Genomic DNA, 72,089 nt, shown 5'->3' with positions numbered 1-72,089 from the left:
GTCACTCCTGCCAGGGGACAGGGTGCAGTGCAGGGGGACCCTTGAACCCCATCACAGCAGCATCTCCCGGGGATGGGGAACCTGCAGCACAGGGGTGGGGGGACAAGGGCCACGGCTTAGGGCCCACACTAACGGCTGTCTCCACTCTTCTTCCCCCCGTCCTGTGTTCCGCAGCTGCACCATCGGAAGGACCAGAGAGCACCAGCAAGGCTTCAGTGGTCCCAGAATCCCCTCCGGGGCCATCGCTCCAGGCCAGCCCCTTGGCGGAGCAACGACCGGACCCACGGCGGGCAAGACGGCAGACCCAGCAGCAGCAGCCGCCGGCGACGGACCCCCAGCTGCGGGCCCTCCACCACTGGCATGTGGAGGTAGCGGAGCAGCGGCTGCAGGTGGAGCAACGCCACCTCCACCTGCAGGAGTGTGCGCTGGCCTGGCGCCAGGAGGCATGGGGGGCCTACATGCAGACATTCAACCGCATAGTGGATTACCTGGCCCCCCATGCTGCACCGGCCACCGCTGCGCCACCCGCTGCTCCAGTCGCTGCACTGTCCTCCGTCGCCCCGCCACCGAGGGCCATTCTGCTGAGGGGGACCTGGGGCCAGCTGACACTCGCTGGCCGTATCTTCCGGTCCGCCTGGCCCCCAGCCAGCCCCGGCCGAGGCTGCGGCCGAGGCAGGGATCCTGGCTGCCCACCCCCAGTGCTGGACCGTAGGGGCGTGGGGCCCAGGACGTGGCTCCCCCACCTTTGTATATATTCCCCCCCACTTTTTTGGTTTTTTGCCCTGTACATAGTTTGTATTTATTTATTTGTGACCCCAATTTTCACTGTCTGATCCTTCCCCCCCATGTAAATAGGTCTCCCCTTCCTTGTTATCCCTGTTTTTATATTAATATACATACATGTAATATATAAGTTAGTTAGAAGTTCTATAGTTATTATTAAGAAGAGTTCAAATAAACATGTTTGATTTCACAAACAAGTGTCTGCTTTTATTTGTACAAGAAAAGTGTAGGGGGGGTGCTGTTGGGTGCTCCGTGGTGTGGGCGTAGGGGCAGGGAGTGTTGTGGAGGATGGGGGGCGCATAGGGTGGCCTGCCAGCATTCACCCTGCGGCCTCATCGAACTGGGCCCGTAGGGCCTCCCGGACCCGGGTCCCTTCGGGGTCCACCTGGCGACTGGGGGCAGCGGGTGGCTGCACAGCAGCCCTGCCGGCCTCCACAGCCCAGCCCTGAAAGAAGGCCTCCCCCTTGCTCTCCACCAGATTGCGTAGGGCGCTGCACGCACCCACAATCTGGGGGATGTTGGTGGGGCCCACATCCAGGCCGGTGAGGCGACACCTCCAGCACCCTTTGAGGCGGCCAAATGAGCGCTCCACCACCTGGCGTGCGTGGTTCAGGCACTGGTTGAAGCGCTTCTGGATGGCAGAGAGATGGCCCGTACACGGGTGCATGAGCCAGGGCCGGAGGTGGTATGCCGCATCTGCGATGATGCAGAGGGGCATGGTGGTGTCCCCCACAGGGATCTCCTGCTGGGGGAGGTAGGTCCCCGCCTCCAGCTGGCGGCACAGGCCCGAGTTCCGGAATACCCGGGCGTCGTGGGTACTGCCAGGCCAGCCCATATAAATGTCCTGGAAACAGCCCCGGCTGTCCACCAAGGCCTGGAGGACCACTGAGTGGTAGCCCTTCCAGTTGATATAACGTCCTCCACTGTGCTCCGGGGCGCGGATGGGGATGTGAGTCCCATCCAGAGCCCCGAAGCAATTGGGGAAGCCCAGGGTGGCAAAGCCCGCGATGGTGCCATCTGGGTCCCCAAGCCTCACGATCCTGTGGAGGAGCAGGGCGTTGATGGCGCGGACGACCTGCAGGGGAAGCACATGGGAGAGCACCAATGAGGGGTGTGCAGGGTGTGTGTGGCCCTCCCCTGCCAGGGCCCCTCTCCCCTCCCCTGCCCCCCCCCCGCCAGGACCCCCCTCCCCTCCCCTTCCCTCCCCTCCCCGGGTAGGGCCTCCCTCTCCTCCCCTCCCCTGCCCTCCCCAGCCAGGGCCCCCCTCCCCTGTCAGGGGTGCCTCCCCCCGTCCCCCCGTGGGTCCTCTCCATGAGGACAGCCCCGACAGTGGCCTTGCCGATGCCAAACTGCTGGCCCACGGATCGGTAGCTGTCTGGAGTGGCCAGCTTCCAGACAGCAATGCCGACCCATTTCTCCACACTGAGGGCACGCCGCATGGCGGTGTCCTGGTGCCTGAGCGCGGGGGTGAGCCACTGGCATAGCTCCAGAAATGTCTGACGGCTCATGTGAAAGTTCCTGAGCCAGCGGTCGTCGTCCCACTCTCCGAGCACCAGCCGCTCCCACCAGTCGGTGCTGGTGGGGTAGCTCCACAGCCGGTGGCGTATGAGACGGCGGGGGGGTCGGGGTGCTTCAGGGTTGGGGGTTGCGTCCTCCTCCCCTGCGGGCAGCTCCTCCTCTGTGGCAAGGAGGTGCTCAGCTGCCTCCTGCATGGCATGGAGCAGGGCGAGCACTGCTCCTACAGGGGCGGCTGGGTGGACCTCTGGCTGCTGCTGCTGCTGCTGCTGCTGCTGCTGCTGCTGCTGCTGCTGCTGCTCCTGGGGGTCCATCATGACTGCGTCGCCCGAGGTGTGCGTGCCTATGGCTCTGCAGACCATGTGCTGTGCAGGCTGAGTGTGTCTGGGAGGGCCCCTTTAAGGGAGCGGCTAGCTGTTGCCCCGGAAGCGCTAGTCCGCCCTGTGACCCTGTCTGCAGCTGTGCCTGGCACCCTTATTTCAATGTGTGCTACTTTGGCATGTAGACGTTCCCTCGCAGCGCCTATTTCGATGTGGTGCTGCGCGACGTTGATGTTGAACGTCGACGTTGCCAGCCCTGGAGGACGTGTAGACGTTATTCATCAAAATAGCCTATTTCAATGTCGCTACATCGAAATAAGCTACTTCGATGTAGGCTTCACGTGTAGATGTAGCTATAATGTGGCAATTCCTGGGATTCTTGAGTGTTGGTGGGGAGAAATGGCTCTAAGACCCCAATTCAGGAAAGTATCCCTATCCCAGATAGGTGCACAGAAATGTGCTTGCATCCCATTGAAGTCAGTGGAACTAATACACATTCCTAAAGTCAGGAATGTGTTAAAGTGCTTTAAGGTTTAGACTTCATGTACTTACCTGAATAAATACTTACAGGAGGGACCATCTCAGTCTACCCTTTCTGCCCGATCAACAGATACATGGAGATACAGATATCAGAGAACGAGACGGGACCTCGGGAGGGGTCATCAAGTTCAGTACCCTGCCCTCTCGGCAGGACCAAGCACCATCCCCAACAGGTTTTTGGTTTTTGTTTTTTTTGTTTAAAGTTTATTTGTTCCAGATCCCTACATGCCCCCCCCAACCCCAGAATTGGGCTTGCGACCCTGGGTTTAACAGGCCAATGCGCTACCCCTTATTATATTATAGGCCTTATTATGTAAGAATCAATGAGTCAAAAATCTGTATATATTGCGCTGCTGATCAGCAACTGCACTGCCACCTAATAGTTCTGGTTGTTGAAGCACTTTGCAGGTTTGAGCCTCAGGGACCCGCTCATAATAGAGGAAGTGCTGCCCACACAGGCCCTGGCTGACAGGAGAGACCTGATAGGTCTGATGTACTAATGAAGCCTGAAAAAGTTACAGAATATTTGTCCATACAACTAGACCAGTGTTTCCCAAAGTGTGTGCCATGGCACACCAGTGTGCCACAGAGGAGTTTTAAGTGTGCCGCAGAAATTTTGGCATCATTATGAGAATTTTTATTTAGCAAAGTAAATCTTTTATCAAATAATTAGAGTCTTTTCATTTCACCTTTTTCTTTATACTTTTCTCAATATATTAGTAATTTCTGCCTTTTTCAGTCAGAGCCTTCTCACACTGAGCCTCATCTTCAACCAGTCAAAATCTGAACTGATGAGTAGTTTTGATAACATATTTGCACACGACGGATGCTGGCTTGTCTTGATTTCACAGCAGTTGGCTTGATAAGAAAAATTGATTTCACAGTATTTGGTTTGAAAAATTTATTTCACAGCAAGAACAGAGGCTTCCTTTTCCTCTTAAAGGAAGGTTTCGAAAAGTGATATTTCATCAGAGGATCTGGTGGACCTGCAAAATAATGAATCTGCAAAATAGACCAAGATACAAAACAGACACTATCATGATAATTACTTGGACTTGGGATTCACTTGGTTTGATGATCTTGCTGTTCCTTGTCTTACATGCCAGGCCAAGTTACCAAATGAAGCGATGGTTCCAAGTAAGCTGAAGCATGTCTCCACATAATACCCTACTTACCTCCAAAAAGTCATCAATTATTTTAAACTCTCACAAGAACAAAGCTGTCTCATGAGAACATCAATGAAGGTACCAGATTGTACACAAAAAGCCAGCTTTGATGTTGCCAGATTCATTGCTAAAGCCAAAAAGCCTCATGCTATTGCTGAAATTCTTATTCTGCCAACTCCCAAGAAATTATCCGCACTATGATAGGTCCGGAAGCAGCAAATGACGTAGCAAGAGTTCCCCTTTCCAATAATATCGTGAGCAGATACATGAAGACATGTCAAAGGGTATAGACACAACGACTGAGAAAAATCAAAGAGGCAGAAAAATTTTCCTTGCAAATTGACGAATGTACAGACCTTGACAGTTGTAGACAGCTAATTGCAGTTGTTCAGCTTGCTGAGAAGGACAGCTTGAAAGAACATTATTTATTCTGCTAGGAATTTCCACAGAAAACAATGTCGGGGGGGTGGAAATATTCAGAGTTACAGATGAATATTTCAAAATAAATGGAATTTCATAGAAGAATTGCATAAGCATATACACAGATTTGTGTGGCAGCAATGACAGGGAATGTAAAAGGTTTTGTGTCCAAAGTACGACATGAAAATCCAGAGGGGAACGTACTTGGGAAGTGGCCCACGGAGAAGGCTATTGTGCCAAAGGAGACAGCCCATCCAGCTGCAGCTGTGTAGGGTCCCTGGGTCAGAACCCGGAGCAAGTGGGAGGGAGCTGGGTTCCCTCGAGCCTGCCCCAGGCACCCTGAGGCAGCCCCTAAGGGACAGAAGGAGACTGGACATACAAAAGGACTCTTCCTGACTATTGACAATGCCAAAGACGAGAACGGCTCTATAGGCTGCGTCCCAGGCCTCTGGGAAAACAAGAGGCAGAGTAAGGGACATGGCGAGCCTCGGAGACTTTACTATAACCTCTACAAAGCACAGGCTCCAAGAAGAACTGTTCGGGGCTTTGTCATAGTATTTATTTTTGTCTATATTTCAATCAACAGAGCTATGGATAGATAAAAATAAATTTATAATATGTGGCTCTTTGCACTCTATCCATGGCTCTTAGTCCCCAACTGGTTGGCCACCCCAACCTAAACAAACTGAATGGGAAGCTTCAAGGATGCGATGAGATCACACTGACATGCACAGACAAATTAAATGGGTTCCACTAAAAACTTAAACTTCAGAGAGGAGAAGTTTGTAGTGGTTCGCTCCAGAAGTTCAAGCCAGCTTCTAGCTCAGACCAAGTTGAAAAGCTACTCCCACTTGCAGAGCAACATTTGAATTTGTTTCAGGACAAGCTCGGGCATTATTTCAGATCATCTGGTATGGAGCACTTTGATCGGATTTGAAATTCTTTTGCACCATTTTCAGAAAAATCAACAGTGGGTTTATCTTAGAAGGAAAATGAAGAAGTTTTGGATGTCAGTAACATTTAGACCCTTGAGCTCAAATTTAGAGCGATTCCACTGGATTCATTTTGGCTACAAATGAGAAATGAACATCCATTGATTTCAAATCAAGCAATAATTGTTCTACTGCCGTTTTCAACAACCTACATTTGAGGACTTTGTTTCTCTTCATTATCACTTATCAAAAATAAGAAGAGATCATGTTTAAAAAGTGTGGACCCCTGTTCCATGTAGCTCTTTCAGCATTCAACTGAACATTAAACAGTTGTGTTCATTAAGTCAAGCTCACATGTTCCATTAAAATTCTAGTCAAAAATGTTGTCAAATATTGTTTTAATTAACATTGTAGTATATGTGTTTCATTTTGAAATAAGAATTATATCTTGCAATATTTTATGCTGACTCTTTTTAATTTTGGTGTGGGATCTTAGAAGTCTGTCACAAGATGAAAATTTTGGGGAACATTGAACTAGATGGAACTTCAGCTAACTACTGCCACAGACCTTGCTGCCCCTTGATCGCTGGTTCCTGATCTCAGCTTTGCCTTTTGGCTCTGATACCCAGTTCTGACGTGGCTTTGTCTCCTGCTTCTGATTTCTGCTTCCTCACCCTGGCCTTACCTCCTGGCACCAACTCCAAACTTATGACTCAGCTTGATTACTAACTCTGGCCCATGGTTCCTGACCCCAGACCAAACCATAAATCTGATTCCTGATATCTGATTCTGGCTCTAGCAACTAGGCTGGCCACCCAGTACCCAGCCCTGACACATTGTGACATCAGTTTTTAAATGAAACTTCCCAGTGATTGAGTCAATAGTGACGAGCACCATAGAAATGCTAATTAAGTAATTAACATATTCAGGAGAAATAAAGAAGCTTGTATGTTGATTTTAGGATAAAGCTTTCATCTTTACATTATGTTCTGAGATGGTTAAAAAAATCATCTAAAGCTTTCACTAACGCTCGTTAAAAAAATTGGAAAATTTCCAACCCTTGTAGCTATTAACTTTAATTTTGACTTAATTAAGTATCCCTATCATATTTAATTCTAAATGGTTAAATCAATACAGAAAGTCCTTTGGGGATGTAGGACAGGAAGAAACGGGCTTAATCTGCAGCAAAGGAGACTGAGGATAGCTATGAGGAAAAACTTTTGACTCTTAGGAGAGTTGAGCACTGAAACAGGCATCTATGGGGATGTGGAACCCCCATCATTGGAGGTTCTTGAGAACAGAATGAACAAACACCTGACAGGGATGACCTGGCTTCTCTTGGTCCTTCCACTGCTCAGGTGGCTGGAATTGATGTGTGCTTGAGACCCCTTCCAGCCCCACATTTTTGTGACTCTATAAGTCACGCAAAAAAGGCCATTCGGATGAACAAATGTGGACATGGTGTTAAAGCATAAACTCCATACTAGGCTGCAGTAATTACCGAAGCCTAACATTACAAGTAAAGGGACCTGGACATTTCCACACTATTCTAAATAGGCCTTTACAGGAGGGCTGAAGGGTTTGTCTGGCGGGGAACTGCAACATGGGCTTTATACTGCTATTGGTTACATGACTGGTGCTCAGTGGCTGCATGAAGATTAATAGAAAGAAGTGCTGCTGCTTTAATCAGTTTTTATTTCATATGTCCTATGGTTTTGTGCAGTGGGGCCAACAGCCTTGCTAGGCCCCTAGGCAAGGCAGGGGTGGAGGAGCCTGCTCTATGCCCCTGGAAGAGGTAGAGCCTCAGGCAGAAGGGGATGGGCCAGTGCACCCTTCCCCAGCCTTCATTGCTGCCAGGAGTGCACCTCATGGCACTCCAGCAGTGACTTAATGGGCCCAGGGCTTTGGCCGTTGCCACTGCTTCAATAGTGGCAGTGGCAACCCAGGCCTTTTTGTATTGCTGGACCCTGGGGCGGTTGACCCCCTCTGGTTGGCAGGCCTGGTTTTCTGTTCAACTGTCCCATATGCCTTGAGCTCTGGTTAGGCCCCCTTTGGTGTGAAGTTCATGTGAATTTTTTTCACTGCCCCCATTAACAGGGCAGGGCATTAAGCCTTTTGAAACTTTCATATTTGCATTTCCCCAGTGAGGTGTATTATTGTTTTTTTTTAATTGCTGAGAAACAGAAGCAAAGAGGTGTTAACAGACTTGCCTATAATCCCACAGAAAGTTTGGGGTAAATCAGAGACTTGAACTGAGAGCTTCAATGTCTTAAGGGAGTCATATAACCACTAGACAATCTTTCCTCTATCAGGCTGAGAAAAGAAAAATAGGTATTGTCTGAGTGCATCTGAATTTCCTACCCAGCCTCCTATCAATCAAGAATAAATTTAACAACATGTCACAAAGGGGACAACTGAAATCTTGAAGACCTTTCTATAAGGCTTTCATGATGGGTTCATCTTGGACACAAACAAACAAGGATTTCTGATGTGCTTTTCCCAGTTTTAGTAAATAAATTAATTTATGAAGGGTGGGTAGCAGATAGTCCACACATCTATTTATTTTTCACCTCTCAGACAGACTACTGTGCAGTACTCTGCATCGATCACTTCCTTTAAGTAGCCCTTGAAGGTTACTGCTAGTGCAGAATGCAGCTGTTCACCTTGTAAGTCGTGTTCACATTAACACTTTCTCTTCACTTCCAGTTGCCTGGCCTCCCTCTCCTCTCCTTTACAAGGCAGGAGGGAATAATTCCATTGCAGGAAGTGGAGTTAGACCATAGTTTAGCAGTTTGATTACAATATTTGGGGGAGCAAAGTGTCGGCACACACGCATGCCCCAACTCACATGCAACTTGAAGCCAGTTCCCCTCGTACACCGGCTCTCTCCCGCAACTTGGAGTGGTAGGTGTGTTGCCAGTCCTGGAGAGAGGTGGGGCAGCTTAATTGGGAAGCCCCAACTGCTGGTGCCTAGCTGCAGCGCTCTAGCAATCATTGGCTACTTTTATGCCCCTACTTCCCTGCTGAAGTGCTGCTGCTGGCAAGGGGACGTCATATGCCAGGCTCCCACTTTCTCCCCACATTTTCATCTCCCCTATTTAGCCCTTTGTGGATCACGGCTATGCAAAAGTGAACAGAAAGACACTACAGCATGTGGACTTATTGGCATTATATATTTTCTTCCAGCCAATCAAAGCCTTGAATTTTCATTTATATTAAGGCTATGTCTATGCTGGGGGTTAAAAAAGGATCCACAGCACCAAATGTCAGAGCCTGCATCAACTGACTTGAGCTCCAAGGGCTCAAAGCACAGGGCTAAAAATAGCAGAGTAGACATTTGGGCTTCAGTGGGGAAGGTGATGGAGCCTTGGCTCTGAAACCTGGTGGGGGTGGTCCTCAGAGCCCAGACTCCAGCTCTAGAGGGAAAGTCTACACTGTTATTTCTAGCCCTGAATAAAAAACCTCAGAAGCTCAAGACAGCTGACTAGAGATGACGCTTGCTGCCACGGGGGTGGGGTCCAGTGGGGGTTGCAGTGTACACATACGCCAAAGGCACTTTACGCAACACTGGCAAATAATCTCAGAGGGGCAGCCATGTTAGTTTGTAGCTTCACAAAAAACAAGCAGGACTGCTTGTTTTTACAACACTGGCAGAGTGACAAGGCTTCGGAGTGAGTCAAAATGTAACTTGGGGCCTTTTTGCCGAATATATCTGCCATGTGTTCACTTTATAGACTGGGTTTTGGATTCCTTTGCATTTACTCTACCAGTAAAAATAAAAACCGAATCAGAAACAAAGGAAGACAGAAGAACATTCTATTTGTTTTTAATATTATCCCTGTTGGAGAAGCATTTGCAAAAAATGTTTTTAGAGTTTCTGTTAGGAGATTTATATGTTAATACATGATTTCTACTGATCTAAACTCCCCAGACTAACAGCTTAAATTGGTACATTGTTCAGTAGCCTCATTATTTTCAAGTTTAAGGTGCTTACAAATATAAGTGCTTATACAATACATGTATATTGTAACCATTGCATTAAGAAGATTGTGTTCTGAGAAGATGTTAATATAAATCCATAGAAAAACACTGTAATATAGTATGTACAACAGTTTTGAATTTTGGAAGGAAATCTATGTTACTAATGGGTAACATTAATTGAACATTATAATGTGACTCACTGATACTCAACATTGCAAAAGCCGTCTCATTATCAGCTGATGTATCACAAGTTACAGCCTCAGTGAGAAAATATTCCAGACAATTTATAAGCACTGCACTTGGACTGTATCTAACAGTTAGGAACAACTTTTCATTCAGATTTACATTTCTGGTTTTCTCTTCTTCTCATTGCAATCCCTGTCATACATCCTGGGCGATTTCAGCTTCCACTTTGATGACCAACACCTTAACCATATGTCTGTTCACCTTCGGTTCCTCATTAACCCTGCAGCCCAGTTGAACTTTCCCACTAACCTATAGAGTCATTCACTTGACTTGCCTTCACCAAACTCCATTCTCACTCTGATCTCTGTTGTTGAACCCCATCACTGAGCTGGTTCCTCAACCTCTCAGGTACTTTCCCCTTGTAATACAAACATACCTTTTTTAGAGCCTCATTTAAAAAGCCATTCTTGACCCCACTTGCCTCTCCAAACTTCGCCCCATCTTCCTTATCCTTTTTACTTCTAAGGTTGCTGAACTTACTGTCTAAACACTCTCGAGCTCCCCAACTCTAGTTCCATCCTGAAGGGATACTTGGTCCTCTTCAGTCTGTCTTCCACCCCTTGCACTCCACTAAAACCACTCTCGCTAAAGTCTCTAATGATTAATTTTTGGCTGAAGCCCAGAACCAGTACTGTGTTCTCATCCTGCTCAACCTAACAGCCACCTTTAGCATTCTTGACCACTCTTGCCCTCTTTTGAAATCTTGTCCTCCATTGGCTTCTGAGACTCAAACAGCTCCTAGTTCTTCCCCTATACCTCCTTCAGTAGATATTCCTCAGCTCCTCTCCAGCCTTCTGTGGGAGTTCCACAGTTCTCTGTCCTTGATCCTTTCTTTCCTACCTCTAGCCCTCATTTCCAAATAATCTCATTCATAAAACATAATTTCAGCTATCATCTCTAGATCCTTGACTTACTACGCTACCTTTCTCTTCTGAACCTGTTCCCTTTTGTCCAGACTAATATCTCAGCCTGTCTATTTAATATTCCCCAATGCAAGTCCAGCCATCAATTTAAGTTCAGCATGGCCCAAAGAGATCTCTTAATTTCCTCCCCATCCCTCAAAAAAAATCCACATTTTTTTAATCGTTGTACACACCATTTCCATTCACCCTGACACTCCGGCCCATAACCTTCGACACAGCCCTCTTTCTAGGTCGGGGTGAGCAATAAGTGGCCCACAAGCCAGGTTCCCTTTATTTACCTGCATGTCTGGACAAAGGGAGCTGTGGGAAGCAGTGCCTTGGCCACACTCTTTGTGTCCTATCCCCACTCTGCCTACGTAACAGGCGTGTGTAAGGGAAGTAGAAATGTGAGGAGTCCTATAACACCCACCTGCTGTGGGCCCAGTGTCTCCTCCACTGATTCTGCATCAGGATCCAGGCCATCAGCCCAGTGCCAGAGGGTTCCTGTGCTAACCATGGGGTCCTGACTGACAGCCCCACTCCTTGTGCATCAGATTCTTCTGTCTCATAATTTGTGCTCATTTAAAAATCTCTTTGCAGTTTATGTAATTGATTTAGTTAAGCCAGTGTTTAAGTGTCTAGATAACCTCATTTACGGTAATAAGTGACACAAGGCACACATTTCTGGGGCAAAGTTTGGAACTGGGAGTGGGTCACCCCTTAGTATAACCCAGGCTGGTGAAGCCAGGGCGTGACTGGCAAGCTGCAGTTGCACATATACATCTGGGAGTGACCTGGCACTGGTGGCTGTGAGCACTCCAGCTTATAGGCTACAGCAGGAGTGTGCAAGTGGGAGGCAGCCCCCAGGGGGTGTGAAATTTCATCAGAGGGTGCAACCAGCTGCTGGGTCTCAGGCTCATCCACCTCATTAAAAATGTTGAAATCTGTTGCTGTGTTTATGTCTGTGTATTCGCATGTATATATTGACTAATAAAGTATTTACATTTACAGGCTTATTTCCTTACACATGTCGAAAAAGGGTTTTTTTTCTTTTTTCACATGAACATAACTGAAAATTCCATCTGTTTGGATTATATTAGACAAGATGAGGGGGGCTGCTAACGGCAGGGTCAAAAAGGAGGGACCAAAGGAAAAAGTTTGCTTACCCCGGGCCAGTCCTTGAGGGGGCCATTTAAGGATCTGGAGCAAATAGATTTAATAAAAAAAAAAGAGGTGGAGATGGGGCACGGTCCTGCCAAGAGGGCAGGGGGCTGGACTCGATGACCTCCCGAGGTCCCTTCCAGTTCCATGAGATGTGTATCTCCATGGCTGTGTCTACACTAGCACAAATTTTCAAAAGGGCCATGCAAATGGCCATTTCAAAGATTACTAATGAGGCGCTGAAATGGATGTTCAGCGCCTCATTAGCATGCCGCCGGCCTCAGCTCTGCGAAGTTGTCGTGTTTCACTGCCACATGGCTCATTCAGATGGGGGTCCTTTTCGAAAGGACCCTGGGAACTTTGAAATCCCCTTATTCCTATCAGCAGATCCCATCAACTGATAGGAATAAGGGGATTTCGAAGTTCCTGGGGCCCTTTTGAAAAGGACCCCATCAGGACGAGCCGCGTGACAGTGAAAAGTGGCAATTTCGAAGAGCCACGGCTGGCAGCATGCTAATGAGGCTCTTAATATGCATTTCAGCACCTCATTAGTAATCTTTGAAATGGCCATTTGCATGGCCATTTCGAGATTTGTGCTAGTGTAGACACGACCTATATGTGTATCTCCACAGCAACAAGCCATCCCAGATCACAGGACAGAAGTGACATGGTCACTTCCCCCATCAGCACTGGTCTAGATGGTACCCCAGAAAGTCACAGCCTGTCGTCTCTGATTCATTATCAAAATGTTAACTCCAGCTTCCCCTCTGTCAATAATACCAGCCTTCACCACCCACCAGTTAAATTTGCAAATAAGCACTTTATGCATTCCCCCAGGCTGTTTCTCAAACATGGAAGAAGGTCCTCCTAAATACCCTCAGAACCCTGATTGTCTTTGCTCACATCCTTCTTTAAAACTCTCCTGCAGCAATACTTGCAAAAAAACCCTAACAATGCTCACACAGTGGATGTACGACCACCGCCTACCATATTGATAAATATTGCCTCATTGGTTTGTTTTGCTTCCCTCATCTTTCTGTCTATATTCACCTGTTTTCTCTTACTCAGGCTGTAAACTCTTTGGCACCATCTTTTTTCTGTGATGGCTGATGGGATCCTGGTTCGTGATGGGGATCCCTCAGCTCTACCAAAATACAAAGAGTAATAACAATAATAAAGAAGAGAGTATTTAGGATTGCTGGGCACTGCTGATGTGGCTAAACACATGTTGCTGCCTTTTTAAAAATTCTCAACTGGGAATATTTCTTCGGCTGCTTGAGGCAGCTTATTTACTTTCTGCTTCTCCCAGGAGAAGGCCTAGGTAACACTGGTTGTGAATAAACACTATTTTCACCATTGTTTTCATATAATTTGTTGCACTAGACCTGACTTCCCCATTTACTGAGCTGCAACATCTTAAGGTGTTAGCACGCTTCCTTGACTGTGCCTTGAGCTCACTAGGGATTATAAATGGCCAGCCCAAGCAAAGGGCAGCATATATTGCCATGCCCTGAGAGATACAAGTCAGTCCTTGCCTCCTTCCCTTGCTGGGGACAGCCCTTTCCCTGGTGCAGCTTGCTCCCTCCTCTGCACCAGCTCTGCTCTGATGGCTGCCTCTCTGAGGGAGAGAAAGCCAGGATGCTGTCTACTCCCACCCACCTGCACAGGAGCTGGAGTAGCAGCTTAGACTTCCGCTGCTTTTCCCACACACACAGTCTAGTGAAGCACATTGCCCTTACCGGGGTGACTAATGCCCCTCTCTCCCCATGCAGACACACAGCTGGCTCATCACCAAAACCTTAATAAGCAAAAGTACTTAAAACTAAGGAAATTAATCCATGAGACTTTTGCTGAAACAACCTTATACAATCTCACTGAGAGTGTATAGCATTTCCCAGCTCTCACAGAATGTACCTCAAAGTCCAGCATCCAGAGGTCTAGCGATACAGTATTCACTTGGCAAAGAGTTTTTCTATGGCATTATTGCCCTATAGCCCAATCCTCAGCTGGTCTATCCAGGGCTATGTCAAGACAGCGCCCTAACCTTAAAATAAGCCGCGCAATTTGCGTTATGCCAATTGCGTAGCTTATTTCGAGTAGATTTGGAAACAGACTATTTCAGCATGTGGTGCCGTCTAACTGGCACCACATGCCAAATAAAGTCCTATTTCAAGGCATCCCTGTACTCCTCATGTGCTCAGGTGTACAGGGATGCCAGAATAGTGCGCCTGTTACCTCAAAGACTGTTTTGAGACAACGAGCGTGTAGCATAGACGCAGGCAGATATTTTGGGATACCACAGTGTTCCTAAATAGATCCTGCACAGTCTCAAGAATAGTCAACACCCCCTCACCCCTGAACAAGTGTAGCTTGCATCCCACAGGGGGTTGCTGTGTGCCCAGTCCCTTCCAGCAGCATCTGCTTTTTTTTTTCTCCAGGATATATGACAATAATATGTGACAGTAAGAACAAATTGAATGGCTGAGCAGGAACAAGTACTCAGGTCCAAATTCAGAGGTGAAGTCAGGTTCCTTCCACTAAAGGAGATTGTGTTACGTCTAACCTTCCTTAGCTCCACTTATACTAATTCTGCTGACATGGAAAGGGATTTACATTGCTGTAGAGCCAAAAGAAAGCTGACGTCAGGCAAAGTAATGTTGGCTGATAACACCTCTGAAATTGGCCTTCAAGAAAAAGCAGAATATTATGGAGACTGACTCTACTTGTTGGAGTTTATGACCAGTTGGAATAATGTAACTTGAAGGTATCAGCCTTTGTTCAGTTATAAACTTTCTCTTTGAGGTATCAGCGTGATCCCAGAAGGGCAAAAGATTAAAATGGATGAAATTAGAAGACCTTTGAGAAGTAAATTTTTATTATCAAGGCCTCAGAGTAAATGCTGTATGAAAGCGGGGTCTACAAAGGATTTCCTACCCCAAACCAACAAAAATCTAATAGACCAACAAGGTCAGCAGACAAAGACCAGGAACTGAGTGAATGTCACTCCTGAAAAATAAGTAACTCTCCAAAAGTCTTTTCCCACAGCAAGTTAAAAGTTTAATTTTGTCACTTTTTCATGTATATAGTACTGAGAAAAGTCTTCCTTTTAAACAAACTTCCTGTAAATCCACAAAGGGTGACAGCCAAGCAGTACCCAATATACAGGAGAAAATTAATAGAGACAGGAGAAAATCTAACCCAACGACCATTTTCTCTCTTACAAACACTGCCAAGGAACTCTATAAGATCCAATATTTGAAGGAGCTTTATCCTGACGCCGAATGTTGAGCCTGCAGCTTTTAGGAGGTAATTAATTGCTTGTCTATATGACAATATTAAGACATCTAATTACCTGATTTGTAGATACATTCGGACACAGCAATTAGAAATCTGGATGCCACTATTTGCTCCTGCAAATTTGCTGGTGTCATGCCTGAGTTGGCTTGTAAAAAAAGTGGAGCATAATATCCACTCAGAGCAAATGATATCCTGGGTACAAAAAAACTTATTCAAGAGCTATGGGAGATTTGTCTAAGTAAATATAGAACACAGACACTGGAGTTTTCCCTAAATTGATTATGGTAGTTCTTTTTCATTCGCTTTCTAATTTGTGTAGGTCATCCCACTAAAAAGAGAGAGAGAGTTACTTATGAAAAAAGAGTCTGATTTATAGCAAAGAAAATGAAGGAAAGTTCTCTGATTCTTCCCTGGATGAATGGAAAGGAATGAGATAAAAGGGATGGGAGCGAATTGTGTCATGTGGAAGTGAAAACATGGGTGAGCAGCATGTCTCTCTTGGAAAAGAAACTGTGTCACATACTGGATGAAACATTTGACAAAAATAGGAATCTCCTGAACAGCCTCTGTGACTCAATAACACTGGCTGAGTCATCAGCAGTATGGACTAGAACACAGGACCTCTGGCTCTAAACATTTATGGTTGAGCTCACTATTTCAGAACTCTTGTGTTAAGGGCTGTGGTAGGCTCACAAATCACTACCTGTGGAACGACCACTAGAGGGGACAAAGAGCCACACGATAAATGTGGATTTACTCCTGGTGGGGGAGAGCAGGCAGCCAAGGCCCATATTCTTCAAGGTGTCTAATTCCCAATACAGAGACTCTGGGCCAAAGTATCTCTGAGTGGGGAGGAGTGTGCAGAATGTGAAGAAGTGTATGTGAGAAGATTCATTGACTGGATAATGTGTCCAGAGCGGTTGTTCTCAAACTGTGGGACTGGACCAAAGGTGGGCAATAAGTGTCTTGCAGGCCAGATGTGGCTCACCAGGCTTAGTCCCTGGCGGACTGCCAATGCTTTATCTACCTCCATGCCTACAAGTGCAGCTGCTTGCAGCTCCTATTGGCTTCTAATTGCCATTCCCAGCCAATGGGAGCTGCAGGAAGCTGTGTTCCAGCCCTCACCTCTTCCCACAGCTCCCATTGGCTAAGAACATCAATCTGCAGCCAATGGGAGCTGCAAGCGCCTGTACCTGCAGACACACACATAAATAAAGTGCCAACAGCCCACCAGTGGCTAACCCTAGCAAACTAACTCCATCTTATTGCCCATCTCTGCTCTGGACCCCAAAGCAGGTTACCAACCTGTTTTAGTGGGGTAGGCAGGGCTAGCTTAGACTTGCTGAGGCCTGGGGCTGCAGCCAAAGATAATCCCAAGTGCCCAGGACTAAAGTCTATGGGCTTCAGCCATGAGCAGTATGACTCATATTGTAGACCCCTAACCTGGGGCTGAAGCCATTGGGCTCTGGCTTTGCCCCCACTGCCAAGGCTGTGAGGCTTAGCTTTGCTTTCTTTCCTCCCCCGCACACGCCTCTGCATCCATGAGTCTCATGTGATCTCAGGCTTCAGTCCCCCCTCATGGGATCATGTAGTAACTTTTGTTTTCAGAAGGGGGTCATTCTACAATGAAGTTTCAGAACCCAGGCCTAAATGAACTGCATATGGGTGAAAGTCTAAGGAAGGTATGGCTACATTTTCCCTTGCCACCTTTGCAGTAATAGTGCCTTCCAAAAGGGTGGTGAGCCTGTCTGCAAAGATCACTACCACAGAAGATCTGAGGGACTCTTCTTACTGCAATGTGGTTTTCAAATGCTTGGGCCTGACTTTTTTCATATGTATTATGCATCTATTTTATTGGTGCATGAAACAGACATAATACAAGGAGCTTTTCTTTTGCAACTAATAAGCTATAATGATAACACAAAAAAGACAAACAAAGATTAGAGGAGACAGGTGAATACATTGAATTCCCTATGGAGGGTAACAGATGAGAGAAATTTGCAGAGTGTGGAAAAAGCATTAATCTAATACAACTCTATACAAATCTATGGCTCAACATTCTATTGAAATGAACAGGCAGACAACATTTAAGAGGGTCATTGTTTCATATAATCTCGGCCCTCTGACACAAAGTCCTCCCCTGGTTTCTCATGCTGGCATTTACTTATGGGAGGTCACCAATTTTTTTTCTTATAGAACGTGGAATTTCCAGACATTATGGGGACAGAAATATTAATATGAATATTCTCCTTTGTTTTCATCTAAGTCACTATTAATTTAAACATTCCTGCCTGTTAACTCAGCCACTAGACTAAACATGGAAGGCAAACCTAAAGAGATGGGCACAGATTCCAAGTGGCAAAATTAATTCATTTCCAAAGTCAAACAAATATTCACAGAAAATTGTTTGCAATACCTGCCCAATGCCAGTCATGTGAAACGTCTCTTACAAGCCTGGCACATGGAATTAGGTAAAAGAGTTCATGATCAAAGCGAACTGGATATTTGGGAGCAGTGTTTTATATCAATCAATTCTAACTACTTGCGGAATGCACAGGTAAGAGTTGCATGGAATGTGACAATGTATGTCTGGTGTCTTAAGTACTATTGAAACTGGGCAATTTGGCTTCCAGGTCTGCGAGTTAATAAAAAGCCTCTCCGGTATGCAATGGAAGTGCTTGTTTCTGCATTTTACACTAGCATGACTAGTTACTTCTGCTAAATTTTGCTGCTCATTCCACCATTCTATACAGCAGGTGAATTACATTTGGAGCAGTAGGGTGTCATTCTTCTAACATACTGACATAATAAACGAGGACTTTCTTTGTGTTCCTTCTGCTTGGGAAACAGACATCAGCATGTGTGAGATTTAGCTGAAAAGAAAAGTAAATAACTTTTCTATCAAACCATCAACTTGCGAATACAACCAGCATGATCCAGGAGATATACTGATCGATGTATAAGGGCATAGTATTGGCATCCAGAAGCAAGACACATGTATATTTGCTGTTCTGGGGTAGGTTTTTCTCTGGTTTTGCATGAACATTTGTGAAAGATTTCCTAATGGGGCACAAAATCAAATACCAAGCCCTAGAAATGTTTTATGAAATTTTGAGTTTGCACGCCTAGGAATAACCTCCACTCATTTTTGCATAGAATTCAACAACTTCCTGCTGCGAACCCTTGCAACTTTACGGCCTTGATCCTTCTAGATCTTATGCTGTGCGCTTCTCACTCCACCAGCCATGACAGTTCACAGGCCTCAAGGTAAAATGCTAGGAGGCTGGAGGCTGGGTTTTGCAGTAGGGTCCTTGACTCTGGAATTAATTTTCCTTACCAATAAGCCATGCATAGCCTATGTGTTTCCTTTTAAAGCATGGATTCAAAGGCCATCTCTTTTTTCAGGCTTTTTTTCCAGAGAAGCCTGGAAGAAGCTGAGTGGATGAATCTCTGAGCATAATTGAAGGCCTGTATTATTTTCACATTGTAGTTTATTTTGATTTAAGAAACATATTTTATACTTTTATTTTCAGAAGTTACCATGTGCTTTAGGGGTGTATTAAATTATACACATGCCCTGGAGACATTTGGTAATTAAGTGCATTTTATAAACCAAATTTTAAGCTCCCTGTGCCAGAGACCATGTCATAGGGTCCATTTGTTGGAGTTGAAAGTTTTGCTCTCTTTTATTCTCTTTAAACTTTGAATTTTAGGTTTAACAATGTAGCAATGTAAGGTAGTATATTAACACATGTAACATTTCATTGATTTTATTGATTAAGTTCTTTAATTGAATATATGTTTCTTTGTTTTAGAGTTTAGTGATTTTAGTAAGTAAAGAGACAAAGTTTTGGTATTATGTCTGTGTTAATAAGATTACAGGGTGATGTTGAAGGCTGAAGCCTTATATCTTTGATTTACAATGCCTTTTACTCTGCTTTCCTCTGAGAGTCCTTGTAAGAATTGTTCACGTGTGAACGTGGTATGTCTGTGTTGAGATAAAGGTGCAAACGTTACACCCAGAGCCAGGTGGCCAAGAAAGGAGGGGTGAAGCGTGAGTGAAGACAGCCTTCATGGCGTCAGAGAAGGATCATCAGTGCGTACCCCTGGTCAATAAGTGATTGGATTGGCAGATTGATGACTCTAAAGCATGGAGCAGGCACGCCTAAGGACAATTGATTACAGGATGAGCCTTTCGGAGATGTTTTGAGAATGATTGGTATCAAAAAGATAAAACACCAGTCACAGACTGACACAGCAAACCTCAAAGGAGGAAAGGATTATAAAAGCGGGGTGCTTTGCCATGGGACTTTGGGTTCATCTTGCCACCAACTCCAGGAGAGCATCAGATCATGACCGACAGGCCCTGCTGCCCCTCTGTGATCAATCTAGCTGGCCATTAGATTGATCCAGGCTCTGGATTGGTAACTATAACATCGTTTGGCAGAACTGTGTGCTCAGTGTGTGTGTGTGTGTGAGACTGAAAAGCGTAGGCTACTGATATTCTCAATAAATGCGGCGAACTGTCTTTTCCCCTGTAAAAGATCTTGTGTGCTTCGTTTAAAGCATAACTCTTTACACATTCACCACAGTGGCTCCTCCAGGTGGCTCTTCTAGGGATAGCTCTGCCAGCCATTCCGCTGGCCTCTCACCCTGCAGACACACCTCACTCCAGGAATGTCAACATCCACTTCATCGCTGCAGCCGCTGTCACTCAGCCCTGTCACCGTGTTTTCCCCATCTGGGCTTACACAAAATCTGCCTGTGCAAACAGGACTCAGATGCCTATGTTACTCTTCTCCACCTCCACTGAGACAACCACTGTGAAAAGACTGAAGAGCTGCTGTGGAGAAGGCAAGAAACTGAAGCACATATCTAATGCCACCTGCAGTTCCCCACTGAGAATTCTTAGACTGCATAGACAGCCAAAATCCAGGAAAAATGGGCATGAAAATCACTGAAAGGTGATTTAATAGCAGCCTGCAATTTCCTGAAGGGGAGCTCTGAAGAGGATGGAGAGAAACTGTTCTCGGTGGTGACAGATGGCAGAAAAAGGAATAAAGGTCTGAAGTTATAGAGGGAAAGGTGTAGGTTGGATATTAGGAAAAACTACCTCGCCAGGCAGGTGGTGAAGGATTAGAATGTGTTGCCTAAAGAGGTGGTGGATTCTTCATCCCCAGAGGTTTTTAAGTCTCGGCTTGACAAGGTCCTGACTGGGATGGCTTAGTTGGGGTTGATCCTGCTTGAAGCAGGCAGCTGGACTAGATGACCTCCTGAGGTCTCTTCCAGCCCTGGGATTCTATGATTCTGTGACAAGAACATGACTACTGAAAAAAGAATGTGCTTCCCATCTAGAAGGGAAAAAATAGTCAGTTTAATTGCAGTTTTGTCAGTGAAATGACATGGCCTATTATGACATGAGATAATAATCTAAACATTATATTATTATATTTTATTTTAAACTCATTAGGGGCAGCTGCTTCTTAGTACTAATTGAAACATCTTACTGTCTAAATTAAAGTGTCAGTACTATACTGACACATCTTATTTTCCAAATCAAACACTCTGCAATTTGAGTTGTTATGAAATAGTTTGGCACTAAGTAACAGCTGTTCTTGGATTTAAAAACAAAATAAATTAGTAGACTATTTTGACTATTGTATTAAGTCATAAACATCATGTCCCACTAGGTACTGCTACAAAATATGTTATGAAATAATATAAAATAATGTAAAATATAACAAAAGCAATATAACATGAAAATAAAATACATTTCACAAAGAAAATTTTGTTTTGAACCAAAATTTTGAAATGTACCCAAAAATATGGAATTTCCACAACACAGGAAAATTGTAAACAGAATAAAATTTTGAGTTTCAACTACCTCCATACACAGCTTCCCAGATCTGTTTTTTTTTAATTGAACATGAAGTACAACCCAAACTTCTCCCCCAAGGCTTGGTTATTCCTTGGGTTTCTTCCTAGGCATTGCTCAGGCTAGACTCTATCAACCCAGGGAGCCACTTGCAATTCCTTTAAATCCCTTGTGGAAACACTGAGCAGCTCCTGCAATGAGTTAGCAGGAATCCTTCAGGAGTCTGAGAGAGGGTTCAAACCCTTTCTAAAAGCATGAAGCAGCTGTGAAACATTGCCACCCTGGTGAATTCTATGTCACCTTCAACATTACAGCCCCTTCCAAAAAGTAGTACATTTGCCACAATATGCAACTAGTTTCTGAAAGCTGAAAACTAGTAATGCTGCCAGGAAAATACCCACTAGCATTTCCTGCTATTGCATTGAGTGACTTGTAAGACGACCAAGTTGGGTAAAAATGTGAAAATTTGCTAAGAAGCTCATGAAAGATCTTACTGCAGCTGGTACCAGAAAGCCCATCTTATTCTGGACCAAACAACCTGCCACATGGAAGAACTGAATTTGAAAGTGCCTCAAAGCTGTCAGGTAAGGGTAAGTAAAGTAGCAGCTTTGTGGCTCATCTGTGGGACCTGTTTTGGGGCTCAGGGTCACTATTCAGGCGTGGAATTGTACCCCCTGATGACTACCAGCAAGAGCTACAAGGAAGTCTTCACTGCCCCACAAAATCTGTCAGTTTCCAGCTGGACTGGAACATGCACAGTAAGTGTGTATCAGAGGGCATGTGCGGAAGCTTCCTTACATCGGATTATAAATCCATTGCTGAAAAGAAATCCATCATCATGTTAGAAAATATTTAATTAACAATGGTGTTGGCATAATAAAAAACAGCAGAATTCTCTGTGCCCAGAAATCTAATTGATCTAATTGACAAGGTGCAGAGATACAATTTCTCAATGCCTTAAATGACTGTTTCTTGGAGCAGTTGGTACAAGAAGGGGAGAGGCAATTCTTGATTTAGTTCTGAGTAGAGTGCAGGAGCTGATCCAAGAGGTAACTGTAACAGGACAGGAAACAGTGATCATAATATAATAACATTTAACATTCCTGTGGTGGGAAGAACATCTCAGCAGTCCAACACTGGAATTTGATTTCAGAAAGAGGAACTATGCAAAAATGAGGTTAGTAAGACAGAAATTAAAAGGTACACGTCTAAAGTAAAATCCCTGAAAGCTGCATGGAAACTTTTCAAAGACAGCACAATAGAGGTCCAACTTAAATACCCCAAATTAAAAAACACAATAAGGCCTCATCTACACTGGCAAATTCATCCAGAAGATCCCAGGAGCATCCACACACAAAAGCTGTTCTTCAGGAAGGAATCTGGAAAAAAAGCTGCGTCTCATCCGGAGTCCAGACTTCTCTCCCATTTCAGGAAGAGCATCCTCTTCTGGAAGATTCCTCCAGAAGAAAGTGCATGTAGACTCTCCGCAAGCCCTTCCTCCAAAAGAACAGTCCACCATGGTGCCAGCCACAGGGAGCATGGGAGTGCTTTACACAGCACCAGCAGAGTTCTATGGCCCGGAGCTTCAGCCACCCCTAAAGCAACAGCGAGTCCTGCAGACCACATCACACCAAGGCGACAGTGCTATGTGAACAGGAACATGGGGCAGGGGCCAGGTGGCCACACCTCCCCACACCCATCCACAGAGCGGACACGCACACCCCTGCCTCCCGCAACAGGGACAGCACATGACAAACCCCTGCCCCCTTCCAGCAGGCTGGCCACACAGCCACACCCCAACCCCAGGGGTCCCATGCACCAGTGCCGTTCCAACACGCAGGCCCACCCACATGCAACAGCCAGCTCCAGCATCCATTGACAGCACTGCAAGCCACACAACCACGGAAAGCAGCTAAAGAACAGACCAGCCACACACATCCCACACACAGGGACCTCTGTGTCCGGTCAAACCCCTCACACACCAGCCCATTCCCCAGGGGGACTGGGGGCATGACCCCCCACACCCAGCCACCTAAAAGCCATACCATCTCCCCCTACCTGGCCATCCATACCAGCCGAGGGCCGGGGAGACCCACTCACCCCACCACTGGAGGGATCATTGCCTGGCCAACCCCCCTGGGAGCCTGGGCTGTGCCTTGTACAGGAACCCCCCCAACAGACCCACATCCCCATCCCAGTTCTGCACCACCCCCAACACAGAAAGGGCACCCCATCCATATGTAGTAGAAAATGTCACAGCCAAACCATCGTGTGCCTGCGTCAGCAGCGGTGTTTATTTCATACAAAGAGCTATCTAAGTCAGCTACAGTACTCGGTGCCCCAAAAGGGCCATCACAATGATACGTGTAAACCCCACACGAGGACCCAGCACCTTCATTTCCCTGGTGCCTGGGGACAGTGTGCAGGGTCAAGGGGAAGATGGGGTGGCCTGTTGGGGCTGAGGTAGCACACTACCCAGCAGCCACAAGGAGCCAGCCCCGGCTGCCTGGGGACCACTCATGGGGCCTTGCAGATGAACTCCAGCCATTGGATGTTCCAAATGCAGAGTGCTGTGTGGTCGTCCTCAGGTCCAGGGGCCACCTCGGGCACCTCTTCGGCGGTTACGGCCCTGTCCATCCTTGCCTGGGAGAAGGGGCCCTCCCTGCCCTCAAGGTGCTGCAGGATGCAGCAGACCAACACAACCTGTGGGATGTCCTCCACCCCCATGTTAACAAATGTCAGGAGTCTCTGAAAGCGTGCCTGCAAACAGGCAAAGGCACTCTTCACAGGGGCAAGTGCCTGGGCCCATCACCCATTGAAGGGCCACTGGAAGGGCTAAGGGCATATGTTGTAGGGTCACATCAGCCACAGAAACAGTGGGCAGCCCGGGTCACCCACCACACACAAGGGCATGCTCACATGCCCAGTCACAAACTCACGCTGTAGGATGAAGATCCCAGCCGCCATCCTGCAGTACAGGCTGGAGGTTTGGCACACATGTGCTTCATGGGATGGACCCAGGCTGCCCACACGGATGTCCATAAAGTCCATGCTGCATGATGGAGTGATACCCATGCAATTCACTTAGCAGTTGGGGAACTGGCTCAGGGCATGAATGGAGATGTGCATCACATGGAGAGCACCAAAGCAGTGCAGAAAGCCAAGGCCCGCAAACCCCACAACCACCTTGTCCAGGTCCCTGAGGCACACTAGCTTCCAGTGCAGCATGTGGGTGATGGCCACCATCACCTGCTAGGGATGTAGTGCAGGCACACTCAGGGCTGGGCACATGTCTGCCCCTACCCTCCCTGGCCCCACCACCCACAGGACCTGCAGGGAAACCCCAGCCCCAAGTGGGGAAGTCCCCTGGCAGTTGGTCTGATTCCAGCTGGGGTGGCATGGACACACGGGCTAGGCCTTCCTGCCCCCCACCTCCATCCTGATGCCAAGGCTGAGAGCAGGGCAGGACTTACCAGGCAGAGGGCCATGCGTACGGTCACCTTGCTCATCCCAAACTACCACCCAACAGCCCAGTAGTTGTGCGTGGTGGCAAGTCTCCAGATGGAGATGGTGGGCTGCATGCAGCTGTCCTGGCAGTGTAGGCTTGGGATGAGGTATTTGCAGAGTTCCATGAAGGTGTCCCTCCTCATACAGAGACCCTACAGCCAGCACACATCATTCAACTTGCAGACCACCACCCTGTCCCACCAGGCAGGGCCAGCCAGGGGGGCGTGACCATGGCTGTAAGGCACAGGGGGACCCAGCAGGGGGCAGAGTGGTGGCCTGGAGGGACAAGAACATTCACTGGCATCCAGAACACATAAACAACAGCAGTCCGGTGGGAGGCCAGCAGTCACGTCAGGGCATACAGGTGGGCATGGAGGGGCGGGAGGTCCATGGCTCTGGGGTCCAGGGCTCAGCCATGTGAAATGCCTTGCTTTCCCTGCACTGGGCAGACAGCTCCACTGGCCTCCCTTGGAATGCACAGGGAGTGCAACGTGCAGGTGACCTCAAGGACACGTGAGCTTGGGGGCTCATCAACATGCATCGGGGTTGGTAAAGCCTGGGGGCTCTATAAGAGTGCACTTAGCATGATCCCCTGGAAGGGCTTGCGGCCATGGGACCCCAGGTGTGTGTACAGCCATGTGACCCAAGCTCCCTGGGGCATGGAGCTGAGAGCATGCAGATGGTCAGGGCCATGGGCTACTGTGCACAATGCCCTCCTGGACAGATACTCACACCAAACATGGCCAGCAGCCAGGCAGCCACCACCCTGGTCCTAGCCAGGCTGAGCATGGAGACGGTCTGGTCAGCACCTGCAGGGCCCTCTGGCCCCACCATCCTCTGCTTTAAGTGCTGCAACAACTCAGAAACCCCATGGCAGGAAGCTGAGAGGGTGGAGGCTGTGAGCACATGAAGCCCTGCTAGATGCACCCCACAGACACCCCAAAGGCAGCAAGAGGCCCTATGTCCAGCAGCCAGCCACCTGAGGGGGGAAGGTCCCCCCCAGGGAGCTAGCAGAGGGCAGCCAGGAGACCAGCCAGGGCACCAAGCATAGGCCCCCTCCTGAGCCAGAGATCCAGAACCTCTTGGAGCTCTGGCAGAAGGAAGAGATCCTGTGGGACACCACCAGCCACAGCAGCAACACCCCCAGATATGCCGACCTGGTCACTGGACTCACCACCCAAGGCCACCCTGTCCAGACCACCAAACAGGTACACTGCAAAGTGAAAGAACCATGGCAGGGTTACATGCAGGCCTGGGACTGCAACAGGCGGTCCAGGGATCTGCAGGAGCTTCTAGTGGCAGAGGACAACTCCCTACCCACCAGCCTCATTGACAGAGAGGCCCCAGAGGCTGCATTGGCCACAGAGGGGGAGACAAAGCCCAGTGAGGAAGACGCCAGACCCTCCAGCCAGGACAGTGCCCCAAAGCCACAGGTCCCATCCATGGATGAATCATTTGAGAGTTCCCTGGTGATCAAGGTGCCCTCCACCTCTTCCATCTGGGCCACTTCAGGCCAGACTTCCCCCGACATGTTTGAGGGACCCTGCAGTAGGTGTGTGGCATGTTGCATGCCCCAGGGGTCTTCCAGAGGATCACTGTAGTGCAGAAAACCCAAAAAAGAGCCACCCATGGCTTAAGAACCATGTAAAAGAAGCAGTGAGAGATAAAAAGGCGTCTTTTAAAAAGTGGAAATCAAATCCTAATGAGGAAAATAGAAAGAAGCATAAACACTGCCAAATTAAATGTAAAAATGTAACAAGAAAAGCCAAAAAGGAGTTTGCAGAACAGCTAGCCAAAAACTTAAAAAGCAATAACAAAATGCTTTTTAAGTACATCAGAAGCAAGAAGCCTGCTATACAACCAGTGGATCCCCTGGACAATTGCGATACAAAAAGGAGCATTCAAAGACAATAAAGTCATTGCAGGGAAACTAAATGAATTCTTTGCTTCAGCCTTCACAGTTGAGGATGTTAGGGAGATTCCCAAACATGAGCAGTCCTGTGTAGATGACAAATCTGAGGAATTGTCCAAGAATGAGATGTCAATAGAGGAGGCTTTGGAACTAATTGATAAATTTAATAGTAACAAGTCACTGGGACCAGGTGGCATTTAACCAAGAGTTTTAAAAGAACTCAGATGTGAAACTGTGGAACTATTAACTATGGTTTGTAACCTATCCTTTAAATCAGCTTCTGTACTCTGACTGTAAGACAGCTAATGTAATGCCAATATTTTAAAAGGGCTCTAGAGGTGATTCCAGCATTTACAGATCAGTAAGTCTGTCAGTGCTGGAAAATTAGTTGAAGCCATAGAAAAGAATAAAATTGTCAGACACACAGAAGAACATAATTTGTTAGACAAAAGTCAACATGGTTTCCATAAAAGGGAATTATGTCTATTAGAGTTCTTTGAAGTGGTCAACAAACAGGTGGACAAGGGGGATCGGGTAGATACAATGTACTTGAGTTTCCAGAAAGCTTCTGACAAGGTCCCTCACTAAATACTTTTATGTAAATTAAGTTTTCATGCGATAAATTAGGTTGTCATGGACTGAGAACTGGTGAAAAGGCAGGAAACAAAGGGTAGGAATAAATGGTAAATTTTCAGAATAGAGAGGGGTAACTAGTGGTGTTCCCCAAGGGTCAGTCCTAGGACCAGTCTTATTCAACTTATTCAAAAATGATCTGGAACAAGGGATAAACTGTGAGGTGTCAAAGTTTGCAGACAATGTAAAACTGTTCAAGATAGTTAAGACCAAAGAAGACTGTGAAGAACTTCTAAAAGATCTCATTTTTGGGCAACCAAATGGCTAATGAAATTCAGTGTGGATAAATGTAAAGTAATGCACATTGGAAAAAACTACCCCAGCTATACATACAATATGATGGGAGCTAATTTAGCTACAACTTATCAGGAAATTGATGCTGTAGTCATCATGCATAGTTCTCTGAAAACGTACACATAGCATGCAGCAGCAGTCAAAAAAAAGCAAACAGCATGTTAGGAATCATTACGAAGGGGATAGAAAATAAAATAGAGAATATCTTATTGCCCTTATATAAAACCCTGGTACGTCCACATCTTGAATACTGGTCACCTCATCACAAAAAAGATATATTGGCATTAGAAAAGATTCAGAAAGGGGCAACTAAAAAGATTAGGGGTTTGGAACAAGTCCCATATAAACAGAGATTAAAGATACTAGGATTTTTCACCTTAAAAAAGAGGAGACTAAGTGAGGATATGATAGCAGTAAGTAAAATTATGAGTGGTGTGGAGAAATTGAAGATGGAAAAATTATTTACTTGCTCCCATAATATAAGACTCCAAATGAAGTTAATGGGAAGCAGGTTTAAAACAAACAAACGGAAATTCTTTGCACACAGCACACAGTCAACCTGTGGAACTCCTTCGCAGAGGAGGCTGGGAAGGCTAGGACTATAACAGCGTTTAAAAAAATGAGCTAGATAAATTCAAGGAGGTTCAGTCCATTAATGGCTATTAGCCAGAATGGGTAAGGAGTGGTGTCCCTAGACTCTGTTTGTCAGAGGCTGGAAATGGATGACAGGAGACAGATTGTTGCCTGTTCGGTTCACTCCCTCTGGGGCACCTGGCATTGTCCACTGTCAGCAGACAGGATAATGGGCTGGATGGACTTTTGGTCTAACCCAGTATGGGTGTTCTTATGTTCTTACATTAATTTTCACACACCCCTTATTGTTTCTAAGTGGTCTTTGGTACTGAAAACAACACTTAGCCAGCTGACATTTTTAATTGTGATGTGTCAGGCTTGTTGGTACAGCATTCCCACTGCCAGGGTTCAGTTCACCCTGGTGTTGAAGAAACATCACAACCCTCTGCATTATTTTTCTCTCTACACCATCATAAACCTCCAGTGCAATTAGCTAAATATCTCTCAGCTTTGCTAGTGATCATTGGAGATCCTTTGTCATGGAACCTATGCTGGCACCAATACAGGTGGCAGACTGCAGAAGCAGCTTTGATGTGGAGTCATTTTTTTTTCCTAGGAAAGGACACAGCTCTTTATTTTTGGGTGTATTTCACTTAATACACCCTTGTGTGTATCTTCAATTTACCAAAAAAATTTCTGATGAGGGCTGCCAGGCTCTGACAAACTCCTGCTGGCTTAGGGCTTTCACAGAGATATCAGGAATCTTAATACCTGCCTGGCCAGAGAAATTTTAGAAAAATTTCAATGACTTCCATATTGCTATATATGACAGCCATCCAGTCATTCAACATGCAACCTGCCGTATGCAGTCAATGGGAATTTTGCATTTGATGAGACTTCAGTACTGAATTCTATTGGCCTCATTGTCAAAGAGGCAGAGTATTCACTGTTCCCTTTGACTTCAGTGGACTCACTGATGCCCAGTGCTTCTGAAAAAAAGCCCATAGCCTGAGTACTCTCAATGTTTCCTAGTAGTTTGATGGGTCCTGCAAACACTTGAGTGGCCACGGTACTTTAATACTCACTCATCTCTATTAACAGATACCAAGCTATGAATGTATGTGTGTAATTACACACACACACATATATGCAATATCTATCTATCTGGTCTATCTATGTGTGTGTATGTGTATAATGTGTGTGGGTGTGGATGTGTGGGTGTGTGTATCCACCCTGGGTCTGGATTTTTATTTTAATTTTTCCATGGAATTTATGAGTGTTTATTACTACAGCAAAAACAGCTGAAAACAGATACAAAAAACCTATGTATTTCTGGGTAAATATCAGGGTTCATTTTGGTGGTTGTGGTGAAATTGGTATGTAGTAGGCATGAGATTCCCCAGTATGTTCATATTTGCACACAAATTGGGCTTGTATATGTGTTTTTGTTTATTGTGTGTATCTGCTAGACCAGTGTTTCCCAATTATTTGGCCATGGAACCCTTTTCAACTTTTAAACTTGAAAGAATTTTGCAGAACCCCTTTCCCAGGCTCTACCCCACTCAGCCCTCAAACCCACCTTCCATTTCCATTCTTTACCAGTCTCACCCCTTAGCCCGCAAATCCTTCCCCACTATCCCCAACATTTACTCCCCATCCCTCAACTCCACCTCCTGCAGCCCCAGGCTTAACCCACCTCAGCCCCAAGATGGAACCTGGGACTAACCCATCCATGGTGCTTGTGTGGAGGTGTTCCGCTGGTAGGGTGAGCTGACCCATGCCCACAGGACAGGTGTGGCTCCTCAAGTAGCAGGGTCAGTGAGGGGCTGTCTGCAGCTCCCTGCCCTGCTATCACTGAAATAATGGAACTAAATTCAGTTGGTTTAACAGCTGGATCCCTCCTGCCACTCTGCCAGCCATTAAACCAATTAAATTTAGTTCTACTGTTTCCTCAGTGGCAGGACAGGGAGCCACAGTGGAGACAGGTGTTGTAATTGAATTTTCTTGTGGAGCCCTTATTTTCACTTTGTGGAACCCCAAGTTTCCATGGAACACCATTTGGGAAACACCATTTGAGACCAATATGTTCTGGATGATTTTGTAAATGGTAATGATATGTTATGCGAGGGTTTCTGAAAGACTCCAGTTTGTAAGGGCAGACTCCATTTTGAAAGTTGCCTGATAAAACCAGCAGAGGCAGAGCTGGGTAAATCTGGTTCCAACCGGATTTTCCCACGACAAACTTGTGAACATTCTTTTACCTCAGAAGTTGGGCACTTCAGAACTGTCAATCATATGAACTTCCATGCCACTAAGTTGATAAAAGCCCTGCACTGATCAATCACAGGGAGAGAGTCTCAGAGACTCCCAGCACTCTGAGACTAAGTGAAGGCAGTGAGACCCTTCAGGTGGTTCAGGCCTCTGGCACTGAGGAATTACAATAGCACTATAGCAAAAAAAAAAAAAAAAGGAACAAAACTTTACAATCATAGGATCCTCAGTTGTCACCCATCCCTCCACTGGAATGTCCCTGGTGTTCCGCCCGATGAGCTTACAATTAGCTCAGTGGTTGAGGCCCCAAGCTTCACACTGTACTTCACTTCCACTGACACTATAAAGTAAGCTTCCTTATTGTCCGGGGTCTGTAGTATCATTCTTTTCTTCCTTTTCCACTTGGATTGCTCAGGTTCCAGGCTTCATGCCTGATGGATCATTTCAGTATTGTGTACAAGGTTATATTTTTGGACAATGTCTGTTTGTTATTGATTATTTCAATCATTTCCCCATTTTCCTACTTATGGTTACTGATCCCTCAATACACGTATGAACTTATTTAATCAAAACAAAAAGCAGTCAAGTAGCACTTTAAAGACTAGCAAAATAGTTTATTAGGTGAGCTTTCGTGGGACAGACCCACTTCTTCAGACCATAGCCAGACCAGAACAGACTCAATATTTAAGGCACAGAGAACCAAAAACAGTAAGCAAGGAGGAATGGAAGTAAGCAAGTAAGCAATGCAGGATGGAAACTAGAAGGGTGTAGATAAGTATAGCGATCAGTAGGTTTTCGGTACAGTGTGGTACTGATCAGGCCATCCTTGATTAGTACTGTAGTGTCCAGGAAATGTATCTCTTGCATGTTGTAATAGAGACATAAGTTGATGGTGGGGTGTAGATTGTTAAAGTCTCTGTGGAATTCTTCTAGAGCCTCTGTACCATGGGTCCAAATCATTTGTTTTATCATTTGGATGGTTTTATCATTTGTCATATGATTTGGACCCACGGTACAGAGGCTCTAGAAGAATTCCACAGAGACTTTAACAATCTACACCCCACCATCAACTTATGCCTCGATTACAACATGCAAGAGATACATTTCCTGGACACTACAGTACTAATCAAGGATGGCCTGATCAGTACCAGACCATGCCGAAAACCTACTGATCGCTATACTTAGCTACACCTTTCTAGTTTCCATCCTGCACACGTGACTAGATCCATTGTTTACAGTCAAGCTCTTAGGTACAATTGCATTTGCTCTGATCCAACTGACAGAGACCAAAAACTATGAGAACTTTATCAAATACTCATAAACCTGAATTACCCACCAGGAGAAGTAAAAAAACAAATCGACAGGGCCAGACGAATACCCAGAGACCAGCTACTCCAAGATCGGCCCAAAAAAGCCAAGAACAGAACACCACTGGTCATCACCTACAGCCCCCAACTCAGACCACTGCAACAAATTATTAAAGACCTACAACCTATCCTGAATCAGGATGCCACACTCCAGAAGACCCTGGGTGACATGCCTGTTCTCTCCTACAGACAACCTCCCAACTTCATGAGGATCCTCACTAACAGCCACAGTCTATACCCCAGGAATACCAGTCCTGGAACCTTTCCCTGCAACAAAGCCCGCTGCCAGCTTTGTCCACATATCTTCTCTGGAAATACCATCACTGGACCTAACCAGGTTACTCACAGAATCACGGGCACTTTCTCATGCTCCTCTACTGACATCATATATGCCATCATGTGCCAACAATGCCCAGATGCTTTGTATATTGGACAGACTTCTCACTCACTTAGACAAAGGGTCAACGAGCACAAAACAGACATCAAAACACTCCAGATCCACAAACTAGTTAGTCAACATTTTAATGGAATGGGGCACTCTGTCAATGACCTAAAGGTATGTGTGTTAATGAAGAAGAATTATCGCACCGTTCTGGAAAGAGAAGCAGCGGAGCTGGCTTTGATATTCAAATTTGGCACATTAACACATGGTTTAAATTGTGATGGGAACTTTCTGAGTCACTATAGGGGCTCGTCTGCATACTTGGCTCAATCTAATTCTTGATCTTCCCCCCCAACCCTCCACTCTCTGATTTGCTCACCTTGATTATCTTTTTCTGATTTGTCCTCCTTGCTTACCGTTTTTGGTTCTCTGTGCCTTAAATATTGAGTCTGTTCTGGTCTGGCTATGGCCTGAAGAAGTGGGTCTGTCCCACGAAAGCTCACCTAATAAACTATTTTGCTAGTCTTTAAAGTGCTACTTGACTGCATTTTGTTTTGATACTGTATAGACTAGCATGGCTTTCTCTCTGTTACTATTGAATTTATTTTAATGTCTGTTTTTCTTTAATTGGCATTTATTGGGCAAGACCCTTGCTGGTGATAGCTACAGTATTGGCCAGAAGGCTTGCACTTCGGAGACAGGAACAAGCTAGATTCTGGGTTTGCTCTGTTTTTATAGCTGCCTTTGTCCCTGAGGTAACAAATACATAGCCTTACTTCAAACAGGCAATTTTGCATACACACTCACATTAATCTATTATCACAATCCATCTACCTCATACAATGTATTATATTTTCCTAGTAAAACAAATTATTTAATACATTTGAATGATGCAAAAATAGGGTAAAAATCAGAAAAAAATATACTTTTGTGATATTAGGAAGTCTTTTTAAAATAAGTTTAATCTAAAAATGGAGGAAGATAGATAGATAGATAGAATTTCACTATTAAGCGACTCAGACATACCTGAGTTTCCACAAATATCCGGCAAAAATTCCGGTCAGTGCACAAGACTGTACTTTCCTTGCTATTTTTAGAGAAACTGTTATTATCAAGAACTTTATTAAAGTTACAGATCTACTCAGGTTGGAATTTAAATGTTTGCCTTCAGTTTATAGCAGGACAATCTTGAAACACTGGATGACTTCATCATGTCGTAGCTGCAGACATTCAATGCTAACCTTCAAAATGACACCACTGAATTATTATGTAATGTGTTTTTCCTGACATGTCTTTCAGGATGCAGTTATAGAAACAAAAGTCATTGTTCCAGATATGTCCAAATATCTGCCTTGGTTATATATACTAAGTAAAATACCTTGTAAATCGTAGTGAAAAATCCAAATTAGCTCTAAAAAGTAAACAGTCATGTCTCACTGAAACGTGAATGATGGCTAAGCTAAAGCCTTTCTTTTTTTTATTCATGCTTTTATTAGAGTATGTTGTTTCCACTATTTTCCCTAGTCCCTGCTGATTTTAATACATAGTGCCTTTTTTTGTACAAAAAAAAAAAAAAGGCAGTGTCAGTATTCATCCAGCTTCCCTCCCCACACTGCCAGCCAATCCCAGAGCTGGGGCTGCCACAGTGCCAGTACTCAGTACCAACAAGTACCGGCCCAAAAAAAGCACTGAATAGTAATGAAAAGTTCATTTGGAACTTTCCCACAAATACCAGATAAAGTGCAGTACCTGACTGCTGGAGCAGACCAGAGGTTAGACTGTAATTCACAGAGATGCACTCTCTCCAGGGTCAGTAATCTTCATCAGCCCTATACCTGATGCAAACTTTATCTGCACTAAAGGACAGATGCCCTCCAGGGGACAGAGCATAGGTTCCAGCTGCTCCTGCCTTCCCATGCCCCAACTCTCTGTAAAGGAGACAGATTAGCAGCCCCTAGAGGTTCCCGCCCTCTCTGCTATCTGCAATAAGTGTATCTGTGTAAGGAGTCAGCAGGCATTTGGCACTCTGCTCAGATTTCTGCATCAGCAGATAAGGTCATAAATGTGTCCAAAGGATGTGTACTTCCCATGCAGTCAGTGACTCATATTAGGATGGAATTGTACATAAGAATGTATCATAAAAACAGTCATACTGGGTCAGACCAAAGGTCCATCTAGCCCACTCTCCTGTCATCCAACAGTGGCCAATTGGCCAATTCCTGATGCCCCAGAAGGAGTGAACAGAACAGAGACTCATCAGGTGATTCTCCCCTGTCATCCATCCCCAGCCTCTGACAAGCAGAGACCAGGGATACCTTTCCTATCCATCCTGGCCAATAGCCATTGATCAACCTACCCTCCATGAATGTATCTAGTTCTTTTCTGAGCTGTGTTAAAGTCCTAGTCTTCACAACATCCTCTATCAAGGAATTCCAGAGGTTGACTGTCCTCTGTGTGAAGAAAAACTTCCTTCTGTTTCTTTTAAACCTGCTACCCATTAATTTATCTAGTGTTGCAAGCTCCTCTTCCATGCTTTCATATCAGTGTGAAAGGAGGGCAACATCTTCAGTAAAATACATGTCTTCCGATTGTTTGAAAAGTGTCCACTGAATGCCAGATTGATAGATACCTGTTATCCTGCTCATAATCCAGTCCATTGTGATCAAGAACATGAAAAGTAACAATAGGCACCCTTGTTGCACTCTTGAGAGTATATTGAAGACACCAGAGTGAACAACTTGGCATGTCAAGAATACGTATGTTGAATGGATCAGATTAGTAACTTTGAATGGGATGCCACAGTGTCATAGCAGTTTAGAGAAGGTCACGACACTAGATAAAACTGACTTAATGACTGGACTGATCATCAACAAGGGAACGACCAAGACAATGAGGATCAACCAGTCCAGCAACAACACGATCATGCTCAGAAAGCATGACCTGGAAAATGTGGAGCAATTCACCTACTTGGAGAGTATTATGGGCAGAGATGGGGCGACAAACAATGATATCAGTGCCAGAATAGGGAAAGTAATAACTGCATTCAAGACTCTTCATCCCATATGGAGATCATAAATATTATCTGCACATATGAAACGGTGGATCTTCAACACAAATGTGAAGAGTGTGCTTTTGTATGCATGCGAGACCTGGCATACTAAAAAGTCTTCAAATCATGAGCTACAGGCATTCATAAACGGATGCCTGAGGTTCATCCTTTGCATCAAATGGCAAGATTTGGTCACAAATAAGGAGCTTTGGAACAGAGCATGACAAGAACCACTTGATGTTCAAATCAAGAAAAGAAAGTGGGCATGGCTAGGCCACACTCTCAGAAAACCATCATCCAGCAGAGTCCGTCTTGCTCTCAAATGGAACCTGCAAGGAAAACACAAAACAGGAAGAGCTCTGGAAACATGGAGAAGATCTACTGAGTCTGAGAGACAACAAGTGGAGTACTCTTGGAGTGAGCTAGAAGTTTTGTCCCAAGACAGAGTGAAGTGGTCGAGACTTGCAGATGACGTATGTTCCACTTGGAGTACAAGGTTTTGAGTCAAGTAAGCCACCTATTAATTTCATTTGGTGACCCCTAGTTCTTATGTTATAGGAGCAGGTAAATAACTTCTCCTTATTCACTTTCTCCATACCTGTTCTGATTTTAGAGACCTCTGTCATATCGCACTTAGTCTCCTCTTCTCTAAGCTGAAAAGTCCCAGTCTTTTTAATCTCACTTCATATGGCACCTGTTACAAATCCCTTATCATTTTTGTTGCCCTTTTCTGAACCTTTTCCAACATCAGCATAGAAGAAGTTGTGTGCACATTAATTAAAAAAGAACTGTAACAGCAGTGTATAAATGGAGGCATTTATCTGATGACACTATTTTTTCGTCTAGATCAGCAACCCATAATTTGGGGACCACTGTTGTAAAACAAGAAAATATAGCACACACTGAAAATGGGCAACTGAATAAGATAAGGTCATATTCTGGTGCCCTTGTTCATGTTGAGTGGTTCCTTTCATTTGAATGGAACTATTTTTATTTGTTGAGTAAAGTACTATTTACCATGAGTAAGGATATCACCACCTGGCAGACAGTGACTGTAATTATAGAGTAATTACAGACAGTATGCTATATGATAACTAACTATTGCTAGGTCACAGAGGCCAGATTCTGCCACTTTTACTAACAGTGAGCATCACCTTATTGTACAGGATTCCTAGACAATTAAATGGGATTGTTTCTGCAGTACCCATGAGAAAGGATATCAGATTCTGGACCATTAATGGCAGGGTCAATAACTGAACAATTTATTATTGTGCTTTTTTTTATATTAAATCCCAACGTTTTTAGAATCCAACTATGTTAATTTCATTATACATGTTGAACCTCTCTAGTTCAGCACCCTGAGGACCTGACCAGTGCCAAACAAGAAAATATGGCAAAATATAGAAGGTCAAGAAGCATTATCAACTCTTCCACTGCTTACTGGGCTCTTAGAAAACATTTTGGGGCAAATTACAGCTAAGTAACAGTGCAGAACACTGAAAGCCAGAACTGGTGGCTGTAAACAAACTTTATGGGACCACAGGAAACTTGGCCAACACCTTCACAGGTGGTTGTCCGGCCAAGTAAAATTTTTCTGTATTACTGGTGTTGCCAGATGGCAGAGTGCCAGACTAGAGAGGTTCAACTTGTATTTACACTGCAGCTACTATCAGGCTTGTAGTTATCCCTTGTTGTTAGCAAGATCTGCTGGTACCAAAAAGCATGAGTATACTGTAATTACATTGCAACTGCTGTATAATTGCAGTCACTATGTTATAAAATGTAATTACAACTTATCATATCCAGATAAAAAGAGATCTGACTATTGTTTCTTATAAGTGGAAACTACTGTACATGAGAAGACGACATTTAAAATCTCACTGAATCATTGGCTTAACAGACTTTTATCTAGATTATGATCGCCCCAACACAATACCGAACATAGATGTGCATTGGATAAGCTAATAAAACAAAAGGTGACTAAACATGCATATTCTTAAACTTTGTATATGTTATTAAGATGTTCATGTGAGTGTATACTGGACTGGGAGGTTAGGGAAGCTTGTACAAGCTCATGGATGGACCAGCACATAATTATCTGCCCTAAAAACAGAGGCTAAAGCTAGCTATGTCCTGCTACACATGCCATTAAGGATGGCCTCACTTTCCGGAGAGCTCATTCAGAGAGGAAGCAGGTTTAAGAACCGGACAATATTGACAAAGGGATGTTAGGACTGAATCGGGTTTGGGTTTATATGAGCAGCCAACCTAGGAAGAAAGATTGGACTGTACTTTGTTTGCGTGCTTGTTTCTTAAATGTACATTTCAGAAAGGGAGACAAAGAAATGTCATGGTAAAACTTAGAACGAAAAGTGCCTAACTTCCCTTTGATTCTAAACTTAGCTGAGTCAGTGACCCACCACGACGATGACTCACTGACTTCCTTGGACTTAAATCATTCCTCTTATAAAACTTGTTAAAGAAAGACGTCATTGTAAATTAGATGTTGTATCTAAGTTTAGCTATGCCCAGTACACAAATATTTTAACCTATATTACTTTCTTATGTTTGTATAATTATAGATAGGTGGAAAGAATTAAAATGTATAGAGTGAGACATTTCTTTCTTTTTACTCTTTTTGTAGTTTAACTTACATAGATTGTTATTTTGCTGGTGACATAACTTACAACTGATAGAAGGTTTGAGCACTACACCATTTAAGCACTTTTTTTATCAGTGTTGTTTCAATCCAGCTGAGTTGTATGGGAAGAGGGAGAGGTTTTATATCAATAACATGCATAATGGTTATCTCTTATGACACCGATCTTCACTCCTGAGGGAAAGACAATGTAGCTCACTCATAGCTGCACAACTCACAAATAACTTCTCAACTTACCATAACAATGAATGTCAGAACAGAGGTCAGTCAGTCTCTGTCTGCTCGGTCCATAACAAGTAATGTAGTGGAGCACCATGGGGGCACCACCATAGTTAGGGTCCAGTCCAGACACCTGTTGAAAGGCCAACTTGTCCAAGACTTCTAAAATTGACATGAATAGTCAGATTTCTTTGAAATGTAGTGAGCTTCAGAAGGGTTAAGAGCTGAAATCTGGAGTAATTTGGGCCAGGGATTTCAGAGATATAGGTCTGTTTTCGTAAAAATGCCAAGGGGTGTGGGCTCGGTGAGGATATCTAGATATCAAATAATTGATGCGAAGTGGGCCAAAATTCTCTCAGTCTCTCCAGCTGTACCAATGGTTGTGGATAGGACCCACTGAATCTTTGGAGGGCCCAATCGGAGACTAGTATTTAAGAAAATGTAAGGTTTTACATTGTATGTGTGCCAACATAGCCATACAGCTAGAAGATTTCCATTCCAGCCTCTATAGGTGTGTCTTAGGGGGTTGCGCACACACCCCACCCTGGTTGAAGGAAGGCCATAACACCTTGCTCCAGTAAGGGAGCTGCCCCAATTCAGGGCAGGGCAGCAGTCACTATGGGGCTCAGTTCCCTTTTAACTGGGCTGAGAGGGCAAACATTAGGTATGCACCTCACCCTGGGGCAGAGTAGGGCGGCAGTCAGTGCAAGGTTTGGCTCTATTTTAGCAGGTGTGAGCAGACAAACAGTAAGTAAATAGCTCGCCCCGTGGCAGGGAGGGCAATAGTCAGTACGTACATGGCTCAGCTCCCCTTCTGCAGGGCCGAGCAGGCAAACAAAAGTGGTAACAGAGCAGCTGACAAACAAGATCTGGAGAGGGGGAAGGCTTCAATCGTAGATGTAAATTTAAAGAAGTCTTACTGAAGGCACAGGAACAAACTGTCCCACTGCATAGTATGAAATGCAAACATCGTAGGCAACCAGCTTGGCTTTACAGGGAAATCCTCAGCTTAAACTCAAAAAGGATGCATACAAGAAACGGAAATGTGGACAGTTGACTAAGAAGGAGTATAAACATACGACTGGAGAATGCTGGGGAGGGATCAGGAAAGTGAAAGCACAATTGGAACTGTTGTTGGCAAGGGATGTGAAGAGTAACATGCATGTTAACAATAAGCAGGTTATAACAGAAGGTGTGGGGCCATTGCTGGATGAGAGAGGTAACCTACTGACAGATGATGTAGAAAAAGCTGAAGTACTCAATAATTTTTTTTGCCTCAGTCTTCACGGACATAGTCAACTCCCACACAACGGTCCTAGACAATGCAGTATGGGAAGGTGGAGGACAGCCATCTGTGGGGAAGGAACAAATTCTGAGCTATCTAGAAAAACTAGATGTACACAAATCCATGGGTCTGGATTTAATGCACCCCAGGGTACTGAGGGAATTGGCAGAGGTCATTGCTGAACCGTCGGCCATTATCTTTGAAGACTCTTGGAGATGGAGGAGATACCGGATGACTGGAAAAAGGCAAATGTAGTGCCCATCTTGAAAGAAGGACAATCCAGGGAACTATAGACCAAAAGTCAGCTTACCTCAGTCCCTGGGAAAATAATGGAAGGAATCCTCAAGGAATCAATTTTGGAGGACTTGGAAGAGGGAAAAGTGATCAAAAGTAGCCAACATGGATTCACCAGGGGCAAGTTCTGCCTGACCAATCTGATCAGCTTCTATGACGAGGTAACAAGCTCTGTGGACGTGGGGAAGTCAGTGGATGTGATATACCTCGACTTCAGCAAAGCTTTTGATATGGTCTCCCACAACATTCTTGCCCATAAGTTAAGGAAATATGGACTGGATACATGGACTATAAGATGGATAGAAAGGTGGCTTGACGGTCAGGCCCAACGGGTAGTGGTCAATGGATTAATATTTGGATGGTGGTCAGTTTCAAGCAGAGTGCCGCAAGGCTCAGTTCTGGGGCCGGTGTTGCTCAACATCTTTATTAATGACCTTCGTGATGGACTGGGTTGCACCCCCAGCAAGTTTGCAGATGACACAAAACTAGGGGGAGAGGTAGATACGTTGGAGGGTAGAGAGAGGATCCAGAGTGACCTGGATAAATTGGAGGACTGGGCCAAAAGAAATCTGATGCGGTTCAACAAGGAGAAGTGTAGAGTCCTGCACCTGGGATGGAAGAATCCCAAGCATTGTTTTAGGCTGGGGACTGACTGGCTCAGCAGCAGTATGACGGAAAGGGACCTAGGGGTTGTGGTGGATGAAAGGCTGGATACGAGTAAAAAGTGTGCCCTTGTAGCCAAGAAGGTTAATAGCATACTAGGGTGCATTAGGAGAAACATTTCGAGCTGATCTAAAGAGGTTGTTCCCCTCTATTTGGCACAGGTGAGACAACATCTGGAATATTGTGTCCAGTTTTGGGTCCCCCAGGATAAAAAGGATGTGGACTTACTGGAGCAGGTGCAGGGGCGGGCAACAAACATGATTAAGGAGCTGAAGCGCAAGACCTATGAGGTTAGGCTGAGGGATCTGGGCTTGTTTAGTTTACAGAAGAGAAGACTTAGGGGTGATTTAATAGCAGCCTTCAACTTCCTGAAGGGGAGCTCTAAAGAGAAGGGTGAGAAGCTGTTCTCAGTGGTGTCAGATGGCAGAACAAGGAGTAATGGTCTGAAGTTGAAGAGGGAGACATGTAGGTTAGATATTAGGAAAAACAACTTCACCAGGAGGGTGGTGAAGTATTGGAATGCTTTGCCTAGTGAGGTGGTGGATTCTCCATCCCTTGAGGTTTTTAAGTCCCGGCTTGACAAGGTCCTGGCTGGGATGACTTAGGGGGGGTTGATCCTGCTTGAAGCAGGGGGCTGGACTAAATGACCTCCTGAGGTTCCTTCCAGCCCTATGATTCTATAGCTGCGTCTACACGTGCACGCTACTTCGAAGTAGCGGCACTAACTTCGAAATAGCACCCGTCACGTCTACACGCGTCGGGCGCTATTTCGAAGTTAACTTCAATGTTAGGCGGCGAGACGTCGAAGTCGCTAACCTCATGAGGAGATAGGAATAGCACCCTACTTCGACGTTCAATGTCAAAGTAGGGACAGTGTAGACGATCCGTGTCCCGCAACGTCGAAATTGCCGGGTCCTCCATGGCGGCCATCAGCTGGGGGGTTGAGAGACGCTCTCTCCAGCCCCTCAGCTCACTGGTGGCCGCGTGGAGCGGCCCCTTAAAGGTCACCTCCACCGCCCTGACTGCAGGAGGCTGAGGCAACGTGCAGGCTCCTGCCTGCACATGCGGCGGCGAGCCTGCATAGTCCTCAGCCCCTGTCAGCAGCCATGGCTGCCCAGCAGCCCCCCCAGCGCCCCCAGGGGACCCCCCCCAAGGGGAGCCAAGGCAGCCAGCAGAGCCAGAGGACCAAGCAGTCTGGGAAGCGGCAGCGGGGCCCCACTTGGACGGAGGCCGAGCTGCGGGACCTGCTGGGGCTCTGGAGCGAGAAGGAGGTGCTCCAGGTAATGGGGAGCAAGAGGTGGAACGCGGATGCGTTCGCTCAGCTGGCCGATGGCCTGGCTGCCCGGGGTCACCCTGCCCGCACTCCGGACCATGTCCGGAGTAAGGTGAAGGAGCTGCGGCAGGGTTACGCCCCGGGCCCGGGATGCGGCCAGCCGATCTGGGGCCGCCCCCGTCACTTGCCCCTTTTACAGGGAGCTCAGGGACATCCTGGGCCCCTGGCACACCTCCTCCCCTCCGGCCACCCTTTTCACCTCGGCTGACGAGCCCCAGCAGGCCCTGCAGACGGACTCCGCCCCGGAGGTAAGCCCCGCACCCCGGGGGCCCCCCCCGGAGGCCATCCCCGGGACATCGCGGCAGGAGGAGGAGGAGGAGGAGGAGGGGGGCTCCTCCTCCACCGATTCCAGCCTGCAGATCCTCCTCCTGCCATCCCGGAGCAGCAGCAGGGCCTCCGACCCCCGGGGATCTCCGGACCGTGGGAGCGGACCCACAGGTAGGTACCCCTCTCTGGTGGACACCCCGGGGCTTGAGGGGCGGGGGGAACAGAGATGTGTCCAGGGCCCCCCACATGCTCACATGGCCATGGCCCCAAGGACACCAGGGCCATGGCCCTCACAGCACTGCAGCCATCAGCCCCTGCCCCCCGCCACCCTGCATGACAGTGCCATGCCCCATCCCCGGGCCAGGGGAGAGCGGAACCTCGAGGGGCCCCCGGGCGGAGGGGGTCGGACACCCCGCAGCAGCAGCATGCGATGGAGTGGGGGGAGTGCCAAAGGGAGACTCAGGCTACATATGAGCCACCCGAGCTGAGGAGCTCCCAGGGCCAAAGGAGGATCCTGGCGCTACAGCTGGCAGGTGACACCTCTGCCCTGAACAAACAGGAGGGAGGAGCAGAGCTGGCTTGGAATTGGGGGGCGAGGGCGGGGGCCACAGGTAGAGGCTAGGGGAAGGGAGAGCTGGTAGGCAGCCAGCCAGAGGAGAGGGAAAGCTGCATCCCAGAGGGGCCCCCCTTGGGGTCTTCTCCCCACGACGGGTTGGAAGGACTGTCTCTTCCGACAGCTGGTGCTGTCACTCCTGCCAGAAACTGGCCATCTGTGGGATAAGAAAGCTCTCCTGCTCTCAGACCCTGCGGGGTGAAGTGAGAGTCGCTCCCACCAGGGGACGGAGTGCAGGGCAGGGGGACCCCTGAACCCCATCCATCACAGCAGCATCTCCCGGGGACGGGGATGGGGAACCTGTAGCACAGGGCGGGGGGGACAAAGGCCACGGCTCGGGGCCCACACTAACGCCTGTCTCCATTCTTCTTTGCCCCCTCCTCTCCTGTGTCCTGCACCTGCACCTGCACCATCCGAAGGACCGGAAGAGAGCGCCGGCGAGGCCTCGGTTGTCCCGGAGAGCCCTCCGGGACCCTCGCTCCAGGGCAGCCCCTCGGCCGAGGAACGACCGGCCCTGCGGAGGGCCAGACAGCGGACCCCGCGCCTGCTACCGGCGGCGGCCACAGACCCCCAGCTGCTGGCCATCCTCCGCCGGCAGCTGGAGGTGTCGGAGCAGCACCTCCAGCTGCAGGAGCAGGCGCTGGCCTGGCGCAGGGAGGCATGGGGGGCCTATATGGACACCATCAACCGGCTGGTTGATTACCTGGCCCCCCGTGCTGCGCCGGCCGCGCCACCGCCCGCCATGCCCGCTCCTGCAGCCCCACCACCAGCTGCTCCAGCCGTCGCCGGGCCGTCCGCCGTCGCCCCACCACCTCCCCGCGAGGGCCACCGCGCCGAGGGACCCCTGGAGCCACCCGAGACGCGCCGGCGCCGCTTCCTTCTGGTGGAGCCCACTCCCACCCAGCTGCGCACCAGACTGCAGGCCTGCCGGAGCTCCCGGCCGGGCACGCCCACTGCTGGGCTGTAGGGGCGAGGGGCCCGGGACGTGGCCCCCCCCCCTTGTTGGACAGACTTTGGGGACTGGGTGGGTGGTGTGGGTGTTGCCCCTGTTTGCCCCATCCCCCCCCTGTACATAGTTCTCCCGGTTCTCCTCCCTGCTTTTGGTTTTTCTTTGATGGCGCACAGTGCTTTGATTTGTTGTTGTACATAGTTTTATTTGTGCCCATCTTGGTTTTGTTGAATGTTTGTCCCTCCTTTTTGGTTTCTGTTTCACATATATATATTTTTTTATTTTAAAAAAAGAAAAAAAATTCGTTAAGACAAAAAAAACATTTACGTTCACCCACAAGTTCGTGCTGTCATTTCTCCTGGACAAGTGAGGGGGGGCGGTGGGGTGCTCCATGGTGTGGGCGTTGGGGCAGGAGTGTGGGGGAGGAAGGGGCGGGCAGTAGGGGGCCTGGGCAGAGTTCACCCCGCGGCCTGTTGGTCGAAGTGGGCCCGCAGGGCCTCCCGGACCCGGGTCCCCTCTGGGTCCACCTGCCGACTGGGGGCAGCAGGTGGCTGCACGTGTGCCTTGCCGGCCTCGGCGGCCCAGCCCTGAAGAAAGCTCTCCCCCTTGCTCTCCATGAGGTTGTGCAGGGCGCAGCAGGCACCCACAATCTGTGGGATGTTGTTGGGGCTGGCATCCAGGCGGGTGAGGAGACATCGCCAGCGTCCCTTGAGGCGGCCAAATGAGCGCTCCACCACCTGGCGCGCACGGTTCAGGCGGTCGTTGAAGCGCTCCTGGCTGGCGGAGAGGTGGCCCGTGTAGGGGCGCATGAGCCACGGCCGGAGGGGGTCGGCCGCATCCGCGATGATGCAGAAGGGCATGGTGGTGTCCCCCAGAGGGATCTCCCACTGGGGGATGTAGGTCCCCGCCTCCAGCCGGCGGCACAGGCCCGAGTTCCGGAAAACCCGGGCGTCGTGGGTGCTGCCAGGCCAGCCCACGTAAATGTCCTGGAACCGTCCCCAGCTGTCCACCAAGGCCTGCAGGACGACTGAATGGTAGCCCTTCCAATTGAGGTATCGGCCTCCACTGTGGTGCGGGGCGCGGATGGGGATGTGAGTCCCATCCAGAGCCCCGAAGCAGTTGGGGAAGCCCAGGGTGGCAAAGGCGGCGACAGTGGCATGTGGGTCCCCCAGCCTCACGAGCCTGTGCAGGAGCATGGCGTTGATGGCACGCACGACCTGCAGAGAAAGCACATGGGACAGCCCCAATGAGGGGTGAGCAGGGTGTGCATGGCCCTGCCCTGCCCTGCCCTGGCCCCCCTGCCCTGCTGTGCCCTGCCCTGCCCTGCCCTGGCCTCCCCCTGTGGGTTCTCTTACCTCCATGAAGACAGCCCCGACGGTGGCCTTTCCGACACCAAACTGCTGCCCCACGGATCGATAGCTGTCCAGAGTGGCCAGCTTCCAGACAGCGATGCCGACCCGTTTCTCCACAGGGAGGGCACGCCGCATGGCAGTGTCCTGGTGCCTGAGTGCGGGGGTGAGCCACTGGCACAGCTCCAGGAATGTCTGTCGGGTCATCCCGAAGTTCCGGAGCCAGTGGTCGTCGTCCCACTCCCCAAGCACCAGCCGCTCCCACCAGTCGGTGCTGGTGGGGTAGCTCCACAGCCACCGGCGTTTGAGGCGGGGGGTGGGGCGGGGTGCTGCAGAGGTAGGGGCTGAGCCCTGCTGCCCTGGGGGCATCTCCTCCCCTGGGGCAAGAAGGTGCTCAGCTGCCCCCAACATGACATGAGCCAGGGCAAGCCCTGCTCCTGCCAGGAGGGCTGGGTGGACTTCTAGCTGCTGCTGCTGCTGCTGCTGCTGCTGGGGGTCCATGACTGCGGCGCTCGGGGTCTGTGTGCCTATATGGCTCCTCAGACCGCGTGCTGTGCAGGCTGAGTGTATGTGGGAGGGGCCCTTTAAGGGAGCGGCTAGCTGTTGCCCCGGAAGCGCTAGTCTGCCCGTTGACCCTGTCTGCAGCTGTGCCTGGCATCCCTATTTCGATGTGTGCTACTTTGACGTGTAGACGTTCCCTTGCTGCGCCTAGTTCGATGTTGGGCTGAGCAACGTCGAAGTTGAACATCGACGTTGCCGACCCTGGAGGACGTGTAGACGTTGTTCATCGAAATAGCCTATTTCGATGTTGGGTGCACGTGTAGACGTAGCCTATGTGTGGTATTCTTTCTAAGGATATGGCCAAATATATCCCAGAATTTGCATCTCTCTAATTTTTATATTGCCAAGGGCCAGTGTAATAGTATGAGTGATGTGAATAGTGAGGCATTGCTGGAAGAGGGCAAGAACAAGGTGGCAGGCACAACTATCTCTCCATACCCTCACCACCACCATCCATTTAATCTAGTGGGTGAGAGTGAATGGGCTTTAAAAGCCAGTGAAGAGCTTGTACATTTCAGCAACTGTGGGGCAGGCAGAGTAAAGGCTGTGTGTTACTAGAATATATTGGGGTATCGCTGATATACAGCAGACTTAAGGTTGCCTAGGCATCCTTAATTGTGCATATCCTGGTTTTCAGATGTTTAAGTTTCATTCAAGTTAGCATTCTGTGAGGGGATGTCAAACCAACAACCAGCCATAACTTGGTCTTAATGTAGCTTTTTGTCATCAAATATAATTTGATCTGTTAGTCAAGACTTGAAAACAAACATTTAGCACATCCCATTTATTTCTCCCATCTGACTTCTTCTCATGCAAAATTGATCCTGAACCCAATTTGTACCCAGAAGTGGCATGTTAGCCCAATAAAAACTGACAGCATACTTTTTCGACCAATTCTTGGAACATGAGGTAAAAGGAGTAGAAGGAATGTATTCCCAGGCTATGGTGAAGAGCCAGGAGTTTTAGAGCTGCCTCAGACAGGAGTGATATATAGAAAACTTATGTTCATTAATTTCCTTCTCCTTAACACCCCTGTGCAAACATGGAGTCCATCCTTCCCCACAGATGTCTCTTCTGGGGTGGAGAGTAAATACAAAACCCAGTTCCCTATAGTCTGTGAGCATCAGCCTCGAAAGGACCCTCTTCATTTCCTGGCTAACGTTTCCATTTTTAAAAACGTCATCTGTGAGACCTCATAAGCTGTGTCTATACGTGCCCCCTCCTTTTGGAGGGGCCATGTTAATGAGGCTCTTTGGAAGATGATAATAAGGCACTGACATGAATATGCAGTGCCTCATTAGCATAATAGTGTCTGTGCATGATTTAAAAGTGCCACCGTCCATGTAGATGGGGGCCTTTTGAAAGGACCCCCTGACTTTGAAAGTCCCCTTCTTTCTATTTGGTTTTGGGAAGAAAGGGCTTTTGAAGTCAGGGGGTCCTTTTGAAAGGCCCCTGTCTACATGGGTAGCAGTGGTCCGAAAGTGGCACGTTCGAATCACACATTGCTGCCATTATGCTAATGAGGCACTGTATATTCATGTAAGCTCCTCATTAGCATCTTCCAAAGACCCTCATCAACATGCCCACTCCAAAAGGAGGGGGCATGTGTAGACACAGCCATAGTGAATAAACACTTCCATATGTACAGTAGTAAGGTGATACTTCAGAGCATAGTAGGAAATCTTCCACGGCATATTTTATGGATGTAATAAAGTCTTAATAGCATGAGACCATAATACAGCATTTTGCCATTAAATTGTTGCAGAAAGTTGGGCTATTTTTGTATCCACATTATGGAGAGTACATCCTACTGACATGGAAATGAATGAGGTTCTAGTGCATTGGGCTATCTGAAGTTATAAGCAACTTGTTTCATAACCAAAAGTCAAGCCAGGTCTGTGACTCACTTCAAGAAATTATACTGCTACAGAGATGGATGCAAATATCCATCTGAGACAATACTTAAGCATCTATCGAAAGGGTACCCATACACCAGAACAGGTAACAATCATGTTTATATAAAGTTCACATACAGGACACCAGTCTTCATTACTCTCCAACTTCTCATTTGGCATCTTCATAACTTTTTTAGGTCCAGACAAACCTCTCAATATCTAGTAAGCTAATTGTGGCCAAAGATTTTTGTCATCTTCATTATAACTTAGCAGTTCAGCTGGTTGCTTGTTTAGGACTGTGTCCTGTTTGCCATATACATGTAAATAGTCTCACTGACATCCATGAGCCAAACTCAACACTGGCAAAGGCATTCACCACTCCAAGGCTATGTCTACATGAGAGACTTTTCCTAGCAGAATTGGGCTTTGGTCAGGAAAAAATGTGTAGTGTCTATATGCAAAATGTGCTTTGTTGACAGTTTGTCAATAAAACCCAGCACATCCCCCGGCAGCATTATACCTCTCCCCGTTCAGCTATAACACCTCTCTCAACAGTGCTCTGTCAACGAAACAGCCATGTAGACACTCCAGGGCCCTTTTGTCAACAGACGGGACTTCCAGTTCTCTGGGCAGCCCTGTTTGCAGAGCTACCAGTCAGCTGTTCTGTAGAGAGAGGGCCAGGCAGTCTAGCAGCATTCTGTCAAGAGAGCGGATTGATCTTTCAATCTGCTTTTATGTGTGGATGCGACCTGTCAACAGAAGTTTTGTTGGGAAATCCCTTCTGTCAACAGAGGCTTCTCATGTAGACATAGCCCAAATGACTTCAGACATTATTTCAATGTGAGCAGTACCTTTCCCAAATTCAGTGTAAGAGAACTGCTCTTTGTAAAATTAACATGATTTGGGCTCCATATGAGCACATGCCAAGAAAGTCAGTCTTCTCTGTGTCACCTGCAACTTCGTTTGTGTCAGGCTGCATCTACATTACAAGATAAATTTGAATTTATTAAAATTGATTTTATAATGTCATTTTTTGAATTCTATTTTGAGTATCCTCACTTCCCACAGGCTCCCAACAAATTCAACATATTGCTGCCACACTGAAATCACCAAACATTGACTGTTGCAGCGGTGCATTGTGGGAACCACAGTTCCCTCAGCCCCACATTCTAAGCCAGGAGCAAGGTGTAGCAGTGCTGTCAATTTCCCAGATTCCTGCAGCTTGGGGGACCTGAGAAACTGACAATGCGGCAGTCCTGGTCCATATCCCGGCTCCAGCAAAGATGTGGAACCTGGGAAACTAACAGTGGGGCAGCCCTGGTCAATCTTCTGGTTCCTGCTAGTAGCAGGGAGCTGGGACCCAGGTGCAGTGCATAGCTTTGTGGGATGAGTACAGAACACTTGTGGAGGCTAATAAATTTGAATGAAAGACATGGTACTTCCACACTGGCCTTTGTTTGACATTTTAAACTAGAGATTGATGCTGTACCCATCCATTAATATCAACATTTTGTTACTGATATTAGGGCAGACTAAATTGAGCTAATGATTTACAGTGAAGACAGTGACGTTTTAATGTCGAGCTAACTCCTTCAAATTTGATTTTATCTGATAGTGTAGATGCAGCCTCAGACATAGTATTCCTCTTGGGTGCCCAGTGTTGCACTCTTAAATACATGGGGCCAAATCTAAACCTGGTATACATCAGCATATTATATCAGTATATTAGAAAGGAATTTGTCCCATTGGTTACTACTATATACACAAGCGTTCCCAGTTATTTCAATGGGCCTGTTCACAGAGTCAGATGCTGCCAAAAAGCCCCATACATGATATTGAATGTACAAGCAGGAGATTATCAAGTAGGTAAATGGGTATTGTCTTTGTATATGGCAGTAGTGTGACCGTTACTGAATAGTGTGTTCACACTTGGAAACCACAGGTGACAAATGTGAAAGTGTTCAGAAAAGAGCTACAAGAATGATTTGAGGTAGGGAAAGCTTGCCTTATGGTGAGAGGCTCAATAATCTCAATCTGTTTATCAAAAAGCAGGCTAAGTTGCTATTTGTTTGTGATCTGCAAGCACCTTCTTCTGGATTTCTGATTGTAAAGGGTCTTCAGTTTATCAGAGAACGGCATTACAAGAGCCCACACACAGCAGATGAAGCTAAACAAACTCAAACTAGAAATAAGGCTCAATCTTTTTAAGCTGAAACAGTTTCCCCGAGGATGTAATGGCTTCTCCAGCACTTATAGCCATTTAATCAAAACTGCCTATCCTTCTAAAAGACATGAGATAGCTCCATATGAAGCTAAGAGCTTGATATGGGAATGCTTTAGTGAAAAAACTTTGACCTTTGTCATTCATTCATAACTGACCCTTCTGGCTTGAGAATCATGGAAATAACTTAGGTATATTTGCACTTTTGGGGAGGGCCCTGAAGTTCTTGCTCAGATGAAACTTCCTTTTGGGATTTTTGCTGGGGCTACAGTTACACTACAGTGCTCCGTCAACAGAAGTCACTGTCGGAAGAGATTTCCCGACAAAACTTCTGTTGACAGAGGACAGCCACACACAAAAGCCAATTGGAAGAGCACTGAACTCTGTTGACGGAGCAACAGGATTGCCTGGCTGCTCTCTCGACAAAACAGGCACCCGGAAGGACAGCAGACAGGGCTGCCCATTGTTGTATCTGTCGAGAGAAGGCCCCCCAGATCATCCACATAGCTTTTTTGTCAACAGAATCTGTCAACAGCAGTGTTATGCCTCGTGGCTGAGAGGCAAGACGCTGCAGGTGAAAGTGCCGAGTTTTGTCAACAAACTGTCAACAAAACGCATTTTGTGTGTGGACCTTCCACCCATTTCGTTGACAAAACCAGGGTTTTGTTGCAGAACTCACTAGTGTAACCACAGCCTAGGAGTTTTGCCCGAAGAAGACGACGTGATGAAGCCCAAAATATTTACTTCATGAAATTTAGTTTTGATGTTGCCTGGTAGCCATCAAAGAATAGTTGCTAAAGATTTCAAATTCTTTCTGGACCTTAGACAAAATTGTGTACGTCCTACAGAAAAACCTGAATATTACAGAATGTTCAAGACTAAATATGGAAACGGCTTCCAAAACCATTGGGAAAACATTTAACAGCAGACCCTAGCCAAGTGGCTCTCAGAAGTCAGGAAAGTGTTCTGTTGCTTTATTTCCAGTTCTAAAATAATACTGTTGTCTGGACTCTGGCAAACTAGGAGGTTTGAGCTGTTCTTCCAGGTGCACTCGATTCCTAAGCTTTGCAGGTGTTTACAGTGTTATTTACAGTCAGAAACTTTGAACTATATGCCAGATCTCTATAGACATTTTCTTGTGAGAAATATATTGGGTCATAATAGTGCATCACTACAAAAGGTAATAGTTATACCAGGAATGACATTGTTCAGTGTACTCAGTGCTCTTCACTAAATGGAATTTAAAGTGGCCAAGGAACCGCAGTGGTATACCTTAATCTTTACAATCCAGGGTGCCAGACCCACATCCTACTTATTGTTCCTGCTTTTTTCTCTATGTCTATAACCTTGAAAGTATCTAAAGTTTAACAAGTTTTACCTCCCAAAGAATTTCCACAAAAACCATCATTCATAAGTATTGCGTTATATTCTACATGTTTATTTTTGAGATTTATGTTGGTGTGATTGAGTTGAACTTCTTAATGTAGCCCTCCTTGTTTTGACAAAGACATCCTTGGATGCCTATTGCAATTATGTCTAATATCAGCTCCATCATTTAAGACTATCCATCACTTTCATTACATCTTAAACTAAGGTTGATGCCGTGTTGAATGAGACGGTGGCTGTTGATTGATAAACTGATCTCAGATTTCACCTTCCAAGCCACTATACCTAAAAGATCTCAACTTCATTACTATTTTCCAGCAAAGACAGCCTTTGGGAAATGGTGGGCTCATTCACTTTTGCTATCCATTTAAGAAACCAATTTCATAAGCTATATTTTCCCTAGTATTTCTGCCCCGACCTATGAATGAGATATGGAAAATCATATAGCCATTCCACATTCAAGAATATTGACGCTATCAGCTTGTCAGCATGATCTCAGTATTTCTTGTTTTATTAGTGAAATATTGTTGCCTAAACTAATCTGAAAACTGAGTAAAACTGACATTAGATGCTGAGATTCTAAGAAATCTCTTTTATAGGCATTGGCTTTATGGTTAAAGAATGGAAGATTAATTTTAAAATGTCGCTGGGAATTTGTAATGTATTCCTGTGGCTTAATCTTTTGATTGGCTCACCTGTTCTGAGGTTTGAACAGCTGAGCTGTATCCTCTCAGACAGTTGAAACTGAACTGATGAGCATTTCCCAACATATTTAAGTGTAGCCATCAAGTCAGAGAAATGTAGGATAAGAAGAGAGCTCAACAAGTCCCTGTGCTATGATAGCAGTAATAATCATCCACATGCACAAAGTGATGTCAGCATTTTCCCATTACTTTAAAAACGTTTAACTGAAGATTTCCCTGTAGAATTTTCCGAGATGGGCTTTGTACAGACAAACCGGCCTGCAAATACCCCCTTTTTTTTTCTTCTATCTACCAGATAAGTTTCTGCTTAAGAAACCTAATTAACTCTTCACATGCTACAGTATACGTCTTTTAGTACAGCCAAGTTTTCACTTGGTAAATAACTTAACCCCAGTGCTAGGGTGTTTTCCTCCCCCAAGATTATTAATATTACAAAATATATTTTGTGTATCAAAATGTTTAGATAAAAGTTCCAGTAAGCTTTTCTTGTTTGGCAAGGATTAGGAATTCCTCAGAATAGGAATTGTTTGACTACTATATGCGGGGAAAGATATTCTAGGTCACTGGTTGGTTTTTGTCTGTATATTTTAAGAAAGGTTATTTATCTAGTGTTCAGGAAGCTTCATTGTTCTACTTCAGAAGTTACTTTTTAGTCTACTTGAATATTGAAGTAACCCATCAATAAAAGATTAGAGGATATCTGATGAAAGTATGTGGAGGTTTAGTTTTTTTAAAAAAAAAGATATTCCAGACATAAAAAATATTAGGAAATAGTGCTTAAAAAGAAACTAATTAAATAGATTTTAAATGAACTACAGCTTTCACTGTTAAGTGCTAGATCTTGCCCCCAAACATTAGACGAAGCTGCATTGTTTACAAAAATTTATTAATACAAATTTTACACACTTTATATAACAGTTATCAAAGTCCTAGTTATATATATCATGTGTGTAATAATACTTAAAGTTATTTTTATATTCAGTTGCACACAAAATAAGATCTCCAAGACTAACATCTACCTCAATTATCACTGTAGCTCAAATCTGCTCAGTTTTAGTAAGGCTGTTGGCTTTTCTAAAAATTACACAGAGGATAACCTATGTGATCACTTTGTAATGCTTGCAACTAGCCACTGAACTCTAAATGATAGTTCATAACTAAAACGTCAATAGAGCCCTAGTTCATTATACCACAGCTGACACAAACACAGCAAAGTCTGCCCGATTATCCAAGAACAAATAATTAAGACTAAAATGCAAGCCGATGTGTTGCAGCATTGTAGGGCCACTAAATAGCCATCTGTGAATTCGTGGCGATTTAAAAGGCGAAGAAAGGCACGGAAAGCTGCAAACTGCATCTTGCGTCACATTGCCTGAGGAGAATGCAAAATTAAAGTAAGATTGATTTCATACACGCTACTAAGGCATAGATCGAATGCCTGCGTGCTGCCACTGTTTGCAATAACCTCCACTGGCACCGGCCAGCCCGCCTGGGATTGCCAACTCAGTTCGGTTTTCTTTGATTTATTACTTTACACGGATCAGACTGGTAAAGGGAAATGAAAAGTCTTTTAACTTTCACAAGTGGCTTTTCTTTGTAAGCAACCAAAGGCTGTAATTTAGGGCTCGTTATTTCTCTTCAAAAGATTGCTCTAGCTTAGGTTTAGTGATCGGAAAGGAAAGACACTCACATGTCCTCTTTGGTCACCTGTCAAGGAGAAGGAATGGAAGGGTCCCTCGAGGTGGGTTGGGTTGGGTTGTCTTTCCCCCCAGAACTCCGCAAGCAGAAACACGAGGTTGAAATGATTCCCCAGTTCTTAGAAACTGACCCGCATGTGAACACTACACATTCTATTATGACAAAAGTTTGTTTTATGAAATAAATTTTACTAAGCAATAAGCCATAATGTAGAAAAATACATTTTACCTCCAAACTCAATAAACAAGAACAAAACTTTAGTTGTAGTGCATAATTATTTAGTGGTAGCTACAACAGGGGTTCCTGGACTTTTACAACAAGAGCTTGCATCCAACAGAACAAAAGAGTGAGAGAGGCGTTCACAACCTTAAATTGAAGAGAAAAATAAGAACCATCCGTGACTCAGATGGGTAACCGTGCTTAAATAGTGCAAGGCAGGTCGGGAGGAGGCAGGGGCTACAAGAAAACAACAAAGGAAAGGAGTAACTCCGCTTGAAAAATTCAAAGGAGAGAACCCTGGTCATTTCACAGGATGAGAGGCATGGACAGCACTGGAGAGCAACACATTATACTTTGCATCGAGGTCCCATACCGAGCCGCCCACGGGCAGTTAAGTATTGGAGCTAAAGTGGGATTGTCCCGTGTCACCCAGACCCTCTGGCAGCCTAAACTCACGCGTTCCTTAGGGGCACCTGCTCTCTGCTCTGCGCTCAGTCGCTCGCAGTAGCTCAGGTTCAGCTGGTTCCCAATAGCTCTCATTTCCGGTTTGCTTTGTTCTGTAGCTATGCCTGATCAGTTAGAAAAACAAGGACCGGGGGGAGGGAGCTGAATATTTTCTCCCCCCTCCAATAATCAGAGAGGCACAATTTTGACAGAGCTGCTGTTTCGCCCCGGGAGAATTATCTTCCAAGCTCAGTGTTGGAGAGACACAAATACATAGAAAGGTGCAATCAAAGAAAGCAAAACAATTGAAATCTTTTGCGGGGGGATGAGGGGGCGGGACAGACCCCCCCCTTTTCAATAACTTAGGGGTAAAGGAGCCCTTCTTGAGACTCACCGGGGGAAGAATCTGCTTCAACAATTCTTCCAGCTCATTATCACCATATCACCTGCCTCGGAGCAGGGCATCAGTGTCTATGTACAGTAGCAAATGGTGACTATTAATATCTTCGACCCTGTCGTGGATAAAAATACTACCCTTTCCATTTCCGTTACAAAAATAGGAGCGATATTCAAAACAATGATTGTCTTTTTTTCTATTTATTTTATATAAAAACATAAACAGCTCAGGCGAATTTTTTTTCTTCTTGTGCACGCTTTATATGAAGAATTGTTTCTCTATCCGTAGTATTTATATATATATATTTATATATTATATATAACTCAATGATTGGTCCACAAAGTAGATCTGTGCGTTTCTCTAGTGCTTTTATACAAAAAGAAAAACGATATTATTATCAAAATATTCATTTAATGGCTTTACTTCATACATAAATACATGTTTGGGGAACACAGGAGCGGTGATTGTTCAGTCACTTTGGAAATGACTTTTGTTTTTGTTTTCTCTCTCTCGTTTTCTAGGGCTCTGTCGACACAGGAGTGGAGGGGTTACTCGTCGCTACAAATACGCTACTCGGCGTCCTTTGTTTTTAACTCTTTGTTTGTACCTTTTCCCCAGGACCGCTGCCAAGTATTTCTTGACAGCCATTTGTTTCCGGTAGCGGCTGTAGCTGTCTGTGAAGATGCCATCCGAGTGCCGTTTGGAGAGCGGTTCCGAGTCGTCCTCCAGCCCGCTGGCCCCGCTGCCGGGAAAGCAGAGGGCAGTGGTCAGAGCCGGGCTCGCTCCCCCGCGAGCTGCCGCACCAGCCTTTGCAGGCGCTGCTCCCTGGCTCTCCCGTAGGACGGGGCAGCGGCTGCGGGGTTGCGTCTTTTCCCAGCGCGCTCGGCCCTGGGGAGGGAGCAACACGTAGCCCCGGGGCGCGGGGGAGGGACAAAGGCTCTAGGAAGGCGCGGCGGGGAGGTGCGAGCTGCTGCTCTCCCCCAGCGGCAGGCGGGAGCGCGTCTCTGCATTATGCCTGCGGGGAAGCGGGCTCTCTCCCCCGGGCCGCTCTGCCGGGGGCGGTCATTAAGCCTAGCGCCAGGCCGGCGGGGGGAGGGGGGGATGCGTTTGGCTTAAGCCCCGGGAGCCGGAGGTGAGCGCTGCAGCCCCGCGCTCCGCACCCGGCAGCCGCGCCCCGGGCGGCGAGGCGGAATTCCCCCGCCCTGTACCGCTGCGCCCGCCTGGGTAGCAGCCCGCAGCCGGAGGCCGGGGCGAGGTGGGGCGGGTTCGGCTCACGCGCCCGGGAGGGTCGAGCACCGCCCACCCCCCCGCCAGGCTGGCGCGCCACTTGCGCCCCGCTGGCCCGGCCCGGCTGCGTCTAGCGCGGAAGGAGCCCCGAGGTGAAGGGCGGCCTTACCCCACCCGTTTGGCCATCAGGGAGTGCAGGTACTTCCTGGCGGAGAGCTGGCCCAGCACCTTCCTGTAGGCCTTGTTGAACAGCCCGTCCGCGTGCCTGCGTGGGGAACAAAGGTCACACAAGGGCCGAGGCTGGCAGCGGACCTCAGCGGCTGGAGGGAGAGAGGGAGGGGGGAGCCCCGGGCAGGCGGCTGGCTGATATGTACCCCCAGGCTCCGCCGTAGCCCCCCGCCCCAGCCTCCTTTCCCCTCGGCTCTGGCTCCAGGAGGGCCAGATCCAGCCCGGCTGCGGCTCCCCCAGCCCTCCGCGCCTGCTCTGAGCTAGCGGCGTCCCCCCCCGCCACCGCCCCGCGGGGCCAGAGATCTGCCGCTGCTGCTGCTTTGCCTGCGCTTGGCCCCGATCGGTTTGCTCCACCTCCAGCTGGAGTCAGGAGCCGGCCCAGGGCCTCCCGCAATCACCTCTTTTCCGGCGGGTAGTACAGGGCGTACACGTCGTCCATCACGGAGGGAGGGTTCGCTATGCCCAGGGGGTCGCGCTCGAAGGCGAAGTCCTGCAGCGTGTTTCCATCCTCGTCGTAGACTTCGTCGGCCAGCCTAGCCCGGGGAGCAAAGGGCGAGAGGTCAGAGGCCTCCTGAGAAACCCCACAGCTCGGAGCACTGGGGCGATGCGCCCTGGGGCCGTCCCTCTTCCAGGGACCTTCAGGAGAGTCAGTCCCCAGGCTGGCCCGAAGGCCCCGCTGCAGGCGCGCACGGACAGGGCTACCCCGAGCCCTCTCTCCTCCCCCCACCACCCGCCTCTACAGCAGGGCAGGGCCAGGCGCGAGGGAGCTACACCAGCCAACCAGCCTGCTGCTGGGCTGGGCCAGAAACCAGCCCGGGGGCTGCCAAGTCTGCGGCGGGTGACTACCCCGCTTTTCCCAGCACGAGTCCGGATCGCTTTCCAAACTGCTCACCCAGGCGCGGGGAGGGCGGCAGGGGGGTGAGGTATAAGCGCAGCCAGGTAAGAGCAGCACTTGCTGCTGAAAGGCCCCAGGTTGCTCCAGCCCTCCCCCGCCCCATAGCATCAGCTTCAGCTCTGCGCTAGCAAACGCCCGCTCTGCCTCCCCCCCAGCGAGTGGCATCGGGGTGGGGCTTGGGCTCGCTCGTGGGTTTCGTTGGATGGTGTCTCTGCCCTTGAAGATGGCTCGAGTTTTGTTGTCCCTCTCTCCCTCTCCCTCTGCGGCAAGATGTAGGTCACGCAACGTTTCAGGCAGCAGCTATTTTTGCCTCCCAGCTCTGGCAGGGAGATTAATAATAGATGCCGCTGAAGTGTTTCGCTCCTGCTAATTCAGGCGCTTGAATGAAACTAGCCAGAGCCCCTCCAAGGAGCGGCGCCTCCCTCCGCTACCGCCCGGCGGAAAGGCCGGCCATGTACAGCGGGACCCGGCCTGCCCCCCACCCCCGGGGGCGACGGCCGGCGGCCTGCTCGGGGCAGGTGGTGGTTCGTTTAAGGCCATGCCGGAGCCAGTGCAGGGCGCGCCCCGACCGTTCCCACGAGCTCCGCGCGGAGCTCAGCGCCCGGAGCTGTCCGCGCGCCCTGGTGCTGAACCTCTAGAGCGTCCCCGGGGGCACGTGGCGGGATGAAGCGCGCTGCATGCTTCTCGGTGGGAGCTAAAGTGGGGGAGGGGGTCAGAAAGCGCCCCCCCTCCCAGTCCTTCCGCTGTCAGAAGCGCCGCTCGCTAGGGGCAGGCAGATTTACAACAAGCTAGCGCCAGAAGTAGATTGATTGTGGCTGTGGAAAGCTTCCCTCCGTCCCTCCCTCCCAGGAAGTGCCGGGGACATCATCCTTTGTTGCCTCGGCTGGAGCAGGGCGATGCCCCTACACTCGGCTGGACGCTAGCTCTGAAATGCTGGCGGCTAGGCTCCGGCTTGTTCCCGATCCTGCTCCAAACCGATTGAGCGCCAGAGAGGTTGGCGGAACCCGGAACCTAAACCTCAGTAAGAGTGAGTCGGATCCGGCTCTGCCCAGCCCGAGCGCGGCTGTGGCTCTCTCTCATCTCCGGGGAACTTTCCAAAAGAGCCGGGAAATAGTCCTTAAACCGCTTTTCCAATACCACAGGCCCAGAGGTGATTCCCCGCTGCTAGGGCGTGCCACTTAATGCTAGACCCTCCCTACCTCTGCCTGAGACGGACACTTTGGAGGGAGAGTAGACGCGTTTTACAACTAAGTTTTATCTACATAGATTCTTTAGTACCCGGCAAACCCTTCTGCCCAAACGCTGTCCTTCCAATCTTGTTCTAGCTGCCGCATAAACCAAAACGCTGTCCTCTGGGTTCCTGGCTAGCCAGGAAATACCTGCCAGCCCAATCCGAGAAGGTTCTCGGCACCCAGGTTAGGCTCAGAGGGGGCCGGAAATCCATATATGATGTGTTCCTGCCCGGGAGCTCATATCGGGAAATGGATCCACTCAACGAGCCTGTTCTGGTAAGGCTTGGGCTGCCTTCCGAGAAGCGTGCTGCGGTCTGGACCCCAGAGAACAGAAATGGAATCGTTTCACCAAGAGCACGGTCAGATGCTATTCAGGGGAAGGGGATGGGACTAGGGCAGGCGCGTGTAAGGTGTAATACAGCTTAAGGTCCTTTACGCTATACCCAGCCCCGCTGGAAGAAAGGGGCTTTGTCCATTAAACCCTCCTGCTCCTGGAGAACCTCCGAACCCGTTCGATTTTCCCTGTCACCGGAACCAATTTGAACTTTTGCTCAAGCAGCCTCTGTCCCCAGTCTCTTTCCCCCGCTCCCCAAGAAAGTAGATGGGGTCCCTAGGAGGGAGGCGATGGTGTTTTCTTTCCGGGTGCTGCTCGTTGCTTACAAGGGCGCCACAAGAGAAGGTGGGGGAAAGCTGCCACACACGTACAGAGTCCCAGAGACCTGCCAATGAGTTCTGGCTACCCGCGTGCGGTCTGTTGCCAAGACCCAGCAGCATCAATGAGTGGGGAAGCCAGGCATGCGAAGAGACGGGCAGGGCTCGGGAAGAGGGAGGGATGAGGAAGGCACCTTACCTTAGCGCCGGGTACTGAAGTCCAGCGGCAGGTGAGCAGTAGACGCTGCAGTGCATTATTATCCCATAGATCAGTAAGGCTAGGGTCGCTTTGCTACACATTGCCACTCTGCGTACAAGGAAAGGGGAAAAACCTCTGTCAAAACGCTCTGCCGTCCCCCTCCAGCTAAATCTGCCCCGTTGGATATCCAGTCCTGAGTGTGCCCGACTTAACAACCACACAACGCGTGTGCGGCTTGTGTGGATCCCGTTGTTCTCCGTTACCAACCACCAGACACAGCCCCCACTCCCCAACACACACACGCACACGCAGACACACACACACACACGCACACAGTGTGCTAACGAAGCCCGATCTCTCCGCGGAATGCCTGTAAAATGCCTGCGATGCAGCTACGTTCTCCTTACCATTCAACTCTTAACCCCCGGCACTAAGAGCGTTTGGCTGCGCAGTGGAAGGGCAGGCGCTTTTCTGAATATCTTCCTCCCAAGTTTTCGGCCGCAGTGGTTAGCACTCTCGTGGCATAGCCTCTCGCAGCAGCAACGGAGCCGAAGGCAGCAGAGCAGCAGGGACTTTGCGGGTGGAAGGGGGGCCGCTCAGAAAAGTTTGCAGGCAGCGGCGCAGAGCTTGAGTGGAGCCTGGCGGAGAAGGGGTAGTGAGGAAGAGGGAGGAAGGGAAGGGGACAGAAATCCGCAGGGGGAGAGAGAGAAGAGAGAGAGGGGGACAGAAACGGGCGAGAAGGAGAGCGGCAGAGGCAGACGGTGCTGTAGCTGCTGTCAGGGAGATGTTCTCTTCCCCTGATCTTTGCCTTCACTGAGACGCTTCCCGTGTCAGCTGCTGCTTTCTCCTTCTTGCTCTGTGTCTCCAAAGTTGACCAGCCTTCCTCAGCAGCTCGGGGCTCGTGTTTTTCACGCACTTAGCAAGAAAATCTTTGCCACCACCCGGCTTTCTCAGGAGCCCTCTTTGTAAACATCGGTCTGCATGTTACCTTTAAGGACGGCGGGAATGTTTGGTGCCCTGTTGTGGCGTTTTCGGATTTTTATTCATGAATCGAATGAGGTGGTTTTTTTTTTCCAGTCACGTAATAATCGGGTATCAGAAAAGACGTCACCACCCCAATTCCTCAAGGAACAGAACAATTCTGTGTCGTCCTCGCGGATGATCTGATGGAGAGTCATCCGCTTCTCATAAACACTTTAACTCACACTTTTTTTTTTTCCGCACAGTGGTCTAGGAGATTTGATGCTTAGGAAGTTCCACCTGATTCAAGCCCAGGGCAGGGAGGACAGGCGGCTAAGGAAACGTTAGGCTTTGCCCAGACCCCTGCCTCCATCCTCAGCAACCTCCCCACAGGGCAGAGCTGCCCGAAAAGATGAACTCTGGTGCGATAACTGCTATAGAAATTCGTTTGCCCCCCTCCCTCCCTCCCCCAGGGTCCTGCTGGGGCACAGCTGCTCCCCTCCGTGGGGCAGGGCAATAAAGCGCTGCCTCAGCGTTGCGGTGGTTGCTGTTTGAAGGCTGGGAAGCTCCTCAGTAATTTTCCAATTAGAGTTAGTAATTGACAAGACTGGCGGGTGGGTGGATTGGTTAACGGACGGCTCCGCGCGCGGAGCTGTCCAGGCTTTGTGGTGCTGAACTGGGGGAACGTGGCGACCGAAAGCCCGACGCGGAATAACACTTGGTTTCGACGCCGAGCTCCCAGATGGGCAGCAGTGAATTAGCAGGGCCATAATTCAGCCTATGCAATTTATGAGGTCTCACGAGCCCCGCACAACAAAATCTTCACCGCAAGGTGTAGCCCCTTCTGAGCGGGGCGTTTCTAGTTTTCTGGGCGTGGGGCTGGGAACACACCTAACTGTGTGGGGACGCACTCCAGAGGGGCCGATCCTCTCCTTTATTCCGTGGCCCTGCGTGTTAATTTCGGCCGCAGCCACCACCCCACCCCCCCCACACACACACTAAAATTATTAAAAATTCGCAGCCCGGATTGGCCTGTCATGGATCTCAAGGCAGTTTCTTTTCAGCTCTAATTGTCATGGCGGGCCCCTTTCCCTTCCTGTCTGGTGGCAGACACAGGCAGACTGGGAAAGAGAGAGGGTTTCCATGAAAAGTTCATCTGCGGAGGGACTCTTAAGGGAATCCCTCCCTGGGGAGGTCTCAGCCCGCTGGTATTATTTTACCGAAAATGACGATAAGGCACTGTGTAAAGACCACCGTCTGACTGCCAGCCCCCTTGGTTGCGCGATGATCCGCTCGCTCCCCCTCAGCGGTAGAGGCTCGGATTCATTTCCGAGAATTAGCCAAAGACACACAGACTGCAGGAACCATTACAGTGCGTTTTAATTATTTCGACCATCAGCAGAGGATTCAGGAAGCAGCAGTAATTTAGCCCCGCTGTTTCCTACTTCGGTGGCTTTGGTGAAACATGCTTTAAATGTGCTATTTGAGCTCACATCGATTCCTCAAAAACATTAAAGATTTCAGTGTTTTTCCCGGGGTTCAGGAAATATAAAGCGGATTAAGCATTCCCTTCGCAGTGGTGAACTATGCGCTTGTGGGAGTCTCAATGTGTCATGCCATATGTGTACACACAACTGTTTATAAACAAATAAGGAAATAGTCCTTTGGAATTCGGTAAACAACTACCAATCTAATATTTAACCGACCAGAGCATTAGGCGAATAAATGGATCCTGGTTTCATTTCCTCCGAGGAAAGGATAGCTACTGGTTCTGATGATTTGGGGTTGCCTGGACCATGTTTGGGGGGAAGCTATCAAAACTTCTCATCCTGCTTCTCCGATGAATTCCAAACTGTGTGGGATGCAGAGAAATACCGGACTACGTCTGAGACTCTCTAGTAAAGGACACGTAGTGTAAGTAGAGGGTGCCATCGTGTGGGGACTTTGTTGTCTTCATGACCTATTAAAGAAAAAAAATATCTGGGGCCAAATCCTGACGCTCTCATTCAGTCTGTGCTCAGTACCTATTCAGGTAAAACTCACAGAGGACGGGCCTGAATGAATGCCGAGTGAAGGCTTTGAGGGTTAATTTACAGCGAATATATTTATGCATTAAAACTCCCTTTAATTTATTCTTGCCCTCCAGATCCCTCAACAGCTTGGAACAGATGTCATATGATTAAATCAACCTTCCAGGGAAATATTTCCTCATTATCCCCTCCCTCCTCAAAAGTGGATTTTTTCTTCAAAATTACCCAGGCCAGCCTAGGATGGCAAGATCCAGGCTTGTGCTAATGACAGCTTTTCCAGCACAAGATCGTCATGGTTTTAAGGCTGGTATTTTTCATCCTCGAGCTCTATAGGGCTGAATAGTAACCAAGAAGTAGCCGTGTTAGTCTGTGTTCTAGCAAAACAAGCCAGCAGTCAGGCAGCACTTTAAAGACTAACAAAATAATTTATTCCGTGATGATCTGCCCCAGGAAAGCTCATGACCGAATAAATCATTTTGTTAGTCTTTAAAGTGCTACATTTCTACTGTTTTGTTATCTGTAGGGTTATGAAAGGAAGTTTTCTGCTGTTTGCAAGTGACAAGGGTTCACTATATTGGACTTTAAAGACATGTTAGGCTATTTTTAGTGATATATGTTCAACGTTTTCTCCCTCTGACTCTTCAGTGGTTCTTAGGACACCTAAAGCATCTACCTATCTGGAGAGAGATACAAAAATTAGTCTAAATGAAAAAATTAAACTTTAGAACATTTTGGGTTTTTTCCCTGTGATCATATAGCATAACCAGAATAAACTACAGCATGCTGTGACTAATAATAATAATAATTATAATAATAATAATAATAATAATAATAATAAATGGATGCTCATTTAAGGTGAACTGCAGAACTGTCAAATGTCTTTGCCACTCCTGAGAAATCTAGTGATCCCAAATTCATGCGATAAATTTTATAGCATACAGTACTTAATCTTAGATACCATATATAAAGCCACATCTGCACACAAACAGAAGAGAAAAAAATTGGTAGAAGAATTTTCTTCACCTTCCTCCTACCATCTGAAATTTCCTATTTCACAATGTATATTTTTAAATTTCCATTGGCAATTTAGTGGAGTTACAGAGCTCATCTGAGCTTGGCTCAGTAAAAATGTGCTAACACCCTGAGATTGAAAGCTCTGATGTTCTGGTGGTGGGGTCATAGATTTTCATTCCAGGGTTTATATGTCATACTTGTTTACATATATTGGCTGATGCCTAAGAGGTGAGGCTATTCAGTTTTTCAAACCCCTTTTTGGATCTAAAGGTGTGTGGCTCTATGAAAACATCAGAAGGAAGCCTTGTTATTAGTTTGCAAGCCCGTAAGAAATTGTATAAATTTATGGAGTCCCAGCCTTATTTTCTCAGCAAGCCTGCCCTTCGCTATGTTTTCCACAGAAACTTGGAAGACAACAGCATTTGAAGCCCCCCGTTTGTCCATAAGAAACTACTAGTAAGTTCTAAACACAAAATAATTAATTCTTCCCTAACAAAAAAAAAGTAACAAAAGCACAAATTCTCCAGGACAGTTGATCCAATACCACATATTTTACCAAACCTAGTGCATAACATATTATTGTATTAGTTTTGAAACAAGCCACTTAAAACTATTCTGTACTTCCTGGGCAAAACACTTCCTGCCAGTTTTCAGTCTTATCTGCATACCAATAACCTGCACGAGTTCCGCTCTCACCTCCAGGCAGCCAACTCATCATGAGCAAATCTCCGTTGTCTAACCACAACTCCCAGTTCCCTTTTCAGAACTCCATGGGAAATAGATGGAGTACTGATCTAGTTATGGCCCTCTTGCACCATATGAACTGATGTTCACAATGTTTTATCTGCCATGAAAGGGTTCATCTTTCCCCTGTCCACAGGAGAACCAGCCCAAATGATTCAAACAAGCACACAGAGGACAAACCAAAGAAGACCTATTCTTGGCATAATACATTATTGCTAAAACACCCATGTGAATAAAGGATAAAATAGCACCTTTTTTACAGTGAGGTAAATATGTAAAATGGACCCATTTCCACTGCTTTTGGTTATGGAGGATTATACACAGGTATAATTGCTCTGATGGCAATGGGACACATACCTTTTCCTCGGACCACTCAGTGTCTCTCTTCCTTCTTTAATCTCCTCCTACCCAGAGGTGGGTTCACAGTCCACATAAAGGTGGATTTATTATTTTTATTATTATTATTATTATTATTATTATTATTATTATTATTATTTCTGAAGTTTTTTTCTAAGCAGTGAAATTTCTCTGTACATTGGAAAGGAGGGGAATAGGCTCAGAGAGAACCTAAAAAATGGAAAATCACATTCTACAGCAACTCAGGCTGGTTCATGCGTAAAGTATTGCAACACATTTCTTCACCCATAAGATCAGACCCTGTGAACTTTGGTGCCTGCTACCCAGCAGAACACAATCCATTAGCACCCCCACTTATTTCTTGTGGAGCTGAGAATACAAAGAATCTGTGCACAGATCTCATACAGAAGCCTCAGTTGATTCAGTGCTGTTCTCAACCGTTACCACCTTTTTTTCTATCTCCTCTTAAGCGTCTGTAGCAAGATTCCTCTCACTAAGGTGGCTAAAAGGTCAATTCGGCCATCTCTGTACCTGATGTTTTTTTCTCTAACTTTTCCTACTGTTTAGGCACAAAATATGCAATGCAATGTATTTATGTGTATTTGTCAGTGGTTTCAATAGATTTTGAACCAACAAAAGGCCAGAGATGGACATTTCCATCAGTATAAGACATCTAGGCCAACACTGTTGGAGGTCTTGTAGGTGGGTGAAGTAATGAGAAGTTTAATAATTATCTCTAATGTGCACTAGCAGATACCAGACCTAACATAGATCCTAAATAATGGTCAGTGACTGAGGACCTGATCCACTGGGGACCTGAGCACTTCCATTGGGGTGCTGAGAGTCATCAACCATCCCTGCAAGGATACTGAAAATGAAAGATGGACAGAGAAACCAGGGAGCTTGTTACTGAACTGCATTTCCATTCCAAGAGCTTCAGAACGTACATAAGGGAAGAATAAACTGGAACAGGGAAAATCTGGCCATAGCAACAAGGTCTGGCAATACTAAATCACATCACTGATTTTCAGTGGAATTTCATTTGTTCTATAGGGTGAAATGCACAAGACCTATGCATTTCTGAAGTCCTATTCAAACAGTAAGGCTAAAGTAGGGTTTCAGTGATGTATCACTTTTGCAATGGCCTCTGCAAGGGGTTGATTTCTGCTCATGCTGCACAGTCATGCTGCTTATATGGACCCTCGCTGGAGCCAAAAATTGTGAGTAGCTAAACATCTCTACACAGTTCTGAATTTCTCCAGCTCTTGTTGAATTTGCCCAATAGCTCTCCAATAGGGCTAGAAACTCCCCTCACCAAAGTGTTCTCAAGACTCCCTGTAAAAGGGGATTGTCTCCATAGGAGGTGGTTGTTACAGAAAGCAAGTACTGCCTTTTTAGGGGAGCCATGACTCTTAGCTTCTCAGCCACCTCCCAGGCCACCTCTCTGCACCAAACCCATTCTCTCTTTCATCTCCCTGAATAAATCTGGCTGCAAGGGGAATGCTTCTCAGGAGGCATCTGAGCCCCCACTGCCATGTGCGACAGAGAGAGCAACACCACAGAGGATCTCTTCTCTATATGGATCTTTAGGGCATGAACTAGCCTGTAATTATTTCACTTTTCTGTAGATTAATATAGTCCTGGCCTTATTCACTTTTAGAATGGCAATTTACACAACATCACTAACCCCATTCTGAGTCAGCAGAGCAGAAAATATACCAGGAAGCAAGAAAGAACCCCAGCCTGTTCTTATTAAAGCCAACAGTACACTTCCAATGACTTCAGCGCTTAGCATCAGGCCTAACAAGATGGGGACAGACAACTGATCCACGGTGATTGGCATAATAACATCAAAATCAGTGGAGCAACATCAGGTTGCACAAGCTGTAAATGACATATTGTTGGCTCCTTCTCTCACAAAAATCATTGCCAGAGTAGCTTCATGCTCTAAGAAGTTGTGTACTGAGTTGTAATCCGAGTGCCAGTCTCCACACCTGGTTTATAGTTGAATTTCAAACGCATGTTTAACAACAAGGCTTCTGTATCCTTAAAAAAAAGATCATCACCTTGCAATCTAACTTAGACTCAAGGGTACATATTTAAAGTTATTTAAAATTTAGACTGACCAGATACATCTGGTAAAAAAATACTACATTAATCAAAATATGGCTTATCTCTTCAGAAGAAAAACAAACAGAAATTATCTATGTTTTCATGTTCCAAAAATTCTCATCTCCTATTACTAAGCATTAATCATCTGGTATTTCTTACGTTCTCACTTAGAAGGGTAATGTCAAAGGCCCACTGGCTTCTGATGTAGTTAATTTGCATGGCTAGAACTTAAAAGGCAATACTCCAAACCTGAGAGAATCCCAGGCTGACACAACGCCAATCTACTGAGTACTTTCAGGAAGGGTAAAATAAAAGTACTGAGATGGGTCATGCCCAATGCAAGAAATACAAAATCACAACTTCATTTTTGTGAGTGTTTCAGTTCTGTCTTGACAATTAATGTGCGTGTCCTCTGCCACGGGTAAGTGGTCTAAGCCCTTTACCTGGAACACTGGTGCAAAGACACACAGGATCAGGTCAAACACCTGGGAGACGATAAATTGTCCTCCAAGAAGCTGATCCTGCAAAGGACTTTTTTGGATAAGAATTTACAAAACAAGATCCTATCTGACTGCAAAGGGGCAGATTTTTCAAAGAGGATTGTTGTACCCACACAACAATGTGTATTTAATTTACATGTATTTGCATTTGCACATATGTAGCTGGATGCGTAACTATAACTTGCACAGACAACTGTTTTCTCAGTGCATGGCACTAGCGTACTGCCTTTCCTGAAAATCTGGCCTGTTTACAGCACTTTTACAAGAGCAGATATTTGTTCCAGTGTCTTTAGCCAAAATTTCACCTCCCACGTTAGTGTGACAGTAAGCTGTTACCCTCCCACCTCAGTAATGGCTTCATTCCAGTACTGCTGTATTCATGGGATATCTAAAGCATTTAGAGATCCTTAGGGATGAAAGGAACAATAAATGGGAAGTATGATCATCCTCTCTAGCCCACTGGGATGAGCTAGATTTGAAGCACTTAATTTAAGCCTCTGTGGAAAAAATCTAGGGGTGATTTTCTGATCAATTCATGGACCTTAAATCAAAAAGGGAACAGTATGATCACCTAGTCTGACCACCTGCACATTCCAGGCCGTAGCACCTCAATCACCCACTCCTCTAATAGCCCGCAAATCATGATTTAAAGACTTCAGGTTACAGAGAATCCACCATTCACCCCCATTTCAAAACAGAAAGTGACCTGTGCCCCGGTGCACAGAGGAAGGTAAAAACAAAACAAAGCCAAACAAACAAAAAACATGGTCTCTGCCAATCTGAGTTGCAGTGGGGGAATCCTTCCCGACTCTAAATCCAGTGATTATTTAGACACCGAGGATGTGGGCAAGACCCACCAGCAAGACACCTGTGGAAAAAATTCTCTGTAGTAACTCAGAGCCCTCCCCATCTCATGTCCCATCAATATGGGAGCCGACAGTTTCCCCAGGCAAGGTTGGGGGGAGGGGCAGCTCCAGGTCCCCAGAAGGAGCAGGGCCTCGGACAAAAGGAGAGGCACCCAAGGCAGTCAGCCCTCTGTGCCGCTCAGCCTGCAGCACAGGGTCTCACCAGCCTTTAGAGCTGTGTGGAATGGTGCTCCAGTAACAGCTGAAAGGACCCATGGCTCTGGCTGCTGCTGTTGCAGCAGTTGCAATGACAGCAGCTGGAAGCCATAGGCCCCTTTGAATCACTGGGTCCCAGGGCAATTCTTGCTAATAACATACTCAGCAGGTACATATGTCTTTGTAGGCAACCTCATCATATCATCCCATCCATAACGTTATCATGCTTCTTTATTCAAAGGCACATGTGGCAGCTTGATACCCACAATTGATTTGAAGCAGGAGTGAGTCATGTAACCAACAGTTGAGGCTTTGGCTATCTTCTCCTAGATTTTTGTCAAAAGTGTGTAAGATTTAAGTTGGAGCTAATGACACAAATAAACAAAAACTGAGATAGTACATTGCCTCTTCTATCTTTAAGGATGTTGTCTTCTGTACTACAGCTGTACCAATCGTAGCACCTTAGTGAGGACACTGCTATGCTAATGAGAGACCTTGGCTTAGTTCATCCACCTCTATCAGAGGCTGTAGCAATACCAATGGGAGAAGCTCACCCATCAACATAACACTGTCTACACTGGGGGTTGGCCCCAGAGCGATGTAGTTATATTGATGTAGATGTAAAGTATGGACCTGGCCTAACTTCACCTGTTGTGCTCAAGTATTGCTAATAATTAATTATAATTAAACTATATACTTAGTTTTATAAAAACCTGCATATTCTCCAATCCAATGCATCAGTTCAATGATTCAAGCTTATGGTATATGTAACATTGCCATTCTTAGACCTCAGTCTTATGTGGTACCCAAGTTGCACCAGAGGCAGATTGGCTAAAGAGCACAGTAGGGCTACGTCTACACTGCATTACACTTTCAGAAGCGGAATGCAAATGAGCAAGATCAAAAATGCAAATGAAGTGCAGAGTTACATATCCCATACCTCATTTGCATATTCTCATGCACTCGTGCTTCTGGAAGAGCTTTTTCTGGAAGCAAAAATGACCGTGTAGATGGGGTTCCTTTGAAAACAAACCCTGTTTTCAAAAGAACCCATCTTCCCATTGTTTCAGGAAGAAGGAGTCTTTTGAAAACAGGGTTAGTTTTTGAAGGAAGCCCCATCTACACTTGTGATTTTGCTTCTGGAATAGCCTCTTCTGCAAATGTGCTGGTGTGAGAATATGCAAATGAGATGCAAGAGCTGTGAATCCATGCTTCATTTGCATTTTCAATCTTGCACATTTGCATTCTGCTTCCAAAAGCAGAACGTGGTGTAGCTGCAACTTATCAGTCATGGGGTACTCTCTTCATTTGGAATCTGATCTTGCACCCTGGAAGGCAATAGGAACTTTTCCAGGAACTTCAACAGACTTTGGATCAGATCCCAAAGTCTGAGCAACCTCAGAGTAACATACCAAGCCAGCCCCCCAGTGTAGACAGCGTTATGTTGATGGGTAAGCTTCTCCCGTCGGCATTGCTCTGAAAGAGGTGGATGAACTAAGCCAGGGTCTCCCACTGGCATAGCAGTGCCCATAACCCCTCTAACGTTAATAGACAAACACAGTCAAAATGAAATTACAGTGTGGAGCGCCAGCTCAAGCCCTGCATGCTACTGAGCTGTATATTGAGAGTGTACGAGGGAGCCAAGGGTATCTCAAACCCTTTACGCAGTACCAGAGGAACTTTTGCTTAGGTCCTACCTCAGTTCGTGCAGCACCAGTGGGCCCCACATCTCACACGGACAGAGCTTCTGATGCAGTACACTGGAATTCATCTTCCGATCTCAGTCGTATGACCTGGGCCAGGAGGCGCAAATATCAGCGTCGCCAGGAGTCAGCCTGCATTTCAGTGTTACAGTGGGGAGTCAGGTAGCAACGTGGAAGCTGTGCTACTCCGTGCCTGAACCTCACATCCCCAGCCCATGCATACTTCCCCTGCACAGAATGGGATTGGTCTGGCTATATGCGGGAGAAATGGATTTCACTCTCAGAGCATAACAAAGTTCTTAACTTAACCCCCCAGTTCTGTAGTGAAGCTAAATCCATTGCAGATATTTGAGCTGTTCGAGCTTCTCTCTTCTCCAAGAAGGAAATAAACCTCTCTTTAGAATAACTCTGCAAACCATAATATTGCCTCACACGGGTTCTACAAATTCAGTTTTCAGCCAGGGACCATTCCATGTGTACTGCTCACTTGCAATTAAGCCAGTTTCTTATGTATGTTATTTTTACGTAGATTATTCCACAATTTGAACAACTAACTAACAACAAGGTTACTGATTTTCAGTCCGTTTCAGAGAACAGGCCTTGGCCTGTCCTGGAATCCGTCAGAAAACTGCCTTTTCATTTGCAGCCAATGCATTCAGGAAGAATTTCTTTGAGCCTTTTTTTAACAAGCACAGCCTGGAAACTTTAATAATAAATATCAGAGAGGTAGCTGTGTTAGTCTGTATATTCGAGAACAAAAAGAAGTCCTGTGGCACCTTGTAGACTAACAGATATTTTGGAGCGTAAGCTTTCGTGCGCAAAGACCCACTTCATCAGATGCATGAGTTAGGGGGTTGGTTTCAGAGAGGTATTTAAAGAGTGGGGTCCCAGTAAAAGCGAGGGCCAGAGCTGACAAGGTCTATTCAGTCAGGGTGGAAAAGGCCCTTTATCAGTTGTATGTATGAGGAGAAGAAAAAAGAGGTCAGATAAGACAGAGGGGATATGGCCCATTGTCAGTCTAAGGTGGAGATGGTAACATCTAGGGCAGAGAAGCTCCTTTTGTAAGATGTGAGCCACTCCCAGTCTCTGTTTAATCCTTGGGTAATGGAATCAAATTTGCAAATAAATTGCAGCTCAGAGATTTCTCTCTCCATTTGTTTTCTGAAATTTCTTTGTTTCAGGACTGCCACCCTTGAATCTGCTACTGAGTGTCCAGGGAGATTGAAGTGCTCTCCCACAGGCTTCTGTACATTACCATTCCTGATGTCTGATTTATGTCCATTTATTCTTTTACGTAGAGATTGTCCAGTTTGGCCAATGTAAATTGCAGTGGGGCATTGCTGGCACATGATGGCATATATTATATTAGTAGCTGTGCAGGTAAAGGAGCCCCTGATGGTATGGTTGATGTTAGGTCCTGTGATGATATCACTGGTGTGGATATGTTGGCAGCAGGGTTTGTTGCAGGGATTGGTTCCGGGCTTAGAGTTACTGTTTTGTGATCTATAGTGGCTGGTGAGGATTGGTTTAGGTTGGCAGGATGTCTATAGGCAAGGACAGGCCTGCCTCCCAAGGTCTGTGAGCGTGAAAGATCATTGTTCAGGATTATGATGGGGTGGTTGTCCCTTGTTGGAGCAGAAAAGATTAAAACAGCCCTTGGAGCAGGCTGTGAGCCAGTCAGGAGAAGGCTGATGGCAGCAAATCAGGGCTGGTTTAGGGCCTATGAAAGGTGCCTGGAGAGGGATGGACTTGCTGCCCAAAGGGCACTAGGTATCATGGACAGATGAGTGCTGGGAAAGACAAGGAAGCCAGCAGTGCTCCAGACAAATTAGCAGAAAAAACACAAAACCCTCATTGATATGGCCCCTGACTGAGACACCTCCTTGCCCTCATACTCCAGCACCATGGGCAAGCGGGTGGCGAAGTGGGGACCGAGGTACAGGACTTCCCCCCAGGCCACATTAACTCTTCTAGAGGCCTAGGGGGGAACCAAAAATGGGGGGTTCAGGGTTCAGTGTTTGGGAGGGGGCTGCTGGGGAGGAGGCATGGAGTCTGGGTGGGAGGGAGAGTACAGGAGTGGGCTGGAGGTAGGGGACATGGGCGGCAGGGAGGGTGCAGGAATGGGCTGAGGGTGGGGGTCTGGGTGGCAGGGGAAGAGAGTGGGAGCAGGCTGGGAGAGTGTGTTTGGGGCCTGGGTGAGAGGGAGGGTGCAGGAGTGGGCTGGGGTTGGGGGATCTGGGTGGGAGATAAGTTGCCTAAGTAGACTGGGGGCAACAGTGCTGGGGTTCAAGAGTGGTGGAGAGGAAGGGTCTGGGCAGGAGGGGACACAGCTGCAGGCTGGGGTGTCTGAGCAGGAGGAGGGGCAGATGCGGGCTGGGGGGGACTGAGCAACTGGGAGGTGTGCATACCTATGTGCACTGCCACCACCACTGCTGTCCCCGCCCTCAGCTGTGGAAATGGCAGTGGCAGGAGAAAGGCCTTTCCAGGGACCTTTTACTTGAGTAGCTTTAAAGTACAGACCCTCCCCTCCCTTCCCACTGCTCTGATTGGCTGCAATTCTGGCCAATCAGAGTGGCAGGGGAAACCTCTCTGCAGACAGCAGTACACTGCTGTTTCCCCAGCCACACCCCTGCCCCACCCACACGCCCCATCAGACCCCATGGGCTGGATCCAGCCCCAAATTGCCTGACCTGGCCTGCGAGGCGCAGGACACCACAACTCCCCACCCCGTTGCAGGCCAGATGCTAGGGGAGGGAGCCCCAAGGGTCCAGATCCACGCAAGCCACGAGCAGGCATCAGACCGCAGGCTGGGGTTTCCCCACCCCTGCTGTACGCTGCATATGTGCACGTGTGTTCAGGGCAACTTTAGTGACTTCTCTAGGGACATTCAGTTA

The 72,089-nt window shown here is 47.1% G+C and overlaps 1 protein-coding gene across 1 annotated transcript; it reads right to left on the bottom strand.

Moving 5' to 3' along the window:
- Positions 1 to 54,840: 54,840 nt before the first annotated feature.
- Positions 54,841 to 58,815, bottom strand: ADCYAP1 (adenylate cyclase activating polypeptide 1). The gene is made up of 4 exons (XM_074985834.1): positions 58,715 to 58,815; positions 56,136 to 56,270; positions 55,679 to 55,774; positions 54,841 to 55,024 (listed from the first exon to the last, which is right to left on the bottom strand). The coding sequence occupies exons 1-4, from the start codon at positions 58,813 to 58,815 to the stop codon at positions 54,841 to 54,843; spliced, it is 516 nt and encodes a 171-aa protein (XP_074841935.1).
- Between the last annotated feature and the right edge of the window lie 13,274 nt (positions 58,816 to 72,089).

The sequence above is a fragment of the Carettochelys insculpta genome, chromosome 2 (assembly GCF_033958435.1).
Source record: "Carettochelys insculpta isolate YL-2023 chromosome 2, ASM3395843v1, whole genome shotgun sequence".
Classification (NCBI taxonomy): Eukaryota; Metazoa; Chordata; order Testudines; family Carettochelyidae; genus Carettochelys; species Carettochelys insculpta.
The sequence above is the reverse complement of the archived record's forward strand: the minus strand, read 5'-3'. Positions and strand labels throughout refer to the sequence as shown.

Excerpts from the sequence above, each read along its gene's own strand:
- ADCYAP1 (XM_074985834.1), bottom strand. The coding sequence starts at position 58,815 with ATGTGTAGCAAAGCGACCCTAGCCTTACTGATCTATGGGATAATAATG. Across the intron at positions 55,775-56,135 it reads TACTACCCGCCGGAAAAGAG|GCACGCGGACGGGCTGTTCA; the intron begins GTGATTGCGGGA and ends TTCCCCACGCAG. Across the intron at positions 55,025-55,678 it reads CTGATGGCCAAACGGGTGGG|CGGGGCCAGCGGGCTGGAGG; the intron begins GTAAGGCCGCCC and ends CTTTCCCGGCAG.